Source organism: Aethalodelphis obliquidens, unplaced genomic scaffold (assembly GCF_003676395.1).
Source record: "Aethalodelphis obliquidens isolate GAN/ISIS:26980383/991018 unplaced genomic scaffold, ASM367639v1 scaffold128, whole genome shotgun sequence".
NCBI classification, from domain to species: Eukaryota; Metazoa; Chordata; class Mammalia; order Artiodactyla; family Delphinidae; genus Aethalodelphis; species Aethalodelphis obliquidens.
The window spans coordinates 221,508-285,090 of record NW_020838072.1 but is presented as its reverse complement, the minus strand read 5'-3'; the positions used below and the strand labels follow the sequence as shown (position 1 = coordinate 285,090).

The 63,583-nt window shown below is 42.9% G+C and overlaps 2 protein-coding genes across 6 annotated transcripts in view; both read right to left on the bottom strand.

Moving 5' to 3' along the window:
• Positions 1–13,216: 13,216 nt before the first annotated feature.
• Positions 13,217–49,139, bottom strand: DGUOK (deoxyguanosine kinase). 5 transcript variants are annotated; one of them, XM_027099154.1, is made up of 7 exons: positions 48,921–49,139; positions 36,926–37,038; positions 23,940–24,127; positions 20,292–20,439; positions 14,599–14,714; positions 13,899–13,998; positions 13,217–13,453 (listed from the first exon to the last, which is right to left on the bottom strand). In XM_027099154.1, the coding sequence occupies exons 1-7, from the start codon at positions 49,060–49,062 to the stop codon at positions 13,427–13,429; spliced, it is 834 nt and encodes a 277-aa protein (XP_026954955.1). In that variant the 5' UTR covers positions 49,063–49,139; the 3' UTR covers positions 13,217–13,426. The 5 variants fall into 5 exon arrangements, 4 of the variants coding, with proteins under 4 accessions (XP_026954955.1, XP_026954954.1, XP_026954958.1 ...); XR_003431179.1 differs by lacking the exon at positions 13,217–13,453 and adding an exon at positions 14,096–14,243 and having other exon boundaries at positions 13,920–13,998; XM_027099153.1 differs by having other exon boundaries at positions 13,217–13,998.
• A 7,260-nt stretch (positions 49,140–56,399) lies between these two features.
• Positions 56,400–63,583, bottom strand: part of ACTG2 (actin gamma 2, smooth muscle) — a 23,733-nt gene continuing 16,549 nt past the window's right edge. Inside the window, exons 5-8 of the mRNA XM_027099070.1 lie at positions 62,169–62,330; positions 61,168–61,359; positions 59,265–59,446; positions 56,400–56,613 (exon numbers count right to left, since the gene is read on the bottom strand). Coding sequence (XP_026954871.1) covers positions 56,470–56,613; positions 59,265–59,446; positions 61,168–61,359; positions 62,169–62,330 — 680 coding nt within the window. The 3' untranslated portion in view covers positions 56,400–56,469. The remainder of the gene's footprint in view (positions 56,614–59,264; positions 59,447–61,167; positions 61,360–62,168; positions 62,331–63,583) is intronic.

Here is a 63,583-nt window from a genome sequence, read left to right as displayed (position 1 = left end):
AAGCCGTGTCCCCTGCATCAGCAGGCGGACTCTCAACCACTGCGCCACCAGGGAAGCCTTGAATGTGCTGTTTTTGAGAACCTGGAAACTTAGATGACAGCAACTGTCTTTGATCAATGAAATATCCTTGGCAACTTGGGAACCCATGCAAATAAACAGGTTTGTTTCTAAGCTGTGTCAGTCTTGTAATTTGATTTGATTCGGAGATACTGTAGGCAGGTGCTGTCAAATGTAGATGCCTGGGGCAGTCCTAGCCTGAGGGCTCATGGGCAGTGGACAGCAGCCGATAGATCTGAGTTGGTTCAGACCACTTGGTCATCCTGCTTTGAAAGGTGTCTGGCCTCTGGAAGCCAAAACTTTGTTCTCATGAAAATGTGCCTTTGCATGCTACACAAACACCCCAGAATGTCTACTTCTTCTTTTTTTAAAAAAAACAAAAACAACAACAAAAGTATTTATTTATTTGGCTGCGCTGGGTATTAGTTGTGGCACGCGGGATCTAGTTCCCTGACCAGGGATCGAACTCAGGCCCCCTGCATTGAGAGTGTGGAGTCTTAACCACTGGACCACCAGGGAAGTCCCCAGAGTGTCTACTTCTAAATAAATGTTCTTATGTAAATCATCTCCTTGGGAGATTATGTGGCCATTGCTTAAAATGTCTTAGTAATTGTTCTTTTGAGATTGCCTTTGTCTAAGCTACATTATTTTCTGAGTATTTTCGATCGGTGAATTCATTCTCCATCCTTTGAAGAGAAGCTTAATTTTAGAAAGCAGCCAGAAATATCTTTCAGAAACAAACCTGACAAGTTAGATGGTATTCAAGCCTAGGTTAGACGTTTTATTTTGTAAGCGAAGAGGTCCTTTGTAAGGTACACATGTGTGTCTGTCTTGCTACCCAGTGTATTCCCAGCACCCTGCACAGCACCTGGGGCCTTGAGTGGTGAACAGAACCTGGTTCTCTACTGGGACCCAGATACTGGCTCAAAAGGTAAGTGTGGAAGAGTCTTTGAACAAAGCAGCCTGTTTGGGAGTGATAATTTCTAGCTTGTATGTTGACCAGAAATCTGTCTCTTTCTTTTGATAAGTATGCTGTGGGTACACCTTGTGCATTTGACTACGGAGAAAATGATGCAGTTCCTTCCCCTTATTGGGGCTAATACTGGATTTAGTCTCCTAAGACAACACTAATCAGCAACACTGGACAAATCCAGGCATTTCTGGAATTATTTTTCATGCCAACCCAATCCACAAAACATGCAAACATGGTATTGTCAACAAGGACAATACCCAAAACATAATTCACTTTTTCACACAAGAATTTCAAGACACTGACATTAATCCAAGTTAAGACTTGCAAATGAGCCAAGGTCCACAGCTCTGGGCACTGATGAATTTGAGGGTACACAGTTAAGCAGCTCCTAGCCAGGACTGAGAGCATCGACATGCGAGTCAGACTCCTGGGTTGATTCTGCTCAGCTGTTAACTAGCTGTGTGTCTGAGGCGCCGGGGGCGGGGGGGGGGGGGGGGGGGGGGGGGGGGGGGGCGGGATTTCACACCTCTCCCCTTGTTCTTTATCCATACAGTGATCTCACACTCTTAAAGCCATCAGTCTTAAGAACAATGAAGGTGGACAGGAAGCAAGGAGAGCAGGTTGTTAACAGAAGGCATCCCGCTGGCGACCGTGGAGGGAAAGCAAGGTGCTGCTGAAGGAGCGGAGACTCGGGGGGCAGCAGGAACCAGTCTCAGCTGAGACGAGATCCCTGCTCTGAAGGAAAAAGAAAGCCAAAGACAGAGCTCAACTGCTCCTGGCAATGGAACCGTTTCCAAGAAGGGAACACAGAGGTCATCTGAGGTTAAGTTCAGGGCACGCAGCCAGCAGCCAGGCGGGAAGGAAGTTGCAGCGAATGCCCGCCTGCTCTCCCAGCCCTTCGCCTTCTGAGCACAAGTCCCGCGCCAGCCCCTTTGCCAGGGCGCCCCGGGGAATTCAGAGGCTCCTTCCAGACCCCGGCCTTCTGGCTCTGGCCTCGCGGACGCAACCCGCGTGGAGACGCCGCGGAGAAGCAGGTAGAGTCAGCGAGTCGTTGTGAGCGCTGGGTCGGCGCCGGCCTGGCGTGTCTCGGCCGCTCCGAGCGCTCAACTGCAAACCTTCGAGCCTTCTTCGTCCACTGCCGCCCTTCTCTAACGTCACGGCCTCCCCTGCCTTAGGCACACAGGACTTTTTCTTAGCTCCCTGCCTTTGCTCTTGGTGTTTACCCCAAAGCTCTGGAAATCCTGCTATCATTTAATGCCCAGCTCGAATGCCATGTGACCCATGAAGCTCCCGTAGGCGGAAGTAGCACCTGTTACCATGTGTCCTGCGTCACACTTAGGGTCATTTTGTCTCTCTCCATTTGGGACCACATTGTATCCATTCGTAACCATCGCATCATGTCTCTTCCTTCCTTGGCCCGTGCTGCCCAACTGCCTGCGCGTCCTTGCCGTTCTGCCGCCATCACACCCCTCACCTCGTCCTTCAAGGCTCAGCTCAGAGACAGACTGTGAAGGACTTTCCCACTCTTACCACCGCTCCACCCACACAGACATGCTGGCTTCAGTTTCTGATCAGCTACTTCTGTGCCCAGAAGTTTCTCTCCAGTATTTCTAATCCTTGGAACACCCTTGCAAAGTAGGTGCAGAGTTTATTTCACTTTCAGAGGTAAGAGTAGAAGCTCAGAGAGGTTAAGAGTGCCCGGGTTGCACCGCTGGCTAGTGTGGCGCAGCCAGGATTGGAACCTAGGCTTGTCTTACACCAAACCCAAGCCTTCCATCCCTTCCATGTGACTTCTTCATTCATAGGGCAAATATTTTGAACATAAGACTGTAAGGACCTTGAAGATTATCTTTGTTGTCAATGCAAGAAACCGAAGGTATCAAGACTTGCCCAAGGTGACACAGTTTCTCCCTACATGCTTTTATCATTCCTCATCTGTCAACTTCAGGTGGTCCCTAGTACCAGGTAACATTCCCTGGGGTCCCCATTTGCAAGCCATCTGACACAACTGCCCTGTAGCAGGGCCCCAAACTGGCAAGAGAGAATGTTGCAATACCCTCAGAGCCACAGCTGTACGTAATGATAAAATCCCCAACGACAGTCACTTTGAGTTTCTTTCTTGCGTAAGAGAAGTCTGAGGAGGGCAATCCACAGCTGCTAATGCAGTTTTACCAAGTCAAGCCCCGGGCTGCTGCTTTCTTCTGCAATTCCCTCCTCCAGGGGCACTCATGGTCCCCAGTGGCTCCAGGTTTACCCGGGGCAAGGGCGCTGCCAGCAGAATCCAAGGGCTCACTGCCCATCTTCTATTTCTGCCATTTACTCTACGGGTCACACAATCACATAATCTAGTCCAGAGGTAGATAAGCTGCTCAGAGCCTAGCTGGGAGCTGGCCTGGGACTTGGCAAGTACGTAGCATGTAGCTGCGAGCATAAGGGGTAAGGGTGTAGGGGACGTTTCATTGCTTAGTCCAAGGGGCCCTTCTTTTTCTTTTTTAAAAAAATTTATTTATTTATATTTATTTTTGGCTGCGTTGGGTCTTCGTTTCTGTATGAGGGCTTTCTCTAGTTGTGGCAAGCAGGGGCCACTTTTCATTGCGGTGCGTGGGCCTCTCACTATCGTGGCCTCTCTTGTTGCAGAGCACAGGCTCCAGACGCGCAGGCTCAGTAGTTGTGGCTCACAGGCCTAGTTGTTCCGCGGCATGTGGGATCTTCCCAGACCAGGGCTCGAACGCCTGTCCTCTGCATTGGCAGGCAGATTCTCAACCACTGCGCCACCAGGGAAGCCCCAAGGGGCCCTTCTTAAGCTCAGCCTACTTCTTTCCATTTGTTTAGTATTTATCGAGCTCCTCACTTGTATGTGCCAGACACTGGAGAGACAAAGAGGAATAAGACTCATTCTGAGTCTAATAAAGAGACAAAGAAATAGATCGTTTTCATGCTATGTGGCAAGTGCAACAATAAGATATATGCCAAAGGCACTCAACAGGAACACAATGACGGGCACCTGACCCAGCTGTGGGGGCGAGGCAGTCAGCAAAGGCTTCTTGAATAGGGTGCTTGCTGATGAAACAGATATGAGACATATTAGGAGGGCTGTTACTAGCCTCAGATGATTGCCTGGATATTGGGGATGAGTGAGAGGAGGAATCAGACGCTCCCGGTGGCTGCAGGAATGATAGGAGAACATTGAACGCTGGATCTTCTCGCAGATGCCCAGTGCTTTCTTGCCTCAGAGCAGGTGGTCGCTTCCCCAGTGTTGCCTTTTCCATCGCTGCTCACAAAGATGTGAATTTGGGCCCTTCTCACTTTCAGGGTTTTAACCCAGGTACTCTCAGGAGGTGAAGTCCCCCTGACTCTGACCTAGTGAATCAAATACAGGAGCACGGTCTGCACCATGCAACCTCCAGGCCAGACCCAGCTGGAGTTTCCCAAGTGTCACCTGAGCCCCATGGTGACTCGTGGAAACTTTGGCTCTAGAAAGTCCATCTGTAGTGAACATCTCCCACTGTGTGAAGGACCACTGTGTTGGCAGTAGAGCCCACCTCCCACAGTGAAGATGAACTCAGATACTGTTTTTCCCAGACTCCCTTGCAGCTACTTGGCATGTCAAGGGCACATGGCCTAGATTCTAGGAGTCAGCTATCCCTACCAGAGTCAGGTCCCTGAGAACTTTCTGTGACAGCAACAGTTGCAGGGGGGTCACATTCTCACCACAACTGTGGTGGACCCTTTGGGGCCTTGCAGATGATGGGCCCTGGGGCTTCATCACGTTCACAGGAACTTGCTTCTCATTGCAGTTTCGGACCATGATGGAGTCTTTGGCTGTCATCAGTCCAGCAGGGGGTGAGGCTAGGGTAAATGTGGGGACCAGGAGAGCACTGCTTGGTTCAGAAGACAGCGAGTTCAGAGGACCGTTGAGCTGGAACAGAGGGTTCTTTCACAGGGGCAGGGGAAGATGAGGCTGGAGGACCCCAAAAGCCCAGTTAAGGAACCTAGTCATCATCTTGCAAAAGGCACTGACATTTTTGAAAAATGAACTTTTATTTGGGAATAATTTTGGATTTACGGAAAAGTTTCAAAAATGGCACAGAGAGTTTCCATATATCCCTCACCCAGTTTTCCCTAGTGCTAACATCTTAACATTATATGGTACATTTGTTAAAACTAAGAAGCTGACATTGGTACATTACTGTTACCCAAACTCCAGACTTGAGTTGGATTTCACTAGTTTTTCCACTAATATCTTTTTTCTATTCCAGGATCCAATCCAGGATACCACTCTGCATGTAGACAGCAACCTTTTTAAAGGAGAATATTAACATTATTAAAGGTGTTTTAGGAGAACCACCTGATCCCAATGGACAGGTTGGTCCAGGAACTGGGATAGGAAGGCACTTGTAAAGGCATTCCAGAACCTTCGAACTTCCAAATACACCCCACTGCCCAGCATCTGAAGGGGCTCACCACCTTGAAGATGCAGGGCCTGCTCAGGGCCCCAGGGGGCCAAAGGTATATTTAGGATACACCTGGGAGCCAAAAAAAGAAAAACTCCTTCCTCTGGAATTCTCTGGGGGTCCAGTGGTTAGGACTCTGCACTTTCACTGCCAAGGGCCCAGTTTCAATCCCTGGTTGGGGAACTAAGATCCTGCAAGCTGCGTGGTGTGGCAAAAAAAAAAAAAAAAAAAGATACACCTGAGAGCCTCCACCCAGCAGTGCTGGTAAGCTAGAAGGTCTTCCTACCCAGGCAACAAAAGCAGGCTGGTAAACCCAGACAGGCAGCCAAAGAAGTACGTGCTTGCCCTCTTTTCTGAAAGTCTAGACTCGTCTCCCTTACAAGTCAGTTTGATGTGGAAAGAGAACAGGCTCTACAGGGGGTCAGGATGGACCAGGGTTTAAGTCCTGGCTCCATCGCTTACTGATAGACCATGTGTGAGTTACTGAACTTCTCTGAGCTGCAGTTTCCTCACTGATAAAAACTGGAATATTACACTTCCTTCATAAGATTATTGAGAGGATTGATTAACATTTACACAGTGTTCGGGAGGGGCTGGCACACACACAGTAGACAGTCAATAATCGGCTCCCTTTGATGACACGCGGGGGGGGGGGGTCTGGACCTATAATTTTCTTGCATATCCTCAAAGTGCTTAACATTTGGAAAGTAATTCATACATTGATGATTGTGATATGGAGCTCTCACACCCAGTGACCTGAGAAAGGGCAGATCATGACTCCGGTTACAACATTCATTTATTTAGCAAGTCTCTGTTAGTCACTCACTAAATATCAATAAATAGATACATGTCAGGCACTGTGCTAAGTGACTAAGATGGTCTGCGTTGAGGATGGCAAAGCCCAGGAGGGAGAGGTACCTCCAGACAACTTTATTCAGGTCTGATGCATAGTTTAATAAGCAGAGGGTCCAAGGCACAAAGCCTGGATGCTTGTGTGAGGGGAGAGGGAAGAGCCTCACACAGAGAGGAGGAGCACTCTTGGGACTGGCAGAATAAGTAGGTCTTCCAGTTAAAAAAGAGTGGGGAAAAGGTGAGAGGGAGGGAGAGAAAAGCATTCTCGCATTATGCGGGAAACACAGGTTGTATTCTGGAACCTAGGTTAGTCTTGTGGGTTTATGGAATGAGTGGTGGGAGGTGAGGTTATAAAAACATGGCAGCTGGGATACTTCCACACGGGAAGGGCTGAGGGGCAGCTATCTGGTGGCAGGGGTGGGTCTTGAGACCCGACCTGAAGCTGTTCTTTTGCAAAGCAACCACAGGTCTTTAATTCATGGTTTATTTGAGGCATCTCAGGAAAGAGACGATTAGTGGTAATAGTGATGGGCGGGCTTTGGCCGGGGCTTTGGCCGGGGCTTGGCCGGTGAGTGGGCGTTCCAGCCACTCCTGGCTTTGGCCGCCCATACCGGGAAGGGAGCCCTGTGAGCGCCCTGACACAGCAGGTAGAGTGAATGAATGCTGGCGAGTCAACCACAATATCCACTACACCTGCAACTAGAGAAACAAAGTGAGGTGCAGAGAAGATTTGAGAGATTTCAGAGATGAAAAGGTAGACTTTGGTGAAAAAGGAGGGGACAATGAGAGCTGGAGGGGCAAAGATGACTCCAAAGCTTCTAGTGAGTCAACTGGGTAAATGGAGAAGCAGGAGAAACGGATTTTGCTGGCTGAGGTGGGGGTGGGGTTGAAAACTCTGTCTTGTACACACTGAGCATAAGGGATGCCCAGGTAATGACATCCAGAGGTCAATATAGCTGTAGCTTTAAAAGTCATCTTCCTGTCTGTGATTTGCTTCAAAATCATCTGAGAATGGTGGGTAGGCTATAGATGAAACAAAATTGGCTATGAGTAGATAACTGAAGTGGGTGAAAAAGTAAAAATTAGCTCATGTTCAGGGGAAGAAAAAGCTGCCCTGCCATTCATCAGGCTGGGAGGACAGACATAGGTTAGGCTAGCTACAAAGTTACTATGAAACAATATTCCTCCTAAGGGCACACTGCAGCTAAAGTATCATAACCACCCCCTTTTTTGTGTGACTACTGCTTTCCGACTCACTGGGAGACCTTGTTCTCTAAAATCATAGACCATCAGAAACTTTGCTGTTTGAAATTTTATCAGTAAAAATGAATCATCCTTCTGTTGCCAGGAGGATCTAAGTCACCTTGACACAGGGAAGCAGTCGTTTTTTTGTTTTTTTTTTTTTCTTTTCTTTTTTGGCCTTACCACATGGTTTGCGGGATTTTAGTTCCCCAACCAGGAATCGTACCCATGCCCCCAGCAGTGAAAGCGCGGAGTCCTAACCACTGGACTGCCAGGGAATTCCCAGGGAAGCAGTCTTGATTTGCAAACCAGGTTCAGAGCTTCAGATAAGGGGCTTCTGAGCACAACATTCCATGTTTATCTTAACTTTGCACTTCCTAAGGAAATGAACCTCTCCTTAGTGCAGTTCAGACCAGATGTTGACTCCTGCTTTGGGTTGAGCCTATCAAAACATTGCTTCATTTAAATTTTACCAAAATTCTATCCTTACCCTAAGTCCTATAACTCTCTCTTTGCCTGTTTGGTGAGACACCCATAGCTTCTCTGGTATGTGGTCTCCTTCATTTCAATGAGTTAATAAATCTGATTTTTGTCAAAATACAGGTCTGTTCCCAGTGATCTTAGGCTGATTGATTATGACATGAGCAATAGGGATATGGGAGTTCTCTGTACTATTCTCTACGCTATTGCAAATGATCCACATTTTCCATAACATTTCCAAGTTTTTAAAAGTCCTCACCCCATGTTAATAGTGCACACCTTGACAGTGTTTGAGATTTGTGCAAGGCAAAATGCTTGCCCCATGCCAGAAAAAGTCCACAACCTAATCCCTGGCACCTGTGAATGTTACTTTACTAGCAAAAGGGACTTTGCAGGTGTAGTTAAGGCTAAAGACCTTGAAATGGGAGAGTATTCTGGATTCTCCAGATGAGCCCAATGTAATCAAGTGGGCCCTTAAAAGCAAAGAACCTTTCCTGGCTGTGGTCAGAGAGAGATGTGATGATGAAAGAGTCAGAGATGCAACATTGAAGAGGAAGGGACCACAAGCCAAGGAATGTGGGCAGCATCTAGAAGACAAAAAAGGTAAGGGAACAAATTTTCCTCTAGAACCCCCAGAAAGGAACACAGCCATGTTGATAATTTGATTTTAACCCAGTGAGACCCATGGTAGAGTTCTGACTTACAAAACTGTGAGATAATAAGTCTGTACTGCTTTAAGTCACCTTTATGGTAATTTGATACGGCAACAATAGAAAATAAATACAAGACCACAAACAGGAGGAGTGAGTAAAGACAGAAGTGAGCCAAGGGTGCCTGGGGCAACACCAACACTTTAGAGGAGAGGAAACAAAGGTGAGTCAGCCAAGGAGACAGAAAGGGAGACACCAAGTAGTGGAAAAGCCAGAAGAGACCAACAAAGGAAAGAGTTCCAAGAAGGAGAAAGTAGGGACTTCCCTGGTGGTCCAGTGGCTAAGACTCCATGCTCCCAATGCAGGGGGCCGGGTACAATCCCTGGTCTGGGAACTAGATCTCACATGCTGCAACTAAGAGTTCGCATTCCGCAACTAAAGATCCCGCATGCCACAACGAAGATCCCGTGTGCCGCAACTAATGCCCGGCACAGCTAAATACATAAACACTAAAATAAAAAAATTTATAAAAAAAAAAGGAGAAAGTGGTCCGGAGATTTAAACTGCCTACTCTTTAAAGTGAGGGCTGAAGAAGCTTAGTCTTTCAATTTTAAAATACATGTTATTTTATTGCTTCATTTTCCCAGTGATTCTCGCATTTGCATATAAAACAGCCTCTTTCACCTGAAACTTCACCTTCTCCTTTCATGTTAAAAGCCTGAGAGTTTGAGAACTTTCACAGCCTCAATCCACGTTATAAACCCATTAAGGTAATTATTCTGGTTCTAGAACAGCAGGTTTTACCACATCGTAAGCGGGAAAGAAATGTAGCTGTTTTAATGTGTTAATCCCAGTTATTTGACTCTGGGGGACCGTCTAATCCAAGAGTGAGAACAGCCCACCCAGACTGGCCTGCCAGTGCAGACCTAATCTCCATATTTAAACACTTCACCCAGACCTACCTCCACCTCCATCCTTAAAGTCCCAAACTACATCTCATTAAATATGTACTCTCTCTCGCCAGACCAGCTCAGCTACCAATTTGGAAAATGGCAAATTATTTCACCCAGGTGAGACTGTTGATGGCTTTGACTATCTTAGAGAACAGTTACATTCTAAAGGCAATGTTTACAAATGGAAAGAAACGCTGAATTTGTAGATTTTCAGACTTTAGAAGACTAAGTGAAGAATGTGGAGAGGAGGATATTCTTAAATGATAAGCTCATTAACCTCATCAAGTTTTGACAGTCTGGGCCTAATGCCTCATTCTCACATGAAGGCCTTGGCACACAACATTTTTCTCTGCCTAAATACCCCACTCATTCTTCAGAATTCAGAATAGATGTCACTTTTGCAAGGGGACTATCCCAGATTATGTTGGCTCTTCCTGTTATAGGCCCCCACGGTACACCTGTACATCTTTTGAAACAGTCACTACACCTGCAATACTTGTTCAGTGTCTATCACCCTCTCCATTAGATGACAAGTTCTGTGAGGTGAGGACAAGGTCTGCCTTCTGTTGTGTTCACTGTTATCTCCTTGGTCCCTAGCATATGGCAGAGAGTCAAATATTTGTTGATGATTGAATAAATGAATGAAGGGTGGGGGCCTAGTGCTCTTACTCTGGGTTTACAGGTGATTTCTACATTAGTGGTTCCTGGAAACTTAAATGGGAATGAAACATTCAGGCCCCTCAAAGCTAAAGGACCAAAACCATTGAGTTTCCAAAACACACCGAATACCCTGTGTTCATCCCTGGTCTTGTCCAAAGCCTGAAGCAGCAAATAAACACAAGAACAAGTGGGACAGATTTTCAACATGTCTTTTCTACAAATGGTGTTGGAATAACTGGATATACACATGCAAAAGAATGACGTTGAATCCCTTCCTTACACTCTACACAAAAATTAACTCAAAATGGATCACATAGAGCTTCCCTGGTGGCGCAGTGGTTGAGAGTCCACCTGCCGATGCAGGGGACACGGGTTCGTGCCCCGGTCCGGGAAGATCCCACATGCCGCGGAGTGGCTGGGCCTGTGAGCCATGGCCGCTGAGCCTGCGCGTCTGGAACCTGTGCTCCGCAACGGGAGAGGCCACAACAGTGAGAGGCCCGCGTACCGCAAAAAAAAAAGACAAAAAAAGTATCACAGACCTAATGTAAGAGCTAAAACTATACAAATCTCAGAAGAAAACATAGGAGATGTTTGTGACCCTGGGTTATTCAAAACTTTCTTAGACATGGTGCCAAGATAAGTGACAAGAATAAATTTGATGTCATCAAGATAAAAAACTTTTGTGCTTCAAAGGACACTATCAAAATGAAAATACAACCCACAGAATGGGAGAAAACATGTGTATATCATATACATAATAAGGACTTGTATCCAGAATATATACCCTTACAACTCAACAATAAAAAGCCAAATAACAGAATTGGAAAAAATGGACAAAGGATTTGAGTAGACATTTTTTTCCAAAGAAGATATACAAATGACCAATAAGCACATGAAAAGTTTTGCTCAGCATAGTTAGCCATTAAGGGAATGTAAATCAAAGCCACAATGAGATACGCCTTCACTCCTCCTATTAGGATGGTTATAATCAAAATGATAGGTGGCAAGGATGTGGAGAAAGTGGAACACTCATACATTGCTGGAGGGAATGTAACATGGAATTCTGGAAGTTTAGCAGTTCCTCAAACAGTTAACGTGGAGTTATCATTTGACCCAATAATTCCGTTCCTCGGTATATACCCAAGAGCAATGAAAACATACGTCCGCACAAAAACCTGTATATGAATTTTCATAGCAGTGTTATTCTTAATAGTCAAAAAATGGAATCTACATGTGCCTCAATGGATGAATAGATAAACAAAATGTGGTATAGTCACAAAACGAAATATTTAGTCATAAAAAGGAATGAAGTACTGATACGTGTTACAACTTGGATGAAGCCTGAAAACCTTAAAATGAAAGAAGCCAGTCACAAAAGGCCACATAGTATGTGATTCCATTTATATGAAATGTCCAGAATAGGCCAATCAGTAGAGATAGAAAGTAGACTGGTGATTGCCCAGGGCAGGGCGCATGTGGGTGGGGATTGTGGGGGAGTGACAGCAGCTGGTGTGGCATTTCTTCTGAGGGTGATGAAAACATTCTAGAACTGATTGTGGCGATGGTTGCACGACCCTATGACTATACTAAAAACTACTGAATTGTACACTTTAAATGGGTGAATTGTATGGTATGTGAATTACATCTCAGTAAAGCTGTTAACATTTTCTTAAGCAGGATAGGGGCTTCCCTGGTGGTGCAGTGGCTAAGAATCCACCTGCCAATGCAGGGGACATGGGTTCGAGCCCTGGTCCGGGAAGATCCCACATGCTGCGGAGCAACTAAGCCCGTGCGCCACAACTACTTAGCCTGCTCTCTAGAGCCCGTGCACCGTAACTACTGAGTCCATGCTCTAGAGAGCCCGCGAGCCACAACTACTGAAGCCTGCGCACCTACAGCCTGTGCTCTGCAACAAGAGAAGCCACCACAAGGAGAAGTCCGCGCACCACAACAAAGAGTAGCCCCCGCGCACAGCAATGAAGACCCAAGGCAGCCAAAAATAAATTAAAAAAAAAATTTTTTTTAAAGTAGGATAAAGAAATGCCGTGCGATTTCAAAACATCCCACAGTTGTTAGAAACCAGTCTCACACTCGTTTTCCCAAGCATGAAGGGAAACCCAGGTTTCTGTCTCCTGGGACACTCTGGGTCCCAAGCTCATTCATTTTCCTGCGGGCCTGTGCAACTGTCAAGGGCTCAGAGCAGGAATTCCAATCCCGGTGAATCGTGGATCTGCAGTCTTCTTTCAATGAAGCACTTCCATTCTATAGAGCCATGTATTTTTCTCTCTTAACAATAAACTGTCTTTGAAGCTTGAAGTGCAGCACAAAAAATTATTTTCTTTCTTTCCAGCATAGACAGATTCACTCCATTAAGGTCAACTGAAACTCACTGGGTCAGGTGTTTGGAGCAGGCCAGAGTGCCCGGATGACCGAACCCTAAATATCAGATGCTGAACTTTTAGGCTCATGATTTGTTCTCTCCCTCCTTCCCTCCCTTTCTTTCATCCAGGTTCTTCAGCTCTAAGACAAAGGTCTAAATCCCCACCCCATCCCCCAAACCAAGAGTGCTGGATGGGAAGAGACAGAGGAGCTTCCTGGAGTTTGGGCTCCATTTCCTGGCTCTGGGGACTCACACTTGAGCATCCACCCACTCCTGAGTCACTTTACTTCCCTTCTTCATGACTAAGGCAGAGCTTGGTTAGGGGTCCTAGAAGCAGCTCCTGCCCTGGCATGTCAGAAGGAGCCAGTGAACACACAGGGAAGTCTGGCTGGTGAAGGATTCAAGAAGAAGAAAAGCAAAGACTTTTCTCACGTGAAAATGGCCAGTCTAGAGGGGAGCTCAGAGCAGGCACCAGTAGACACACGCTGAAATAAATGAACAACTGGATAGCAAAATCCACAAAAATGTAGACTTTAAGAAGTCCTTGAGATATAAAGGAAGACAAAGGCAGGGTCCAAGGGTAATAGAAACCTAACCCCTGAGTGTCAGAGCACTCTAGGTGTAAAAGGAGATTGGAGTGGGGATGGGAAGGTGGGTGACTTGGTATTCTTCTGGCTTCAAAAAGTCAGACAGCCCAGATCACAGCTAGAACATCCTGGTACTGGTTATAGATTCTTTACAAAGGTGTTTACCTGTGGGAAAGAGAAAAACCAAAAGTTAATTTCACATTTTCAGGAGACTACACAATAGTCCATCCATAATGCATATGTAGCCAAGCCCATGAGTTTTTGTGAGGAAGGGAAAATAGGTATGGAAAGGAAATGTGACCTGCCCAGGGTCCTACAGTATCAAGTGGCAGAGCTGGATAGAATCCAGAAGTCTCATTTCCCTAGTTCTAGAATACCTTAGAGGAGGGAGTCAGCTGGAAAGCACATATTACAAGTCAAGTATTTAACAGTTATTGGCCCAAAATATTAGAGAACAGGGATTATGTTACTAACTTCTACAAGGCCCCACAGGCTTTGGGGTGTGAAATGCAATGTGAGGCACAATGCACAGGGCCCATACTGAAGTCTGAAGCAATAAAAGCGCAAAAAAGGAAATCTACTAGAAAGCAGGAGTTAAGGTCTTCCCCACCCTCTTCATGAGTGCTTCTTGTTTGGTTACTTCTTCAGAAAAATCATCATTGACATCCAATACCAGCACTGGAATGTTCAGCAGAGCCTCAGAGCAGAGCCTATAAGAAGCATGAACATTTAGGGAACAGAAAAAAGATGGCAGGTTTCACATACTCACCAGTCTTAATAATTCAGAACAGATCTAAGGTCACATACCTTCTTAAGGAAATTTCATGTAAACAGTAGTTTAGAAAAAGAATTCCATAAAGTTGGCTGGGAAGATGAGGCTGAAATTCCTCTTTAGTCTTGAGACTGATACTGAAGGTCGGAGCCTCAAACATTTTAAATGGACACCACACCAAGCCTGAAGGGAGGAAAGGCTGAAACTAGGAATGTCAACTTAGTACATTGACAATTTCTCTACAGTTTTTCAGCCCTTTACCCTGAGCCAACTATGTCATCATAATCAATCACCACGGTCAGTCAGGGAATGTCAAAAAACAAAAGAGCTGGAGAAACAGAATCTAATCAAAAGTTTACTGGAATATATAGATTATATCCAATATTAAATTTCTGATTTGGATAATGCTTGACAATTCCAACCACTTCCAGCACATTCTGAACCTGCTTAAGGGGCTGCATGTTGAACTTTCCTATACTTTAATGACTGGCTGCAGGAAGGCAGGCCTCTGTCCACTGCTGCTCTCTTCTCCACTTACGGGGTTGTTTTGCGGACAAGCCAGGCTTCATGCTGAGCATGCAGCTGCTCAAGATACGCCAACTCAATTCCTTTCTCCTCTTCCCTGGCCCTCAGGTGTAGCCTCTTCAGACAAACCTGAAAGACAATCCCCAGGATCTGCTGAGCTCTTTGGTTATTTCAGCTGTTACAGAAGCTGGGGTGCTCTCAGACCCACTTGCCATGTCTATCCTGGGCACTAGCACTAAGACTTTGCTTCTGCTGCCTTGTTTTTTTATTCAATCACAGGTTAATAACAAACATCATCTACCCTGGGAACCTGGAATTAACCTTTTTTTCCTCCTCCCAGCCACATCCAGGAAGTCACCGAATTCTCTTTAATCTCTCTTCAGCTGGCTCTCACCTTGCCTCTCTCACCTCTGCCCTGGTCAGGCCTCATCATCTCTCACCTGGACTACGAGCAAGCGCCTTCTGGCTCCCTGCCTCCCGGAAGCGGTGAAGCATGTGGAAAGAGCACAGGCCCTAAAGTCTCAAAGTCCAGGGTTAAATTCCCGTCTTCACCAGGCAGCAGCGGGGCAAGCTTTGTGGGCTTCCATTTCCTCCCCCTTCATCAATCCCACGGGTTGCTGTGAAGATTTACAGAGGGAGCCCATCAAGTTCCTGGCAAATGCTGTCTTTCCTCCCAGTTTTCCTGCTCAGTCCACCCTTCCAGAGTATCGCAATATACAGTTGTCCCTCGGTATCTGTGGTAAGGGGGGGTTGGTTCCAGGACCCCCTGAGGATACAAATATCCAAGGCTGCTCAAGTCCCTTATGTGTATGAAATGACAGTGGGCTCTCCACATCAGTGGGGTCTGTGTCTGCAGATATGGAGGGTTGACTGTAACGGTATCACTCTCCTTGCTTAAAATACCTCACAGGGTCCTTATCGTCTTCAGCCCGGATTCAAGGAAGTATGAGGAACATCATATTTACCAAAGGGTAAGTAATTTGAAACATCTCTTTCATATCATATCAAACACTCACTCCGGGGCACAATGCAAATTCTGCATAGGTCAAAAGTAAAGAAGTAAAAAAAGTGAGGCTTGAGACGAACTCTCCATCCTCCACTCCTTCCAGAGTGTGCATAATTTCACTCTGATCAGAAAGTTTGAAGCACAATGGCTCAGGGAATGTCAGCTTCTCCTTTACTGGTCATACAAGGCCATTTCCAGAGTCTGGCCACCCCTCCTAACTCTCCACTTTCAACTTCCTTAGCTCCTTCCTCCCCTGGACCCATGGCTTCAGCCAGATTTGGCCTCCTGACTGCGGTACAGATCAAGCTCTTTCACATCTCAAAACTTTTGCTCTGAATGTTTGCTTTGCCTGAATTGCCTTCCTTCCTCTCTCTCCCTGGCAAATGCTTTATTATTCAATGTCATCTGTCCTGGGAAGAACAAGTAGATTAACTCACTGATTTAGGACTTCTCTCTTTCAAACATTTAAACTTTATTCCCAAATGTAAACTTTATCCCCAAACGTAGGGTACAATAGCCCTAAAGATGCAGAGTCTTTGCTGTTTCCCTCTTGTCCCATCTTTCCTCTAAGGAAAGAAAATCATATAAACACATTTCATTTATGATCTTATGTCCAACTTTTCAAACTGATTAACACAGATCTAACATGTTAATACTTTTAGCACTTACCCCTTTTCATCTCTTTCCCCTGAATTAAGAACTGCTCTAAACTTAGTTGAAGTCCTTGTCCTAGGGATTCTATAATCTAGTTAGATAACAAGTAAAACGACATACACAAAATAGCAAATCAAGTGCTGAACTGGGAGGTTTGGATCTTAAGTGTGGCGGTCAGATAAGGGAGGCAGCAGTTGGGCTTAGGCAGTCAGAGGCGCTTCCCGGAAGAGGCAGGGCTCTGCCTTTATCTCTGGTACCAGCTTACTCAGCACCACTCTGCGAGCCAGGTGCTACGCTAGGCCCTGGACAAACACAGACCCCCAGTGGTATTTCAGCTGTATCAGGTGACAGAGGGAGGTCTGCACAGGGTGCTCTAAGGGCACAGTGACTGGGGGAGACCCAGGAGGCAGGCCAGAGTCCGTCTGGTTCAGGGCTGAGCGCAGGGCCTGGTAGAGCAGGTGGTCAATAAATATTTGTTGCACATACTCACTGAACATTTTCATTTCTGACCTAGACTATCTCTATCGGCCTTTTGCTCCTACTTGACTCTTTTCCATTTCTGCTTTCCTTGGCTCTGAACCTCCTCTTTCTCCTTCGGTCATCCTGCCCCTACTGGCATCCTCATCACTGACTGCTTCCAGACGTCTCCCCTTGTTCCCCTGCCTGCCCATCACACAGCTTTACACCACTGACTTCCTGATACCCAGTCTCCACCCCACTGATGACAGGTGTTAGTGACTTGTTGTATACTTTCAGAGAGATTCACGCATTTCACATTCTTAACCCCACCTTTAAAAAAAAACCCATACATATAAAAGGTCTCCTACCACGCACTTAGTTCTTATTTTTCTTTACTTAACAATATGTCTTGAAGATTGTCACATGTCAGCATAGTACTTTCTAGTTCTTTTTCATGACTTCAGAATTGATCAGTGCATGGATGGAGCATAATCTATTCAACTGGTCCCTACTGATGACTACTGGGCTGTTTACAATAACTTGCTATTGTAAACAATGTTGCCTTGCACATGAACCATTTTGCCCATGTGGGAGCATATTTATGGAGTAAATTCCAAGGAGCATGATTAATAGGTCAAAAGTATGTGCACTGCTGGTACAGGCTGCCAAGCTGCCTCCTTAGAGGCTGACCAATTCACATTCCTGCCAGCAAGGTAGCTTCAGGATTTCTAAATATAGCAAAGCTACCTAGTTTTCCTGAGAGAAAAATATTATCAGAATTAATGAAAATGCGTAGTTTTTAGAATGTGGCTTTATGGTTTCAATTATACACAGGGCAGAGCAATTCTTTTTATAAAAGCTATAATTATTCATTCATTGCTGGCAGGCAAACATTGATGCTAAAGTCTCGCCTGCTAAACTGGGCTATCATTTCCCTTTGCACTGTTAATTTGCTTAATAGAGCAAACTTTTCTTCCCTCCAGAAGCCTAGGTAAACTTCTATTTTGAGCATTTGGCATAAGTGTTGCTTTACTGATATGGTTACAACAAGTTCTTTAAAAAAAAAAAAACCTGTGCAGACAGTGCTTTAGTCTGGTCCCTCTTTACCTCAGTCCTCATGGGGAGGACATACTGAATGTGAATAGGAAAGACAGTGCAGCTGGAAATGGCAGCTGCCCCTTCATTCCCCTGCCCGCTGCATCCTCACCGCCGGAAGAGCTGCTGTTCAGACTGCTTGAAGTCAGAGACAGCAACTGGACAGTGACTGCTAGTGGGTCTGGCCGCTGTGCTTCTCAAGCCCAGCATCCAGGTGCCACTTGTTCCCAGGCCTTTGCAGCACGCTGTGTCCAGACTGCAAACACGGCCTGGCTCTTGGAGGCACACTGGCCAGCTGCACTCTCTCTTCCCGATTCCATGGGGCACTGAGGCCCAGCCATTTCTCTTCTGATTTTTTACTGTTGGCTCGCTTGCTTTTTACAATTTAGGGGAGAGTAGGTGGGAAGGAGCAAAAGGCCCTACTTGAGCCCATCCCTCGAGCTCTAAACGTAGCATCTGCCAGGGGATTGAGCACTTGCACAGCTTTCTACACAGAGATGTTTTCACTTCTGTTCTGCTCTCTCTTAGATATAGTTCCCTTTGGGTCTCACAGAAGAGGTCAGTGGTGACTTCAGGGGAAGGATATCGACATTCCTGGTTCCTGGCTCTAATGCCATCAAAATAGCACCAAAATCCCCATTCAATATCAAAATGAATAAGCTATTTTTTTCTACCATCAAGTTGCAGTAATCCTTCAACCCTTATTCTACCCCAGCTGAAATACCCCAATTTGTCTCTCCAAAAAGATGCATCAGCCACACCATAAAAATAACAGTCACCACCACCACTGTCATCATCATTGTCTCTTCTCACAAAGTCATTCCAAGTACACAAAGAAGTGAGGAAGACGTTCTTCCTTCCCTTGCTGGGTCCCAGTGTCCCAGCAGGTTAGGTTAGGTTAGGTTAGGAACCAGGAAAAGGCTAGGTCAGTACTTTCAATTCTTCTCTTAATGCTTAGCCCCTCAATCTACTTCTGCTTTCAACTATCCATCCCATGAACTCCTACTGGAAACCTGTCACCTCTTCAAAATCCAACCACAATCTTCACTCAGTTCAAGTCCACAATGCTCTTACTCATCCATGAGCCCTCCTGGGAGCCAGGATTTTCCTCTCACCCTGAACCCTACACTCAGCTACTTCAAACCATCCTTTTGGCAGGGGTCTCCTTTTCCCCTAATCACTGACACCAATCCCTGCCCCTACAGTACAGTCACCCTCATGATTGGCCTCTTCTATTCCTGCTCCCAGGCAATGAAGACTACTGTGCAAGAAGTCATAAATACGCAAGGCAGCTACTTTCAGCTTCATTATTTTCACAGAAGGTTCTCAGCCCTCTGGCTTCACTGCATCTCTAGCTAAGTTTCACTTTAAACCTGAGACTCTATTTACTTCCGTGTAATCTCTTTATTTCCTCCTATGATCTAGCTTCTGCCTCACAATCTTCAGAAGCTCCTGACACAAAGAGCCCCAATACCTGGTCCCTGTCACACCCAAGGCATTCAAACTGGTCAGGCCCTTCCATCCGGTCCTCTCGTCTCTGGCTCCTGTGAGCCTGTGCAACTGGGGCTCTCCCACCCATTTTCTGATCAGTCAATCTGCTCTCAGCCTTCCCCCTTCCACAAGACTCAGTCCTGTCTCTAAAAGCACGGCCTCTAGCCTGAAGGGAGCTTTCCCTCCTAAGATAATGTGGTATATCTGGCATTTGACTGTATGTCAGATATTTGTCTAAAAAGGTGAGAACAACACATCCCTCAAAAAATAACCCCTGCCTTGACTCCCACTCCAGAAGAGCCCTTAGAAATCACTAGCCTGAGACACTGGATTTGACAGACAAGGACTCCTCTGGGGAAAGGTTTCCAGGGCCTGCGCACGGTCACTGCCTGTTGGCAGAGCTAAGGACCACTGCTGTCTCCAGAGACTCCAGTGCTGCTGCCATAACATCACCCTACTGTGTGCTGGGCTGGCTCCACGGTCCAAGTCAGAGGGTCATGGGATGCAACTTCCACAGTCCATCTTGCCTTACCAGTGGCACCCTTAAGGTTCAAAAGGAGACTATAAATTAGGATGGTATCAGGATGAGGTGAGGAAACACTTTTCCTCCTCCTGACATGCTATTCAGGAAACCACCAAGACCATCACAGACTCTGATGACCCAGTTAGAGGGAAGGAAAAGCTGAGGCAACTGGCTACAAGGTTAGCTGATCAGAGGGTCGAACCTGCAGACCCTGGTGATAAACATAAAGCCCAATTTTCTCTGTGTGGTTGCTACAGCAAGAAGGACACTTTCTACACACAGGCATTGGCTTTAGCACTCTGCTTCAGAAAGCCTGTGGGTGCTCACGCTAGGATGGGAGGGTACTCATCCATTGCTCTCCGTGCTCCAGGTAATACCCACAATCGACCTTCTCCAACTGGAAAATCAGGGGCTCAGAGAACATCACCTCTTAAGTTTCATATGGCCCTAAAGTCTAAGGCTTTAAATTCTGTGTTACCTGGGGAGCAGCCTGGAGGTAGATGAAGCCATGTAATCTGAGCCGGCTGGCAAACTCCTGCAGGAGAAAATAATGCCAGTCCTGATAGATATGCCATTCGATGTCACTGAGGGAACCATTTTCAAAAAGAGTCTTTGCAAAGATATACCTGATTGGAAATGTAAGTAGGATGGGGAGAGGGGAGGAGAATGGGAAAGGGAATGAAAGGCCAAAGAAAGAGAGAAGCAAAAAAAAAAAAAATCAATAACCAACTTGTTCCATGTCTGTCCAAACCACTTAATCTTTCTAGCTCCTCGTCAATCCTTTTTTTTCTTTTTCTTTTTTAACTGAAGTATAGTTGACACTTAACCTTTCTAGTTCCTCTCCCATCTTTAAGAAATCTGAATTCTTCACCTATGTCTCTCCCTCCTTGCTCAACACTAAGATGAGAATAGAATTTAGACTTCAGAGGCCAAAATCACAGCTCTCTGGATGGATTAATCCACTGGAAGAAAAGGAACACTGAAAGAGAATATCATTGGTCACTAACAATTTTCCCTGCTGGAAACCAGTCAAAACATATAGCAAATGGTGCATGTAAACTCAAACTTGCATGTAAGCTCAAACTTTTAAGATTTCCTTATTATTACTGCAAGTAAACCCCCAAACAAAAAGCCAATCTAGTATAAAGCACCCACCACTTTTAATTTAAGGACTCAAGCCTTCTGAGTCTCCAGGCTACTGAGCCAACTTTTTGCCTACTTGAGAAGTAGAGCAGGAACTGTATTTAAACGGTGTCACCTATGGAGCAGTAAATGCACTTCCTACTAACTGCAGTATTACCAAGAAAGCAGACTCTCCTCCAAAGCAAGCACATATAAGCTCTTGCTTCCTCCGCTTCTGAGCTTCTAATCCAGATACAAGAAAGCTAAATCTAAAAACCAAACTAGTTTTGCCCCTTGCTTACTTCCATAACTAAAGGAGGATCTGGTGAATAGGAAATAAGAGTTAACTAGAAACCATCATGTCAGGAGGGTCAGTTCTGCTTTCAAACCTCAGGCATCTTGATACAAAACACAATTTACATCCTGAACAATGAACTCCAGTTTCTAAGGCAACGCTCAGCAACTGGCTACTTCTGGGAAAATGAAATTCAGAATCCTTATCTATGAATGGCTCAGGGAAGTATACACCGCAAGGCTGCGAGTGTTGCAATAAGAGAATGGCTTGCAGAGTCACACTCCTGAGTCTGGCCTGGCTTCAAAATTCACTAGCTGTGTCACCAGGGGCAAGACATCAAACTCTCAGCCTGCTTCTTCCTCTGTACAAAGATAACAGTTGAACGTAACTCACAGAGTTGTGAGGACTGTATGTAATACTTACAAGGTGCTTACAAGAGTGACTGGCACATAGTACTCAAGACACCTTAGCTGTCACTGTAACTACTTCATCATTAGGCTATGAAGGCACTAATTTGGGAGCTCCAGAAGTCAACTCTTCCAGTCTGGAATGGCTTAGCTAAAGCCTAGCTGAAGGCAACAAAGAAAAGAGGCGAATTTCTAATTCAGTATCTGAAAAATGTTTTCAGCTTCTTCACAGGTAACATGGAAATTAAGATCTTATAAAGAGAAAGTAAATATCTGTTAATAAGTCCTATAAAAGGGCCCTCGCCTTTTTTGAAGATGAGCACTTCTTTATTTCTCCAGAGCTGGTGGTGAAGGGGCAAGAGGGCATAGAAGGCCGTGGTGCTGACTGCTGAGGGGAGGGAACCCTGCAGCCCGAATGCAGGGGCTGCAGGGAAGAACCAGCTTAAGGACCTAGGCATAAAGGTCCCTGCTCTAAAACCACATGCTATTATTTTCTTTCAACTCAAACAGAAAAGATTTAGATTTCTCCCTCCCTGTCATCCACTCTCCCAAACAAGCCATGTTCCTCCTTTGGAACACATATAACACACATAAGCACACGTGCAGTCTCAAAGTTCCCTGTTAGACTAAGGTCACCGTGAAGGCAAGGACTGGGTCTGCTCTGCTTACTGCTGCTGTCCAGTGCCTAAACATAGGCGGCATTGAACAAATCTGTGCTGAGCAAATGAATAAATGGATAAATGTTTAAAGGAGTGGAAGTCCCAAGGTTTTGTACCTTCTAAACAAAGTATTCTATTTCTAAGGGGTCTCTCACATGTCTATCTCACTAAAGGGCTGGAAATCAAAAGACTGATGGTAGGGACTTCCCTGGCAGTCCAGTGGTTAAGACTCAGAGCTTCCACTGCAGGGGACATGATCCCTGGTCAGGGAATTAAGATCCCACATGCTGCACAGCGAGGCCAAAAAAAAAAAAAGATGGTGAATGTTTCCAAGCAGGTAGTAATATGTAATGCATCTTCCTAATTCAAGAGGCATGGCTTGGGAGAGGGGAAAGGAAAATAGGTAGTAGGATATCCAACAGTTGAAAAAGAACTAAAATCTATAGCCCAACCATTTATAATTCACATATTTCACTTTTATAAAGAGTAGGCTCTCTCTTGGGGTCCACAGAGAAGGAATGCCTAGTCTATAGGGTTTGTTTTACGTATCTTGAATGATTTTTATGTCTAAAAAAAAAAAATCACAATACATTTACAAATGTATTCTTATTTTTTTCCCTCCAGGAGGCTTTATGGGAGCACTAAGGAGCAGAGCTAGTTTTTCTAATTTGGAATTAAATGGGTAACCAATCTAGTGTTTTCAGAAGTGAGTGGACAATAAAAATGCAACATTTTCCATTTTGATAACTCAAGGGGCTTAAGATAGACCATCATGCCACCATTTCACACTGACAGAGGTCATTCATAACCTTCAGATAAAAAACCCTCAGTGATGTCCAGATTAAGGCACCCTCACTTCATCTTCAAATGGCTTATACACAAGTCACAGACTGGTTTTGTGGCAGAACCAGGAATTCCAGAGCATAGATGGACTAGCTCCTCTAGAACAGACGGGCTGAATTCCCAAGCTATCTGCGAGCTTTCATTAAAAGTGACTCCTCATCTCACTCCCTCAGGTGGTCAGGATGATGCTCTTCGTCTGACCTGTAAGAGATTGGATGTCTCTTACAGATTCTGGCCAACAATAAGCCCTGCCACACAACAAAGGGTCAAAAAAGGTTAAATCCAAGATAGAAGCCAATTTTACAAGTCTGCTATTTCTACTCAGAAATCCTTTCTTGAAGAATTTAAAAAAAGGATAAATTTATTTCTCCTATCATTTTAGGAACACATTTTAATTCCGACTGCTTTTTTCTCCCAGGTGATAACCAACCACTGATTCATTTGGTTTCCTAGAACATATGCTGCTACTTAAGTGTCTATTCTGTGCCTTTTAGCATGTAATGGTTATACTAGGTAGCTACCCGCCTGCTTCTATGCTAGAAAAGAATAAAGAAACATAATCAGTGCCAATGTGAGAAATTAAATGCATTCAGATTATGAAAAACACAGTCTCCTTTCTTGACATATATGGTAACTGTGAAATTATAAGTCTGAACAAATCTGTATAGTGTTGTCTTTAAAAAGACAATTTTTTCAAGTATCATTTTCAATGACAAGAGCAGTGCAGAGTCTGAGCAAGAGGAGAAGACATGCAGCGCTAAGCACAGAGCTTGTGACTGCTGGAGGGCTCAGGGTCTTACCTGTCGCTGTATACAGACCTCTCAAAGATCTGTACTGCCTGCTTGGCCTCTAAGAGTTTCTCAGGGAAGGGCTCCAACTGTACTTTCAGGCGGCTCATAAAAGAAAATGTCTGGAATGTGTAGCACCATCGTGCTGGCTCCTGGTACATCATATCCAGCAAGTTTCCAAGACTGGGGGCAGTGCAGGCCTAGAGGTAAATTATGAAAGAGGAGAATTTCCTAGAAGGCATATTTACTTCACAGTGTTTACCGCCCTTCTACCCATCCGCCCACAAGTGTAATAATCAATGAGAGATGCAATTATAAAAGTTTCCTTCCACTAAAAAGATATAATCACATCCCTCAGCTTAGTCAAAGCTACATAATCAAGGAAGAGATTTTCCTACCTTACTAGACAAGAATCTGACAGAGGGAGATGACATGCCACCTTCAGCATACCAAAGAACAGCAGAGGAAGAACCACCCATAGAATTAGCACATTCGCTGATTGGTGGGTTTGTGGAGCATGTTGGAGGAGGACTTAACAATCAACAACCATCTGAAACTCTACTTGGAATCAGATGTTTCCACCGTAACACTATGTTGCTTCTCTTTTGAGCTTCCATTTGTGGCTATTTCTTTCTAAAACTTCAACCCAGACAAGAAAGTAACTGATTATTTGAAAATCCAACCAACCAAACCGAGTTCTCTCTCTCTTATAGCAAGGCTACAGTTTGTTAAACAAACAAATGAACAAACAAAAACAAACAAATCCCTCCTCCTCGATTCTAGACACTTTATGAAAGGCATGTGAAGACCCACTTACTCAGCAGGTGCAGGTGGGAACGTGTCTAAGATACTCAGGAACCCCGGATTCTTTCCTGGGCTCTGCCACTGACTCAACCCAAAAGTGAGTTTTGCGAAAAGCACTCTGATCTGCGTTCATTCAGTCACCATGAACTGAAGGCCTGTGTGGATAAGATGCTACGTGAGCTAGGTGCTGTAAGGGGTACAGAAACAAAACTAAGATTTATCTCAATGTTCACTGTGCTATGTTATCTCATTTAATCTTCAAAACAGCATCATGAGGTAGGTACTACTGTTATGCCCATTTTCTTGAGGAGAACATCCACTCAGAAAGGTTAAGGAACTTACTTGTCCAAAGTTTCATGGTAAGTGTTGAATGGGGACTCAAACCTGGCTTCCTCTAACTTCTTCATTCTAATATTTCTCCATATAAAGGCAAGCAAGACATGGTTCCCAAACTCAAGTAGCTCATAATGCATATGGAAAGGGGGTGACAAAGATATGGAGAGCTAGACTATAAAGCAGAACATACAACAAAGGGGTGATCACGGTATGGTGGAGGGAATCTGAGAAAGTTTCTGGAAAAACGTGGCATTAAGCTGGGAAGTAAATGATACATAGAATCTCCACAGATGGAAATGGGGATTAAGAAGAAAGTATTTCAGGTAGAGACAAAAATACACGGGGTGGGGGGAAAGGTTAGACAACCACAAGTGGTCCAGTTTGGCTAAATATCACCCCTGGATTCCAAAGAGGGGTCCTATGCTTTGGAAGCCTTCAGCAGAGTATGTGTGTAGAGCAGAGTGGATCACAAAACAACTTCCCTGCTTTCAATTCTGCAACCCACAAACACAAACCAGCCTCACAAATGGCCCCTGGCCGAGAGCTGGAGGTTGAAGCAGGAGGACAAATTTGAATCTACTCGAGTCTCCGGTGGTGTCACTAGAGACTGGAGGCAGCCCATGGTTACAGCACAGCTCTGAGACTGCAGGGAAGCCTGCTGAGTGGAGTAGGGCACTGCGATGGCAGATGCACTAGGTTGACTGGGCGGGGATTCTACCAGCAGGCTTTGGGTTACCAAAGGGAGCCTGTTCCAGAATAAAAAACTGTACAGAGGCCTACACAATTTCTAAAGAACCTATTTCAGCTACAGAACGTATGCAAATATCCCTTCAAACATATACACAATAGAGGACAATCACTGGATATAAAAATATCCAGCAATTCAAAAGGAGTGGACCCATCCGTGTGTTCAGGACAAGCAGCCTCTCAGGAGACAGAGCTATTGCCACAAACAGGAGAAAACAAAAAAATCTCAATGGGACTTGAGACTGCCACGTTGATGAGAACAGGCTATCATAAAAGAGGAACAACTGACTTTCCTGGCAGTCCAGTGGTTAAGACTCTGCACTTCCACTGCAGGGGGCATGGGTTTGATCCCTGGTCGGGGAACTAAGATCCCACATGCAGCGTGGTGTGGTCAGAAAACAAACAAAACGGAGCAATATGAAAAGAACATTCTTAGAGGAGAAAAGCGCAATTGCCAAAACAAAACTCCCAATGAAGATAGTAACCAGCAGACGGTAAACTGCAGTAAACCTAACTAGTGAATATCATACAGAATATCAACTCAAGAAATTTCCCCTAAACTAAGAGAAAAAAAGCAGAAAATTATGAAAGAAATAAAAAGAAATACAGTTTAGGAGATCCAATATACATTGTTATACAGTGGTAGGGTATTTTTTGTTTTTTCTTTCTTTTCTCTGGAAAGATACATCAAGATGTAATGTCACTTGTGTCCTACCTGACAGCAGTGAATACAATTTTGTATCAAACAACTTTTCAAACAAAGGCTAAAATGATGTGCAACTTCACAGTACCCATATCTCAGACAAAGCTACCTAACCAAAGCAAACGATTTTCCTTCTCATGAGATAAAATTCCAATATAGAATGGTGAAATGCCACGCCCAATAAAAAAAGAGATCAGCAGAGGAAGACCACTACTCATAAGGTCTCCTTCTCATCAAATTTCACCATCACTGAGAATCACTGTCTAGTAGAAACATGACATATCTCTAGGTATTTTAGAACAGAAAGGAAGTTTAAAACCATGCTACAACTAGGAGCTATAGTCAGGGGGAACTGATCAGATGAAAAAGAAGCCAAAAATCAAAGAAAAAAATTGAAGAAAATCTCTGAAGATGTGAGACTTTCCACCAGAGAAACTCACTAAGTACCAGAAAGGATTTAATATAGATTTACATACACAGCTTTCACACACACACACACCCAGACCTAACCTAGCAAGATGTCAACAATTCATGAAAGCAAAACAAAACAAAAACTTAAGGAGGGGGAAAACATTAATTACTTATTAAAAAAAAAAGATCAGAGCCATATAACACTTCCCTACAACAGAAACTAAAGACATTTTAAGACAAGAAATCACTCAGAAATTATACCAACCACATTCTGAAAAAAAAATGCTCTAAAATATATTTCAACCAATTGGAAAATGAATCAAAATAAAGAATTAAGAAATGGGAAGAAGTAATAAGAAGACAGTGGTCAGTGAATGACCAGTAGAACAGTTAAGTATAAAGTAATTATTATGAATGTGGTGAAGAAGTTTACTGCCAATTTCTATAGTTAAAAGAGAAATTTCAGGGAATTTCCTGGTGGTCCAGTGGACTTGGTAGGACTTGGTACTTTCACTGCTGGTATCCAGGTTCAATCCCTGGTCAGGAAACTAAGATCCCACAAGCCTTGTGGCATGGCCAGAAAAAAAAAAAAAAGAGAGAGAGAGAGAGAGAGAAATGTCACTACGTAAAAACATTCTGGATCTATAAAGCTATAGATTTCTATACCTGGGGGATGGAGTCTGGAGAAGAAAGTAATAAAAAAAAGTAGTAAAATTTATTTTTTTCTTTCATAGAGACCCCATTAACATTGATAAATAGGTTTAAACATTTATATATATATATATTTTATTGAAGTATAGTTGTTTTACAATGTTATATTAGTTTCAGGTGTACAGCATAATGATTCTGTATTTTTGCAATTTATACTCCATTATAGTTTATTACAAGATAATGGCTATAATTCTCTGTGCTGTACAGTATACCCTTGTTGCCTCATCTATTTTATACATGGTAGTTTATACCTGTTAATCCTACATCCCTAATTTGTTCCTCCCCCTTCCCTCTCTCCTTTGGTAACCACAAGTTTGTTTTCTATATCTGTGAGTCTTAAACATGTATATTTTTAATTTAAACGTTTCCACTAGTAGAGTAAAAATAGTAAAATTTCCATACGAATGAAGGGGAGATAAATGAAAGAAATATTCAAATACAGCAAAAAGGAAAAAAAGGAGATGAAAGCACAAAATAAGGTGGCAGGAATAAATTAAACATAATCATGATAAAAGAGAAAAATTCCCAGGAAAGGCAAACCCTAAGATTGGGTAAAAGCTAAAAATCCTGTTCATAAGTGAAACGCCTAAAACAAGATGACATACATTAGCTGAAAGTAGAGGGGCAGCAAAATCCACCAGGTAGATGCAAATAAAACGAATGCAGATGTGGCAAAGCTGTATTAAGAAAAAAAAAGCACTGGGACTTCCCTGGTGGTCCAGTGGTTAAGACGCCACGTTCCCAATGCAGGGGGCCCGGGTTCGATCCCTGGTCATGGAACTAGATACCGCATGCCACCAATAAGAGCCCACATGCCAAATAAATTAATTTAATTAATTTTTTTAAAAAGCATTAAATTCTACAAGACTAGTAAAGCAATAAAGACGCCACAAAAAAGTCATGAACCTTTTTACATGGAATAATAAAGCACTGAAATACAAAAATATAAAGTCAATTAAAACTACAAGGAGAAATAGACAAAACACAATAAAAGAACAAAACTTTAGTACACTTCTCTCAGAATTTAATAAAAACAGTAGACTCTCAGAATAAGAATTTGGAGGATAAGACTCTTAATCATTATTTTTTCCCACATATCTGAAACTGGGATACATCTTATAATGCTTACTAAACGTAATAGACATTTTAATTATTCCTTAGAAGTGTCACTAAATTGATAATGTCTTATAATCAATGACATCTTGGAATTTATAAAATATGTCACATCAAACTACATATACCTTACAGATAATACATATTCTTCTTAAAAGTCCATGGCACACTTATCAAAATTGATCATAGATAGTCAATGAAGAAAATCTCAGTAAGTTTCCTCAGTGAGAAACTGGATAAGCCACATTGATCATAACAAAATAAACTCAGAATTAACAAAATAATAAACATACAAAATCTACTCAGAATATGCAAAACACTAAAAATAAATCTTAGGCAAAAAATAAATTAAAACTACAATTACAAACTCTTCAGAAATTTCAGTTAAATTCTCATATGTCAAAATCTAGAAGACAGGGCCAAAGCTTATCCCATGAAAAAAATTTCCTGTTGCAAATGCTTTTATTATTAAGGCAGAAAAAAGGGAAAAATACACAAATTAATCATTCACACTAAAGAGCTTTAAAAATGCAAAGAAATTCTGAGAAATAAATAAATTTAAAAGCAAAAATTAATGAATTAGAATGCAAGCCCCAATAGAATTAAAAATTAAAATCCATTAATTGGGTCTTTTAAAAAAGGACAAATAAATAGACAATCATCTATCAAACCTATTCCTCCCAAAATATTCACACAGATAAGCAACATCAAACAAAAGATACAAAAACTCTTGATACAGAAGAATTTAAAGTATAAAAGAATACATGTAATAATTTTACATTATTAAATTTGAAAATCTCAATAAAAGGGCAATTTTCTAGAAAACAAAATTATCAAAACTGATTAAAAACCCTGAATAATAACTGAGGAAGAAACAGTTGTCTAATAACTATTCCCCCCAAACAGCACTGAATCCATGTAATTTTAAAACTGATTTCTGTCATACCTTCAAGGAATAGATAATTTCTATGCTAAAAATAATACAAAGCTTCCAATTCACTTTCATAACCCTGATGGTAAAACCTGTCAAAAACTGTACACATAAATATAATACCAATTAAATTTATTAATACACACAAAATTCCAAACATATTAGCAAATTAATGCAACAGTACACCATGACCAAAAGGGTTTATTCTAGGAATGTGAGGATGACATCATTACCCAATCTATGACTAAAACTAAAAGGAAGAAAGAAAAATCCCACGGTTAACTCACTAGATGCTAAAAAAGGCTTTTGATGAAAACTCAACATCTGTTACTGATAAAAACAGTTAATATCCTAGTAATAGAAGTACCTCCTCCACATGGTCTATTGAAATGAATGACAAGCACAGATCTTAACAATGATACATTAGAGGTACTTTCGCTAAACACAGAAAACATAAAAGTGACTACCATCACTGCTATTATTCAATATTGTTCTGGAACTTCTATCCAACAAAAGAAAACAGAAATGAGGTTTGGATATTGGAAAACTCTTACAACTGATTAGAATTTAGAGAAAACTATTATTTTCTAAAATCTCAAGCAAATAAAGCAAAAAAAAAATTAATGTGAGAATTAAGTCACACAAGACATACAACAATCAACTGCTTTTCTTTCAAATAGCAATAACCAGTTTGAAACAGATGAAGGGAAAACAGATCCCAGTCACAATAACAACAAAATATATAATCACTCAGGAATAAACTAAACAAGACTATTACTGGGGATTCAGATAAAAACTTGGGGAAAATCAGACTCCTGTAGATTTTAAAGTCACACAAAGAATAAAACCTTAAAAGCAAGAGAAAAAAAACCAAGTGCCTGTTTCTATAATCTTGGCTTGTAAGAGGTCTTTTTAAACTTTCACGTCAAAGGCAGTAACTAAGAAGAAAACAATAGACTTGACCACATAAAAACTTAAAAGCATTATATTGCAGAATACATCATACAGAAAAGGAAAGAAAAGATGACAAACTGGTGAGAGTATCGACAATATATGACAGAGTTAAGATATATTTTTTAACATCTTTATTGGAGGATAATTGCTTTACAATGGTGTGTTAGTTTCTGCTTTATAACAAAGTTATACATATACGTATATCCCCATAACTCTTCCCTCTTGAGTCTCCCTCCCTCCCTCCCACTCTCCCTATCCCACCCCTCTAGGTGGTCACAAAGCACAGAGCTGATCTCCCTGTGTTATGCGGCTGCTTCCCACTAGCTAGCTATTTTACATTTGGTAATGTATATATGTCCATGACACTCTCTCACTTTGTCACAGCTTACTCTTCCCCCTCCCCATATCCTCAAGTCCATTCTCTAGTAGGTCTGCGTCTTTATTCCCGTCTTGCTCCTAGGTTCTTCACGACCTTTTTTTTTTTTTAGATTCCATATATATGTGTTAGCATACGGTATTTGTTTTTCTGTTTCTGACCTACTTCACTCTGTATGACAGACTCTAGGTCCATCCACCTCACTACAAATAACTCAATTTCATTTCTTTTTATGGCTGAGTAAAAACTGTATATGTATATATGTGCCACATCTTCTTTATCCATTCATCTGTTGATGGACACTTAGGTTGCTTCCATGTCCTGGCTATTGTAAATAAAGCTGCAATGAACATTGTGGTACATGACTCTTTTTGAATTATGGTTTTCTCAGGGTATATGCCCAGTAGCGGGATTGCTGGGTCGTATGGTAGTTCTATTTTTAGTTTTTTAAGGAACCTCCATACTGTTCTCCATAGTGGCTGTATCAATTTACATTCCCACCAACAGTGCAAGAGGGTTCCCCTTTCTCTACACCCTCTCCAGCATTTATTGTTTGTAGATTTTTTGATGATACCCATTCTGACCAGGTGAGATGATATCTCATTGTAGTCTTGATTTGCATTTCTCTAATGATTAATGATGTTGAGCATTCTTTCATGTGTTTGTTGGCAATCTGTATATCTTCTTTGGAGAAATGTCTATTTAGGTCTTCTGCCCATTTTTGGATTGGGTTGTTTTTTATTTTGATATTGAGCTGCACGAGCTGCTTGTAAATTTTGGAGATTAATCCTTTGTCAGTTGCTTTATTTGCAAATATTTTCTCCCATTCTGAGGGTTGTCTTTTGGTCTTGTTTATGGTTTCCTTTGCTGTGCAAAAGCTTTGAAGTTTCATTAGGTCCCATTTGTTTATTTTTGTTTTTATTTCTATTTCTCTAGGAGGTGGGTCAAAAAGGATCTTGCTGTGATTTATGTCATAGTGTTCTGCCTATGTTTTCCTCTAAGAGTTTGATAGTTTCTGGCCTTACATTTAGGTCTTTAATACATTTGGAGTTTATTTTTATGTATAGTGTTAGGGAGTGTTCTAATTTCATACATTTACATGTACCTGTCCAATTTTCCCAGCACCACTTACTGAAGAGGCTGTCTTTTCTCCATTGTATATTCTTGCCTCCTTTATCAAAAATAAGGTGACCATATGTGCATGGGTTAATCTCTGGGCTTTCTATCCTGTTCCATTGATCTATATTTGTTTTTGTGCCAGTACCATACTGTCTTGATTACTGTAGCTCTGTAGTATAGTCTGAAGTCAGGGAGCCTGATTCCTCCAGGCCCGCTTTTATTTCTCAAGATTGCTTTGGCTATTCGGGGTCTTTTGTGTTTCCATACAAATTGTGAAATTTTTTGTTCTAGTTCTGTGAAAAATGCCATTGGTAGTTTGATAGGGATTCCATTGAATCTGTAGATTGCTTTGGGTAGTAGAGTCATTTTCACAATGTTGATTCTTCCAATCCAAGAACACGGTATATCTCTCCATCTATTTGTATCATCTTTAATTTCTTTCATCAGTGTCTTATAATTTTCTGCATATAGGTCTTTTGTCTCCTTAGGTAAGTTTATTCCTAGATATTTTATTCTTTTTGTTGCAATGGTAAGTGGAAGTGCTTTCTTTCACTTTCAGATTTTTCATCATTGGTGTATAGGAACGCAAGAGATTTCTGTGCATTAATTTTGTATCCTGCTACTTTACCAAATTCATTGATTAGCTCTAGTAGTTTTCTGGTAGCATCTTTAGGATTCTCTATGTATAGTATCATGTCTCCTGCAAACAATGACAGCTTTACTTCTTCTTTTCCCATTTGGATTCCTTTTATTTCTTTTTCTTCCCTGATTGCTGTGGCTAATACTTCCAAAACTATGTTGAATAAGAGTGGTGAGAGTCGGCAACCTTGTCTTGTTCCTGATCTTAGTGGAAATGCTTTCAGTTTTTCACCACTGAGGATGAGGTTGGCTGTGGGTTTGTCATATATGGCCTTTATTATGTTGAGGAAAGTTCCCTCTATGCCTACTTTCTGCAGGGTTTTTATCATGAATGGGTGTTGAATTTTGTCAAAAGCTTTCTCTGCATCTATTGAGATGATCATATGGTTTTTCTCCTTCAATTTGTTAATATGGTGTATCACGTAGATTGATTTGCATATATTGAAGAATCCTTGCATTCCCGGGATAAACCCCACTTGATCACGGTGTATGATCTTTTTAATGTGCTGTTGGATTCTGTTTGCTAGTATTTTGTTGAGGATTTTTGCATCTATGTTCATCAGTGATATTGGCCTGTAGTTTTCTTTCTTTGTGACATCCTTGTCTGGTTTTGGTATCAGGGTGATGGTGGCCTTGTAGAATGAGTTTGGGAGTGTTCCTCCCTCTGCTATATTTTGGAAGAGTTTGAGAAGGATAGGTGTTAGCTCTTCTCTAAATGTTTGATAGAATTCGCCTGTGAAGCCATCTGGTCCTGGGTTTTTGTTTGTTGGAAGATTTTTAATCAGTTTTAATTTCAGTGCTTGTGATTGGTCTGTTCATATTTTCTATTTCTTCCTGGTTCAGTCTCAGCAGGTTGTGCATTTCTAAGAATTTGTCCATTTCTTCCAGGTTGTCCATTTTATTGGCATAGAGTTGCTTGTAGTAATCTCTCATGATCCTTTTGTATTTCTGCAGTGTCAGTTGTTACTTTTCCTTTTTCATTTCTAATTCTATTGATTTGAGTCTTCTCCCTTTTTTTCTTGATGAGTCTGGCTAATGGTTTATCAATTTTGTTTATCTTCTCAAAGAACCAGCTTTTAGTTTGATTGATCTTTGCTATCGTTTCCTTCATTTCTTTTTCATTTATTTCTCATCTGATCTTTATGATTCCTTTCCTTCTGCTAACTTTGGGGTTTTTTTGTTCTTCTTTCTCTAATTGCTTCAGGTGTAAGGTTAGGTTGTTTATTTGAGATGTTTCTTGTTTCTTAGGGTAGGATTGTATTGCTATAAACTTCCCTCTTAGAACTGCTTTTGCTGCATCCCATAGGTTTTGGGTCGTTGTGTTTTTGTTGTTTTCTGTTTCTACGTATTTTTTAATTTCCTCTTTGATTTCTTCAGTGATCTCTTGGTTATTAAGTAGTGTATTGTTTAGCCCCCATGTGTTTTTTTTTTTTCGGTACGCGGGCCTCTCACTGTTGTGGCCTCTCCCGTTGCAGAGCACAGGCTCCAGATGCGCAGGCTCAGCAGCCATGGCTCACGGGCCCAACTGCTCCACGGCACGTGGGATCCTCCCGGACTGGGGCAAGAACCCATGTCCCCTGCATCGCCAGGCAGACTCTCAACCACTGCGCCACCAGGGAAGCCCGTGTTTGTATTTTTTATAGATTTTTTCCTGTAATTGATGTCTATGATATTTAACATACGAGTTTTTATGAAGCCATTACAAAAACCTGCAGATCTCAATAGAGAAAAAAAAAAAAAAAGCAAGAGGTTTGAATAGGCATTTCACTAAAGAATACTAATAAATGGCCAATAAACATTAAAAAGTTCAATTCACTGGTAATCAAAGAAATGTAAAATAAAATAACACACCATTCATTTTCTTGCCTCTCAAATCAGAAAGGATGAAAAGAAAATAACACCCAGTGTTGCTGAAAATATGAGAAAAATAGTACAACTTTTCTGAAGGAAAATTTTATAAAATATAACAAAAGTCTCAACAAAACATGTTGTTTTTCGACATCAAATTCCAGTTCTAGATTACCCTCAAAATTAGCTATTAAAAAGAAAAAAGATATAGCGACAAAAATATTCATCATTGTGACATTGTTTATAATAGGGAGAAATTAGAAAACTAAGTATTCAAAATAAAAGACTGAATAACTAAATGATAGTACACCATATTATGCAGTATACAGCAACCATTAAAGTGACATTACCTTGTAAAGGTAAAAGGAAGAAGACCTTGGATATCAAGTGACACGCAAGTGACAATCACAATTTTTGTTTTAAAAGAGGAAATGTATATATGTTCTATACATTTATATAAGTGTATATAAATATATACATTTTCTCCTTTGTAGATAGAAATCTAAAAGGACAAAAATGTTAACTGTTTTACCACTGGATAATGGGATTATGGGAGTAACAGTTATCTAAGTTTTGACAAAATTTAGTGGTTTAAACAAAAAACATTCATTAAATCCATTTCTGTTGGAAAGGAATTTGGGACACAGCTTAGCTGGGTGGTTCTGCCTCAAGGTTTTCCATGAGATTTCAGTCACGACATTGGCTGAGGCTACAGTCATCTGATGACCTGACTGGGGACTGAAGGATCTGCTTGCAAGACTCACTCACAAGGCTGCTGGCAGGAGGACTCAGCTCCTTGCTGCATGGGCCTCTTCACAGACAGGTATGCTGCATTATATGGCAGCTGGCAACACCAGAGCCAAATGATCAAAACAGAACAAAATGGAAGATACGATGTCTTTTATGACCTACCATAAAAAGTCACACACTGTTAAATTGCTACACTGTATTCATTAGAAGCAAGTCACTAAGTCCAGGTCACACTCAAGGGGAGAATTAAGGTCCACTTCTTGAAGGAAAGAGTATCAAACCATTTGTGGATATATTTTTTAAATCCCCAAAACAGGTGACCTGTGGCATACTCAGAAAAAGATAATTTATTTTCTAAATGGAAAAGTTAATTAACAAATACACACACGCATGCACACATATACATATAGACATATGGAGACAGTTTAAAAAACAAATATCCTCAATAAGTATTTTATTTGTCTGCCAAAAAAGGTAACACAATCCTAAGTTGGAATAACACATAAATGGCACCCAGAACAAGTTCTATGATATTCTATACCATTTAGACTACATCCAGAATGTCCTGTTCAGCTCTGAGTACCACTCTTACTAAAATCTAGGTGGAAAACTAACAAACTGGAGCACATCTCCTAGACAAAGTTACTTCAGCATGAGAAATAGTCTGAAGGAAAACGGTATTTGGTTTCAAAGAGAGAAGACTTCAGGGGGAGAAAAAGCAGGCAAATCATTGCCTTAGAAATGTACGAAGGGTTGCCATATGGAAAAGTTACAAGACTTCACAGGCAGAATTTGAACCAATGAGTCAGAGTCACAGGTATGCAAAGTGGCTCATACAAGAACTTTCTAACAATAGGTTGTAAAAACAAGAATGATGCACTCAGTGAATGTTCCCAGGACTGCAGGAGTCTGTGGAGACTGAGGCATGGTGCTGCTACTCCCTCAGCTACCTCTAGTGTTCACGTTCAAATTGGTTCTTCCCTACTCACACTGATGTGGCTGGTGGTTTGGTGCTCTCCCAAAGCAACATACCTGACACTAGGGCTTAAGCCACGAGGCATACATGGAATGTACAGTGCTTGGGATAGCATTGTACATAGTATGCACTTTATATAAACGTTAGCTATTATTTCTGCATTGACTCAAAATGTGACAAGATGCTCTCTAAGGTCCCTTTCAATTTCTAAGACTTCATCAATTAAGTTAAAATCATTATAATTAACTACTAATCCTTATGGTCAGTTTCAGTAATATACTTAAAGGTAGGAATGACAAAATTAATCTTCAAAGCCAGGATGGCTGGACATGCTTTGGGAAACCACAAAGAACAGACAGTCACTTACATAGACATGTAAAAACCAAGAAAATCAAAACTAAACATATTCAAACAAGTCATATCCTCTCTGGTGTACATGGTCGCTTTAGGCAATGAAGGTGCTGATATTTTAAAAAGGAGATTCCAACTGGACTACTTCACCTACTCAGAGCAAATTAGATTATTACAATTAGTTTATTCACCTATGCCTGCCAACTACCCACCACAACTGAAAACTTACGTTTTGGGTGCCAGCAGCCTGGACATTCTGCCATGTTGCTACAGGTTCTGTAGCTACGTGCCACTCTGGGTGAGTTTTCGTGAGTAACTTCACAAAGGTGGATTTTCCCACAGCTGCAATGCAAACAGCATGTATTGGGATGCATCTCAAATCAGGGTTGCAGGAGAAGGCTGCTATTAAACTCTGTCACAAATGCCCAACTCAAGGGAACAAGTACCAGTTTTTCCAATTTCAAAACTCAGCAGCCACATCACTGTCAGACTAACCAGTCACCATAATGAATGCAGGCAACAGGGAGGAAAAATACCCTTAAGATTTGATTTGTAATTTTAATGTCCCAACCTCTCAGAGGTAAAGAGTATTTAATAACAGTTAAAAATGGAATAGACTCTCAAAAGTAGATGAAATCAGCTACATGTGTTGTAAAGCTTGAATCGCACAGTCCTATTTATTCGGTGACAGTATAAAAATTACAAGTTTTTCAGGATAGAAAATGAAGACAATGACCCTCATTCATTCAACAAATCTAACCAATATTCAGGGAGTGCTATTATGTGCTCAGACTGTCCGGCACTGGAGGTACAATGGTAAACAAAACACAGGATGGATTTTGCCCTCACAGAGCTTGTACGAGAGACGGATACCAAATAAGCACATGAGTAACTAATAACAGATTGTATTAAGTGCTAGGAAAGAAAAATGCAGGATGGCTCTAATGTAGCTCAGGAGATCAAGGAAGGTTCCTCTGAAAAATGTTACCTGAGGTGAGACCTGAAAGACAAGGACTGGTCAGGCCAAGAGTGGGGGAAAGGTTGGGAAAAGAGAAAAACGGCGTACAAGAAGACAGAAGAGGTATCTGTGGCCCTGAAGTGACAGTGTGGTCAAACGAGGGAGAAGAATGGCTCAAAATGAGTGTGGAGAGGCTGGTAGGCAGGCCAGGGCCAGGTCACATGGGGGGCCCTGTACCATGGTAAAAAGTTTGAATTCTATTCTAAGGGCAATGGGATATCAGTGATGATGGGTTTTAAGCAGGGAAATGACCATGTCATTTTTAAAAGACCAGCTCATTTTTAAAAGACCACTCCACCTGCTGTTGCACTGATGTAGAATTAGGCAGACCAGTTAGAAGATAACAGTAGCTTCAACCAAGGAGAGAGCAGAAGAGGTAGAAAGCAGTGATTGCTTTGAGAAATATTTTGGAGATGAAATTAACCTAGTACCACAACATTCAAGTTCTCTTTTCCCATTTACACCAACATCTAGCCCATACCTTCCTGAATTCCAGACTATCTAAGAGCCCTCCAGACATTTCCACTTGGATGTCCTAGAAACAACTCAAAGTCAATATATTCCATAAATGAACTCATCATCTTCCCCACCAAACTGAGCTTTCTCCCATATCCCAACCGCAGGGTAAGACAGCACTATCCACTCAGTCAGGACTTCTTCCTTCTCTGCCAAACCTCAAGTGGCCACCAACTGCTTTTGAACCTGCCTTCTAAAATTTCCACATCTGTCCTTTTCTCTCTATTCCCACCTCCTGCTCAAGACCAGGCTTTCATTTCTTGCCTCTCCAACTCTGGCCTTGCCCTCTTCAATCCATCATTCATACTGCAGCCACACTGAACACAAAGTAACACTGCTTAAAATCCTCTGGCAGCTCCCTATTGCCTTCACAACAAAATTCAAACCCTTTAGCATGGCCTATAAAACACATCAAAATCTGGCCCCTGCATAGACCTCTCTGCCTCACTTCCCTTCAGGCATCCTGAGCTCCCAACGGACCAAACTCTTTGCAACTCTAATCATGCCATGCTGTCTGCTGCAAATGTGACTTTGCATATGCTTTCTCCTCACCTGGCCAACTCCTACTCAATCTTCAGATTCTGCTCAGATACACCTCCTGTGTGAAGGCTTTCAGGACCCTGATGCCTCTAAGTTGGATTAGCTCCTTTGTGCTTGGCCTGGCAATCTGGGTAAGACTCCATGACTGCCATTGTAATTCTGTTTCTCTAAGTAGAAGATGGGGTTCCTTCAGGGCAGGAACCAAAGCCCAGACTAATGACCTAGCTGAATGAATAAAACAAGTAATACATTATTAATTCCACTTCCCTACGAAACCCACATTTGTTGAAAATCAAAACATGAACCATAACAATGTGCTTGGAGCTCAATCTCCCCTATGAGAGGTGATCTTTCTCAAGTGAGTTCTACCCTTAGGAGGAACCCAAATGGAAGGAAGAGAACGAAAGGGGAGGCACCCTTCCAGTCAATTCTATCAGCCACTCATAGTTACTGATCAGGAGCAAAGAGACATCTCAGCAGAAGAGCCCACACATCCAATATCTGACATTTATTACACACCACTCCAACTCCTCTCTGAACACACAGGGTAAAGAACAAACACATAAATCTGTACATCTTGTACAGTCACACTCATCTCTCAGTCCCACCTCCACCCAACTCCTGTGTGCCTTTGCACATGTGCTCAGCCTCTGCTCCTCCCACACTTCAGTGAACAAATGCCTTCCCCTGCTCTGCTCAGCCTGTGTCTAAATCCCTTCCCCCACTAAGCATAAGGCCCACCTCTTCCGCAAAGTTCAGGACATCTCCAGCTCACACCAAATTCCTACCACATTGGGCAGCTGAATCAAACAAGCAATATTTATTAACTGCCTCTGATACATTTAGCATTTAATTGTTTTGATTGTTTCATGAGCCTCAATTTTGGTTTCCTAACAGGATCTGAATCTCTGAGGTTGGATCACAGGAATCCACATTTTTAAAGCATGACCCAAGTGATCGTGAGGCAGACTTATACTGGAGATTGCTATCTAGAACAATCTGATCACAATCAACAGAGGTGGTTTTTTAAAAATATGGGTTCCAAAACCACATCCCAGACTACTAAATAAAACCCTTTGGGCTTGTCATGGAGTGCCCAACAGAGTTGCAGGAAATACAAATTGGTTGAATTTGTTTATTATCAGATACCTACCTGTCCTGAATAGTCCCTACTTTAAAATATTTGGCACAGATAGTCAATATTTAGATTGCAGGTTGGTGATTAAGCCTAAAACATGGTCTCTGGCTATGGGCTGAAAAATTATTTTAATTAATATGAAAAGATGAAGGTAGCTGATTTGTGAGATGGGTGGGGTTGAATGGTTGTTAGAATTACTTAAATTTTTTAAAAGTTAAAAACAACTACCCAAGGAACGATTGCAGATGGAAAGGAAGGGCGCTGAGGGTTAGGGCGTACCAACTTCACCTCTGAGATCAGAAGGGCAGTCAGTACTCTGAGAAACCGACTTATGCCATTTAAACACACAAAACCCGGAATGCCAATAAATGAGATGTAATGAGAAATATACAGTTCCAATTAGAAACAGTCACACCAGGGCAACACCCCCACCTTGCACACCATCCCCCATTTCAAAGCTTTTGGAAATCCAGTTTAGCAATGAGAAGCCAGAGTTTCAGCAAAGAACGACAGTAAATCGTGGTGGAAGGTCCTAGGAGCTTTGCCATCCATGATGCTGTAGGGCTTGGAGAGCCTGGGTAATTTTCCATAGGGCGGCATTTCTTAAAACTGCATTCCAAGGGAACTCAGCTGCGCCAGGCACCACCCACAGATATGGAATAATTATTTTAAAAAATAATTCAAAAGTATGTATTTATATTAAAACTAGACATAACTTTTTTAAAGCTATGATACCTGACTGTAATACTTTTTTTCTTCCTTTTAAGAAGTTTTGTAAAACAGAAATATAGATCAATGGAACAGGATAGAAAGCCCAGAGATAAACCCATGCACATATGGTCACCTTATCTTTGATAAAGGAGGCAAGAATATACAGTGGAGAAAAGACAGCCTCTTCAATAAGTGGTGCTGGGAAAACTGGACAGATACATGTAAAAGTATGAGACTAGATCACTCCCTAACACCATACACAAAAATAAGCTCACAATGGATTAAAGACCTAAATGTAAGGCCAGAAACTATCAAACTCTTAGAGGAAAACATAGGCAGAACACTCTGTGACATAAATCACAGCAAGATTCTTTTTGGCCCACCTCCTAGAGAAATGGAAATAAAAACAAAAATAAACAAATGGGACCTAATGAAACTTCAAAGCTTTTGCACAGCAAAGGAAACCATAAACAAGACCAAAAGACAACCCTCAGAATGGGAGAAAATATTTGCAAATGAAGCAACTGACAAAGAATTAACCTCCAAAATTTATAAGCAGCTCATGCAGCTCAATAACAAAAAACCAAACAACCCAATCCAAAAATGGGCAGAAGACCTAAATAGACATTTCTCCAAAGAAGATATACAGACTGCCAACAAACACATGAAAGAATGCTCAACATCATTAATCATTAGAGAAATGCAAATCAAAACTACAATGAGATATCATCTCACACCAGTCAGAATGGCCATCATCAAAAAATCTAGAAACAATAAATGCTGGAGAGGGTGTGGAGAAAAGGGAACCCTCTTGCACTGCTGGTGGGAATGTGAATTGGTTCAGCCACTATGGAGAACAGTATGGAGGTTCCTTAAAAAACTACAAATAGAACTACCATATGACCCAGCAATCCCACTACTGGGCATATACCCTGAGAAAACCATAATTCAAAAAGAGTCATGTACCAAAATGTTCATTGCAGCTCTATTTACAGTAGCCCGGAGATGGAAACAACCTAAGTGTCCATCATTGGATGAATGCATAAAGAAGATATGGCACATATATACAATGGAATATTACTCAGCCATAAAAAGAAACGAAATTGAGTTATTTGTAGTGAGGTGGATGGACCAAGAGTCTGTCATACAGAGTGAAGTAAGTCAGAAAGAGAAAGACAAATACCATATGCTAACACATATATATGGAATCTAAGAAAAAAAAAAAAAGGTCATGAAGAACCTAGGGGTAAGATGGGAATAAAGACACAGACCTACTAGAGCATGGACTTGAGGATATGGAGAGGGGGAAGGGTAAGCTGTGACAAACTGAGAGAGTGGCATGGACATATATACACTACCAAACGTAAAACAGATAGCTAGGGGGAAGCAGCCGCATAGCACAGGGAAATCAGCTCAGTGCTTTGTGACCACCTAGAGGGGTGGGATCGGGAGGGTGGGAGGGAGGGAGACGCAAGAGGGAAGAGATATGGGAACATATGTATATGTATAACTGATTCACTTCGTTATAAAGCAGAAACTAACACACCATTGTAAAGCAATTATACTCCAATAAAGATGTTAAAATAATTAAAAAGTAAAAAAATAAAATGTATATAAAAAAGAAGTTTTGTATTTTTTTTAAGACAAATGTTTTAAAGTATTCCCAGGGGTCTCATAAGAAAGGCGTTCTCTGCTTTTCCACTGCTACGCTGGCCTCCTCCTAATGAGCAGAACATCTGTATGCACCAAAGTCTCTCTTCTTCAGGCAGGGCCAAATGACAAATGCCTCCCTCTGTCTCTATGCTGAGCACTAGCCTCTTTTGATATCATTATCTCAGACTTATCACAATTAAGTTAGATCCCAGCTTAACTGTTCTCTTTCAATATACTTTTTAATATCATGAAATTTGGGAGGTATCAGATGTCATAAGCAGCATTAAATCTTCCTTTAGGGCCTTGGCTATCACTGTACTTTATTATGTGTGCCATGACTTGAGAAAGGGTGGGAGGTACTTTGTTAGAGTACATTATATCAACATGTTGATTTTTATTAGCACCAGGATCGTCATTCCACAGGCTGGATCAAAGAGTTCTGTTGTTAACATTCATCTCTTCCTAAATAATAGTTCTTTTCTCCTACAAATTTTTCTATAAACTACAATGTCTGTTATAGCTACATTATACTAAAAGCTAGTAGTAAGATAATAGTATCTGATGTAACACTCAAAATGATGTATTATTTTAAATTTAATATAGTTGTAGTTCATGGCAGCCTCTTTAAATATACCATCATCTTCAGGCATTTTCTTCTGAACAAGATGTAAAACCCTGTACCAAAAAGCAAACAAAAGCAGTAAATATAAAGCTGCCTATCTTTAAACAAAAAAATTCTTCCAAAGAAAATTTAAAGCCTTTATTTCAGGAACTACATTTGATGCTGCATTCATTCATTCAACCAACAGATGTTTACAGAGTAGCCACTAATGGTGGGTACTATAACTAAAATGATGAAGTGAGCTGAGGTGCTGCCCTCAAGGAACTTATATCAAGGCTAAGCACCCAGGATCAAACAGGCTCTGAGCCTAAAAGCATTCTGGGAAAAAAAAATCACTCAGCTGACTTAAAAGAAACTTGATATATTTCAGCCCTGATTACTTTTATCTTCTTTTCATGAGAAAAAAAAATTTGTTGTTAAAAAAAAAAGTTCCTCACAGCTTCCAGAGTACAACTCAAACTTCTGCGTTTAGCATGAGACCCTTGCTGATCTGGAATGCCCTTACCACCTCTGCCCACCAGCTGATTCATCCTTTCACTGTCACCTTCTCAGTGAGGTCTCCTTGAACTCTCTCCAGCTCCACTTTATCCTTGGGCAGAGTTAATTACTGCCTGCTCTGGTCTACCGAGGCATCACACTGTAATTATTTGTTGACTCACCACTCTCTCCCTCTAGACTGGGAGCTCACTTTCTGAAGACAGGGACTAACCTTATTTCCTTTGCATCCTGAGTATCCGGCCAGGTGCTAAGAATGGAGATGGATGGATGGAATGAGGTGAATCACAGAAACAGAGAATCCAACTTATTCCAAACACTGTATATTGGATACAATGTTTGGATTAAATAGGTCTTTTTTTTCCCTAGAATTCTTGCCCAAATGTTTATACTTAATGAGAGTAAAAGATGACATTAGTGATGTTAAATCACTAATTTTGAATGCTGGAGGATATGTTATTTAGGGAAGCTCTCCACTGCTTTACATACAAGTCTCTGGATGGCAAAAGTGAGGTTTCTTCTCTGTTGGGTCTTTGAAAATCAAAATGAAAAAAACAAAAAGAAAAACAAAATAAAACAAAGTGAGACTAGTCTGAGTTGACTCACTGACAGTATTTCCTGCGGCGATCCTTTCTTCAATTTAGGTCTGTAATCATAAAATAACTGGCTTTGGAAGGCGATAATACACTTTAGTGATGAACACACTTAATAGATAGGCTAGGTATTTTATTTTTCAGATTTTAAGGGATTCTAGGTTCCAAGCTTTTGACTCTTAATCACACATGGCATATGGCTCATAACACAGGCTAGATGCCCTTACTTGCTACTTCACTGATCCATTTTCCTTACATGCTGCCATCTGCATCCACAGGATCAGATTAAGATGTAGAGCAGCAGGACTACAAGAAAAGCATATCTAACTCTATGATAAACATATCTAACTTCAGCTGGGACAGGGGTTCACCTTCCCCTGTTCAGGTTTCCTGAATGGATACTCTCATTTGGGGGGATGCCACCTGTGGTTAGAGAACAAGATAACTATTTGATCTGATAGTAAAAGCAGTTTACCGTATTTCCTCTGTGGACACCAATGACTAACTTCCACATGGATATCACAGCACAGGATTCAAGTATCTGGTAAACACTGAATGAGTACAATGGGCCAGGTGTGGGTTAGGTGCTGGTGACACAAAGATGAACAAGACACTACGTGGCTAACCCAGGGAAGGTACTGAAGGTGCAGACAATCTCAACAGAACTCAAGTGCTTGCAGCAGTTGAGGGTACAAAATGTTATGTGAGCACACAGAGGAGGAGGTGCCCCATTCTGTCCAGGGAGAGTCATCACAGTGTGTGGGGTGATGGAGAATAATAGGAGACAAAACTAGAAAGAGCCAGATTAAGGTCCCCCAGTCCACTTCTCATCAGTCACACTTTCTTTAGGCAACTGCATTCACTTCCAAGGCTGCAACAACTACCCCCACAAGTCAACAACTTCCATAGCTGAGATCTCAGCTCCAATCTGTCTCTTCACTGCAGGCACGTACCCTAATCTACCTCAGAACATCTATCTCTGTTTGTCTCAGAGGCACCTCCTCCAAGCATCACTCTTACCTCCCCAGACTTCCTCTTCCTTTATTCCCATCCTCAGTTTTCAGAGTCACTGTCCAAATTAAACCTCCTTATCCCTCACCTCCAAGTGGCCACCAAGTCCTGTCAATCCCACTTCCAAACTCTTTCTCAAACCATCATGTCTTCTCTGTTCCGCCATTCTCTCTGTTCAGGCCTACATCTTCCCTCCCTCCAACGACTACAATAGCCACAAAACCTAGTCTGTCTACTCCAAACTCTATTCCTATTCATACATTCAACAAATTGGATGCAAGGTACGATGGGTACTATAGCAAACGAGACATACAAAGTGCCTGCTTTATGAAGCTTTCTTTTTATTTATTCATTCTAGCCAATTCCCTTTTAAAAATCAATGTGGCCATGGCACATACTGGCCTTAAGTCTTCAGTATCCTCCCACAGCCTACACGAGAAACTCCTAGCTGTTCAACGTCTGGCATATCCTACCCTTTCAAACTCTTGTTCTGCTATCCTCTCACAGGCCCTTTAAACTTCAGGCACAAGCCTGATATTAAAACTGCATGTTTCTTCAGGCTCTGCGTTGGCAAGTGTTACTTCCTGTGCCTGGAACACTCTTTCCTCTAGGGTAGGAATTCCTACCCCAGAGATTCTGAGTTTCCATGTCCAAACATAGCACTCATCACACAGCACAGAAATTATGTTTAGAAGTCTGCTCCTCCCACTTAGTTGTGAGTTCCTTAAAGGACTGCATGAGAACGCAAGAAGGATGCATAGAAATCTGGAAAGGTGAAGAAGAAAAGGTCAGGAAAATTGGGAGAGGCAGCTCAAACCTCACCTGATGGTCTGTCCAAACCACTTACTTTGTGAAATACTCTGTACCTCTCTGGGCTCTGAGGACAGAGCTTCCTTTAGGGGCATGTTTCCCAAAGTACGGGACAGAACATCTTTAAATAACACCATGAGGCAGGCAGTCCTTCTCATTCCTTTCAATGTTTCTGATTTGGCTGGAGAAAAACACACAGCTGTGGTGACTGGTCTCACTTTAAATTCAAGACCACTAAGTCCAAATGGGTCCTTAATGCCGCCCAGCAATTCTATATTTCTTCTGCTCACTCACCAGACTAGTTGTTGTTTTTTTTTTGCGGTACACGGGCCTCTCACTGTTGTGGCCTCTCCCGTTGCGGAGCACAGGCTCTGGACGTGCAGGCTCAGTGGCCATGGCTCACAGGCCCAGCCGCTCCGCGGCATGTGGGATCCCCCCGGACCGGGGCATGAACCCATGTCCCCTGCATCAGCAGGCGGACTCTCAACCACTGCGCCACCAGGGAAGCCCTCACCAGACTATTTCATGTCTTTCCTCTCTCCTCACACTCACTCTTGGCTGATCTTTCTTCTTATTTCACCGAGAAAACAGACACAACCAGAACACCTTCACCAAGTTCCTGCCACTCCTGCTAGAGTCAGTAATCATTTATGTTGCCATTCATCCCGTTATTAGGGATAAACTGTGCTCCTAGGTAAAGCCAACCTCTCTCCACTTGGGCAAGAAATTCCATTCCTTCTTGCTTACTAAAATCACTCTGGAAAGTCTATCCTCTCTCCTGTTTCACCAATCTTTTCCCTCTCTACCAGCTTATAAATATCATCTAATTCCTCTTACAAAAAGAAAAAAAAAAAACGAAAAAAACCACCTTTTCAACCCTCTTCCCATTTCAGCTACCACCCCACGTCTCCCCTTTCTAGGAAAACTTGCAAATAGTTGTCTTAACCCACTGTCTCCAATGCCTCACCTCCCATTCTTCTGGAACTTATGCAATCAGACTTTCACCCCCCCCCCAACTCCTATAAATTGCTCAAGTTCACCAAAGAGCTCCATTACTTAAACAGCATTACACAGTCAATCATTCCTTCCCTGAACACCTTCGCTTGGTTTCCAGCATATCATTCTTTTGGCTTTCCTATTTCAGTGGTCATTCCTTCTCAGTCTCTTTTGCTGGTTCCTTCCTATTGCTTCAATCTCTCTAATATTTGCGTGCCCAGGACGTGGTCCTTTTCATCAACACACACAGGCTCCTGGCTTTAAATACCACCTACATGTATAACTCCAGTCCAGGGAGACTCTCAACTCTGGACTCATATATCCAACTGACTATTCAACAATCCTACTTACATATCTAGTAAGCATATAAAAACCTAACATGCCTAAAACCAAAAACTTGACCCTCTTCCCCCAGGCTGTTCTTCCCACACTTCTCCATCTAAGAAAACTGGAACTCTTGTCTTTCAAGTTGCTCAGGCCAAAATGATTAGAGTTATCACTGACCCCTCTTTATCTTATACTCCACATCCTCCTGTTACCAAATCCAGTGTACCCTACCTTAAATGAAAGTAGAATCTAATCACTCCTCACCACCTCCACTGTTACCATCCTGGTCCAACACATCATAACTCATCATTGCAACAACTTCCTGACACCTTCTATTTTCAACATATCAGCCAGAGTGATCTTTTTATAATCTAAGTCATATCATGTCACTTGACTGCTCAAACCTTCCAACAGTTTCCCATCTCAACCAGAGTAAAAATCCATAATGGACTATACAGTCTATACAATCTAGCCACCTCTTACCAACTGACCTCATCTCCCCCCACCTTCCCCCTTGCACACTCCACTCCAGCCACAACGACTTTCCGCCTGTTCCCTGAACATGCTTCCCACCTCAGGGCCTTTACACTTGGTCTTCCCTTTGCCTGGAAGATTCTTCTCCCCATTATCCACATGGTTCACTCCTTCACCTTCTTCAGGTTTTTGCTCAAATGTCACTTTCTCAGTGAGGCCTGTCTTGATCTTTCAATTTAAAACTGCAACTTCCCTCAATCCCTCATCCCTGAATTTTCTCCATCACACTCATTATCTAACATACTGTTTACTTTGCTTACTTTATACTGTTTATAGTCTGTCTCTCTCTACTAGGGTTCCCTGAGAGCAGAGACTTTTATTTGTTCTGTTCACTGCTGCATCCTCAGTGCCAGGAACAGTGCTGGAATATGGAAGTTGTTCAAAGGGCTATATGTTTAATTTGTAAACTGAGAAATTCTCAGTTTGCTGCTAGAATGTCTTCAATACTTAACACTTGCTAATCCCTTTTTAGGGCTCAGCACTTTAGCAGGTAAAAGCCTCAAGTAAGAATTTAGTAACATTAGAAACATTTAGTAACACTGAAATGTTTTTATTTTATTTTAAAATTATTTTTATTTAAGGTACTGGACTTCTATTCTCTCTTATAACAGTTATTTTTAATTTAACACACGTTTTTAAGTTTAAAAAGTGAGCTGCTTCTAAGAAAAATGCTAAGAAATTATAGTGGGAACAGCAAAGAGACATGGCAAAAATAGTGAAAGTGGTATCTGAATGACTGGAGTTTAGGAACTCTCTTAGGGTAGGGTTGCCAGATAAAATAAGGACACCCACTTAAATTTGAATTTTAGGTTTTTTTGTTTTAGTGTATGTTCCAAATATTGCATAGGACACACACTAAAATATTATTCGTTATCGGAACTGCTATTTTAAATGGGCATCCTCTTTCTCTCCCCTAAATCTGGCAACTTTACCTTAGGAGAACAAAGAAATTGCACCGTGCTCCTTGTCGCTTCCATTTTTCTCTACCAAAACAAGCTAGCTCTTGTCCTATCTACGGACTGCGTGGCTTTTATGCCTCAATAAACCTGTCCCTGTGGGAGAGTACTGAGGCCTGACGTCTGAAAAATCCAACTGGCAAAGGCCCACAGCGCACCTTGAGAGGGGAAAGGTTTGGCAGCTCAGAACAAGCAGTCCGGCCGCATCTGCTCGAGAGGGAGGGGGTTCCAGGCCCCCTTTCCCAACCTCTCAGGCACCTGCTCTGCGGAGGCCGAGGCTTGGCAGCTACTTTCCGGCCCTTACCAATGTTGCCTTCGATGGAGAGCCTTCTGGGCCCGCGCCCCGCGTGTAGACCCCTGGAGGGGGGCACACCCTCGAGTGGGCGCTTAGCCATGGACTTGGAGGATGCTCGCAGCAGCCTTAGATAGAGCCGGCCGGCGATCATCCCACCGATGATTCACGAAGCGATCACTTCCGCCGAGAGCACTTCCTCCCACGGTGTTCACGCGCTCCGGCGCGCCGCTGACGTCAGGGGAGAAGTGGGTGGGTTGAGTTGGCTTGAGGGGAGGGGCCAAAGGGACTACTCTGTTCTCGCGATGTTTGTAATAAAGAGTTGCAAAAAGGAAGACTCCTAATGTGGGGTTACGGGAGAGTTTAATGACAATTGGAGTTGGTACTGTGAGGTTCGCCCCCTCCGTTTCTGCCCACTGGACAAACTACGTTTAAAACGACACATAAGTCAAGAATTCCATCACCTTTGCATTTTTGTATCGCTTTAGAATAAATTTCATAACTAAAGACAAATAAAAATAATGGTAATTTTAAACGAGTTTTTTTCCCCAAGTGTTTGTTGTCTGGCTCTTATTCTAACATGGGGAAAAAAATTGGACAGTTTTAAGTAGGAAAATGATGCAATCTGATGATTTACACAAATTAACTTTTTCCCATTCCCTGTAACTTGCACCACAATGCTGGCACCTTATTGAATAAATTAACAAATTAGTTTGTCAATTACACCCCCACCTCTTATTTTGCCTCTTGAATAAAGTTCACTCAATCTATTTGCATAGTAGCCAAAAATTCCGTAAGAATAAAGAGGGTGGAGGCTTAGGGACTATGTGTGGAACTCATTTAAACCAGATAGATTGGGTTCTGTGGGGTTGAACCATGGCGGGGTGAGGAGGGGGGCGGGGCGGCTGGTGGGGATTCAGAATAGGGTTTGTAAAAGCTTGAGAAGAGCAAGGGTAGAGAGAGATTTGCTGGTGTATAGAACTGGAGTCTAGCTGTTGGTGGAGAATTGTGTTCTGCAGAGGGACAGGGACAATTCTGAGCTGCTGCCAGACTGGCTTTTTCCTGCCACACTCCATGGTCATAATGACTTCAGAACTAAGGATTTATGAAATATAGTCAGAGGGTGCGTCCACCTTCCCCGCTTGACTTCCACAAGAGTCAAACCAGGAGTTAACAGGCAATCTGGCATTCGGGCAGCACTCTTAGACATGGGAGTTTTTAGGAAACCAATCTGATTGTCAGAAGGTTTGGGGAGGGGCTGGTGGCTGGGACTGTTGTAGGAAAAAATGGGGCACAAGAGGATGGTCATATCCCAGGTCTCGGGTGAGTCCCTGGGACAGGCTGCCAAGTGAGGGTCCTTGATTTCTCGCTGGAAAGAATTCAAGAGCGAGATATAGTAAAGTGAAAGGTTTATTTAGGGAGATACCCACTCCGTAGAGCGTGGGCCATCTCAGAAGGCAAGAGCACCAGAGGTGCGGGGGTGGTTAGTTTTTAAGGGCTGGGTAATTTCATAGGCTAACAAGTGAGAGGAATATTCTAACATCTTGGAGAAGGGGTGGGGATTTCCAGGAATTGGGGCACCACCCACTTTTGTGCCTTTTTTGGTTGGCCTTGGAACTGTCATGGCACCTGTGGGTGTCATTTAACCTGCTAATGTATTACAGTCAGTGTGTAATGAGTCTCTAGGTCTACTGGAAGTCAACTCTTCTGCCATCTTGGGCCTAGTAGGGTCTAATCGGCTTTTGTGGTATCCTATTCTTCTTAATGGTTGTGCCATTCTTTTAATGACTGTGCCCTGCCCCCTTCCTTCCTGTCTCAGGGTAACTGTTTGCAGAGCAGGCACAGGACCTTTTTCCTATATTGTTGTTTATATGGGATGGCTGAAGTGACATTTGTATATCGTATTAAGCACAATCTATTAAAAAATAGATTGCAAATTTAGGATAAGCTGGGTGGAGCGCTAAAGGATATTGGAGCAGCTAAAGTCTGTCCCATCCCCCACTCCCTCCCCTGCAGCCACCTCTCTGTAGAAATACTACTTACATTTCTTTATCTATGTAAACTCTGACTTGGGAGAATATCCATCGAAAAAAGTTTGAGAGGCTGTCTGCACCCTTATGGTTTCCCTTGCCTTCATTGCCCTCAGGGTCACTGTGAAGGGTAAATATGGAAGTTGTTGGCAGGTTTAGGTGCAGACAGGAAACTAATCTGTTCCTAAAAGTTAGAGCACCTAAAAGTCATTTAAAAAATTTTTTACAGTGAAGTACAATATATAGTGAAGAAAAGAGCATGTATTGTAAGTGTACAGTTTAGTGCAATTTTCACAAACTGAGCACACTCTACTACCCAGATTCGGATCAAGAAACAGCATTACCAGCATCCCCAGAATCCATTTCCCCTACCAGTTACTACCCCCAAAGGTAACCAATAACCTGACTTCTAACAGTAGACATTAGTTTTGCCTGTTCTTTACATAACTGAAATCATGTAGTAAGTACTTCTTTCATTCAACATAACATCTGTGAGATTTATGTATGTTATATATGTAGTTGTAGTTCATTCATTCTCACTGCTGTATGGTATTCCACTATGTTGTTATACCACAATGTGTTTTATCCATTCTACTCTTTTCTTTTTTTAAAAAAAATTTATTTATTTATTTGGCTGTGCTGGGTCTTAGTTGCGGCATGCGGGCTCTTCGTCGTGATGCGCGGGATCTTCTAGTTGCAGCATGTGCGATATAGTTCCCTGACCAGGGATCAAACCCGGGCCCCCTGCGTTGGGAGCATGGAGTCTTAACCACTCGACCATGAGGGAAGTCCCCTTATCCATTCTACTCTTGACGGACATTTGAGAGTTTCTAGATTAAAGCTATTATAGATACCATTGCTATGAATATTCTTTTTTCTTTTATATAAATTTATTTATTTGTTTGGTTGGTTTTGGCTGTGTTGGGTCTTTGTTTTTGTGTGCGGGCTTTCTCTATTTGCGGCAAGTGGGGGCTACTCTTTGTTGCGGGGTGCAGGCTTCTCATTGTGGTGGCTTCTCTTTGTTGTGGAGCACGGGCTCCAGGTGCGTGGGCTTCAGTAGTTGTGGTGCGTGGGCTCAGTAGCTGTGGCTCGCTGGCTCTAGAGAGCAGGCTCAGTAGTTGCAGTGCACGGGCTTAATTTCTCCGCGGCATGTGGGATCTTCCCGGACCAAGGCTCAAACCCGCGTCCCCTGCATTGGCAGGCGGATTCTTAACCACTGTGCCACCAGGGAAGTCCCGCTACGAATATTCTTGAATATGTCTTTGGTAAAGTTAAGTACACATTTCTCTTGGGCATATGCCTACAAGTGGAACTGACGTATGCTGGGCTTCAGTAGACATTCCCAAAGAGTATGCAGTTCCACAGTGTTTGACTGTACCAATAGGCAGTGCCACCGTCAGTGCGTGAGAGCTCTGGTTGTTCCACATTCTTGCCAACAATTGGTACCGTCAGCTTTCTTCATTTTATTCATTCTGCTGTATAATGGTGACTTGCAGTTTTAATCTGCATTTTCCTGATGATCAATGAAATGGAACATTTTTTCGTATGTTTATCAACCATTTCAGTAACCTCTCTTGGGAAGGACCTGTTTAAGTCCTGTGCCCATTCTTCTATTGGCTATCTGTCTTTTACTTACTGTTATTGTTCTTTGTATATTCTGGATATGAGTCCTTTGTGAATATTTTCTCTCACTCTGTTCCTTGCTTCTAAAAGCTTTTACATTTGGGGGATGTATAGTGTAAAGTAAGAAACTAAAATGTCTTTTGCCTTTTAGTTATCCCACTATTATTGATGATCCTTCTACTCCTCTGTATTTCTTTATGCTTGTTTTATTATGTTTACCATGCATCAAAGTTCAATATCTTTCTTGATCTTAATTCCAAGTTTCCAGGAGAGAGACTCTGATTGGCCCAGCTGTGGCCAAAAGGTAAGTTTTCAAGAAACAAATGTGAGTGTTGGAGCCCCACCCCAATGTGCACGAGGGAGGAGGGCGATTAAAGGAATTGTCCGGAGCAAGGGAGAAAATAAGGTGGTGATCAGTTCTTCCTGGAAAACAGCGGTATGTTGGTGAGCAGAATTACGTCCCACTTGCCTGGAGGAATAATGTCACTTCCTGCTCCTGCAGGATTGTCGGATATCTGCTGGAGTTTATGAGTAAAGAGTTGATGTTGCCCCACGGGGACTTTAGTCCTTCAGCATCCATTCCTTCATCCAATATTTGCTGAGCATCTGCTATGTACTAGACACTCTGCTTAGTCCTTAGAGAGAGCTCTGAAGTGCTGCTGACAAGTAAACTGATCGGTGTTACCAAAACGCTATGCAACCATTAAAAATGAGGAGATAAACATACACAAATGTGACCCTGACTTTCTTCTGCAGCTTGGTGTCTGGTCAGTTATATTCTCATCTACATCAAAGATATTCTAATGTACTGGATTGTGCTAACTCAGTTTGGTTAAGCTGGGAAGTACGCTTCCAGAATCTCCTTCCTGACAGGGCTCTGAGTTTGAGTTGGTCAAAAGAGGACCTGGTGGAGATTTGGAAAGTAGAATGGGAGCCTCAGCTGCTCTGAGGAGATCTCTGTTGTCAGACACTGTGACAGACAGATGTGCCCACAGATAGATCCCAGCAAGTTCTCAAGGCCTAGTGACTCCTCTCTGATCATCCCACAGCTCCCTTCAGACCTTCACTTCCCCAGCTTGTCCCACTTTTAGGCAGCCTCATTCCTGTAATAACCCCCTTATCCCCGTAATATGCATGGTGGCTCTGCTCACCTGAATGAACTCTGACTGATAGACCTAATCATAAAAGGAGGCATATAGGGAATGGTTAAGAGTGTGGGCTCTGGATTCAGACAGCCAGAGGTGAGGATTAAGAAAGGTAATCCACGTGCAGCATTTAACACACCTGCCACACCGTTACCAACCAATAGGTATTACGTAATAAGTAAGGTAATGCTAACATTACTCAGTGCCTGGGATGTTATTTCTATTTGGTTGACTTCCTATTGAATTTACACTCTCCTCAAGCCACTGTAACCCATCCATGCTCTCCTCTCTACTAGCATATAACTTGACTTCCCCTGCAGAATTCTAGGACAGCACTTATTGAAGTGAGGTAAGATCAGGTGGGGTAGGGAGGGGAAAGACGGGTCATCCTCCCCTTCTTGCCCCACATGGAGATTCTGCCGTGCCCCTCCACAGCAGGGAGGGTCAGCTCTCCACACTGCCCTAGCGGCATCTCTGTGCCTGGGCATCCTACCGCCTCTTCCCTGTGCTTTCTTTCCCAATAGCCTGTGCCTGTGGCTCTTCTTTGCAGGACTGCCCTCAACCTACTGGAACATTTTTCCTGCACAGGAGGAAATCCTGGGACTTTCTGTCCCGCAGGAAGTACCTTCACTTATCACTGATATGTGACCATGAAAGCCTGGCTCATTGCCTGCAGTAAGGTTTATACTCCAGGGCTCTCAGGGGACCAGGCAGAAGCCACCATTTTCTGTCCTGCCTCTCCCACTCTACTCACTGATTTCTACCGAGAGCACTTCCTTAATAAATCTCTTGCATGTGAGTCCTCATTTCAGGGTCTGCTTCTGGGAAACCTGTCCCAAGACATAAATCCTCTAGGGGTTTTTGAAAGTATGCTTCTTGGGGCTTCCCTTGTGGTGCAGTGGTTAAGAATCCGCCTGCCAGTGCAGGGGACACAGGTTCGAGCCCTGGTCTGGGAAGATCCCACATGCCGCGGAGCAACTAAGCCTGTGCACCACAACTACTGAACCTGCGTGCCACAACTACTGAAGCCTGTGCGCCTAGAACCTGTGCTCCGCAGCAAGAGAAGCCACCACGATGAGAAGCCCGCGCACTGCAATGAAGAGTAGCTCCCACCCGCCGCAGCTAGAGAAAGCCTGCATGCAGCAACGAAGATCCAATGCATCCAGAAGTAAATAAGTACATTTATTAAAAAAAAGAAAAAGAAAATACGCTTCTCTACTGCACCCCCAGAGGGCAAGTGCAGGGATGGTGGAGGAAGAATGTCTGACATTGAGGTCTGTGTGCTTCCACTGGGCTCCACTGTCTCCAAATGGGTGTGTCTGGGAAGACCAGGTGGGTTCTGTTCAGGAGCATCAAGGATGGGACCTGGCCAGGTGGCAGGAGCAAAGGGCACACCAGGCAGAAGTAAGGACTTAGTTCTGCCAATAACTAGCTGGGAAATCTAGTTAACTAGTGAACTAGCTATAAAATGAGAATGACACTAGTACCTGCCTCATAGGGCTGTGGTGAGGATTAAATGAGAAAATCCATGGAAGCTCTTAACCTAGTGACTGGCATATTATAAGCATTCAGTCAATGTTAGCTGTTATTATTATCCCGTATTTTCTCATAGTATTTTGTGAGGGCTTCTATTTCACCTCAAATCATTGTCTTATATGTATGTGTCTGCCTCCCCCTTTATGCAGTGTGACCTTGATGGGCAGGAATCATCTTTGTGGGGTACATAAATCCCATTTGGCCTCATCCAGTAATTGCAGATGCCAAAAATTCAGTAAATACTTGTGAAATTAAACAGACTTGACCAAGGGCAGGGAGTGGGTAGCAAGTAATGAGAGAGAGACAGAGACAGAGAGAAAAGGAGAAGAGAGAGGGGGAACAGGAGTGCAGGAAGAGAAAATATTCTTCCTTGGGATGCTGCTCCTTTCTTGATTAGCTTTTGGGACAAAATACAACTTAGTCCTCAATGACAAAGGACCTCATAGAGATCTTAAGCCCACTACGACCATCCTTCACCTAAGTTTAAATAACATTGTGTTTGAACCACTCACATGTTACAGCTTATAAGCCCTGCGTTTCCCTTTCTGTTCACAGTCTCTAGTGTATCACCCTTGAGTACAAGGACTTACATCTATGAAAGCCCTTGTTTCTTTCTTTCTTTTCTATTTTTTTTTTTTTTTTTTTTGCGGTACGCGGGCCTCTCACTGCCGCGGCCTCTCCCGTCGCGGAGCACAGGCTCCGGACGCGCAGGCTCAGCGGCCATGGCTCACGGGCCCAGCATCTCCGCGGTATGCGGGATCTTGCCGGACCGGGGCACGAACCCGTGTCCCCTGCATCGGCAGGCGGACTCTCAACCACTGCGCCACCAGGGAAGCCCAAAGCCCTTGTTTCTTAACCCTCCTCCCTCCAAGAGTCATCTAGTCCTCATTCTTACTAATGTTCAAGATAAAGGAAATAAGGTGGTATAGCAGAAGAAGCACTAGGTTTTAGCATCACATACACTTGGATTTCAACCCTGGCTCTGTGTGATCTTCAGCAAGGTGTTAACTTCTATAAGCCTCAATTTCCTCATCTGTAATAATAGAACCTACCTCTCAGGGTCATTGTGTGGACTAGAAATAGGTGTGAAAAGCCTTTAGCATTGTGTGTGAGAGTCAGCCCAGGAAAATAGAGTCCCACACAGAGAAGTAAGGCTTGTAGGTTTTACTGTTTCATGATTGTTAACAGAGCAGTCTCAAGGAGACCCCCAGAGAATCTGTTCTGACTTTAGAAGCACTTCCTGTGGACGATGGAGGGCCCTGCCTCATCATACTCTGGCTTGCTGATCCACATCTGCTGGAAGGTGGAGAGAGAGGCCAGGATGGAGCCTCCGATCCAGACTGAGTACTTCCGCTCTGGGGGAGCAATAATCTGCAAAGAGCAAATGTGGTGAATCATGATCGGTCGCCAAGGAATAGGGAAGGTGGTCCAGGAATCACCTCACCACACTGCCAGACTGTCCTGGAAAAGAACAGCCTCTGTGGTCAGAGAGGAACAGGAGAAACCTTGTGGTAGATTAGACTATTGCTCAGATTGTCACTCTTCCTCCCACCCCATCCCCCTGCCCCTCCATGAGAAGAGTTCAGTGTTCCACCCTGTGACTTCGGGCTGGGCCCTGTATTTGCTTTGGCCAGTGGGATGTCAGCAGACTTGACACAGGGGCTAGAAATGTGTTTCAGGCATGCAGGTAGGCACACTCTCTTGTGTCTCTGCCATCTTCATGAGAAGAATTTCCCTTGAAGAGCTACTGGACCTTCAGCCTGGGCCCCACAGTGAGAGATGTGCCCCTGACCTGAGTTGGCTGGGCCTGCAGAGCTATCTAGCCAAGCTTGACCTAGATCAGCTGACTCCCAGCTGACCTGCAGATACATGAGCAATAAATGCTTATTATTACGTGCCCTGAAATTTCATAGTTGCTGTTACTCAGCAATAGCTAACCAATACAAACATCTGTAAGGGGAGTGCTGTTCTGTTCTTGCCTAGAGTTTGGATGCGTGGGCAGCTTGGGCTGGGATTCCTCCATCCCTGAGTCTAAGCCAGTCTACTCAATAGTCTCTTGTATCTGAGAAGTCCTCAAATTCATACATGCCACTGGGATTCCTGAGCTTGGCCTTTAGAAATTGGTTGTCATGTCAGACAACTTTGAACTCCACCTAAAAGTATATCTCAAAGGACCATGACTCTTCAACTAATTCCTGTTTCTGAAGGGACTAAGAATTTAGTGCTAGAACAAACCAGACATGAAATAGATTTTTTTGTCTCCTAAGAATCTCCCTACATATTTCCTAAATTGCAGAGATCATGGAATAGCTAAATAAGTAGGGTCTTTAGAAGTTATCTTATTCAGGCAGACAAAAGTCACCCCATTGCTCCTTTGACAGATACCTCAGGGACTGGCACAGCCATTAAGCAGGTAACAGATTTTACTGCTGGGCAGTTCTAGTTGTGAGAAAACTCTGGGTTGTCTTGGGCTGGAGGCCCTAAATCTCAGCCCCATTCCCACCGTACTCCATATCCTTCCACACTTGCATATCCTGGAACTTGCCTCATCTCCCCCAGTCCAATGTGGCTGGGGTGTTTGTACCTGCACACATCCCCGGCCATCTTTGCTTACTCACTCTGTTTCCCCTGCCTGCAGTGTGCTTTCCCCTCCTCTGGTCTTATTTAAGCTGTTCTTCCATTGATCATGTCTACAGATCAGATCTTAAACTCCTGGGAGGCCGGCAATGTTATTGAACTCAGGGCAGTGGCTCATAAATTGGAATATGCATCAAATCATTGGTGTCCATTTGTAAGTGTAAGTGGTGGGGGCACCCCAGACCTGCTGAACCAGAATCAGGTGTGGTATCCTGACACGTCGTCCTAGTAAAAAGCCGCTGCCCCAGGCCTGGCACGTTGCCCCCCATGCGGCAGACCTCGGTAAGCGTGGCTGCTCCAATGGGCTCTGGGTGAGAAGAGCCCGCTGCTCACCTGTTTTCTGGTGGCCTGCTCTGCTTCCCTGTGCCAAGCACCATCTGCTAGGCAGGGGGAAAGCCTTTGTGAAGAAGGTTCTTAGAATACTGACATAGAGAACACACTTCCTCAGATCAGGCCTACTCCCCAGAGACCAACTTTATTGTGACCTTCAACCTATCTGTTATCTCTATTTTACTCCTAACTCTTTCTAATCCTGTAGTAGCAAAGTTCCTAGAAGCCCTAAAAGTGTCTGTCTGATTGCTTGGGGACCAGAGGCTGGGGAGAAGTGGTAAGACAGGTGGGCTCCCGTTCTGTTGAGGCCTATGCAGTGAGAAGCATTGTGTGGGAGGACTGTGACCAAGATGAGACAGCACATCAGAGGCTGTCCAGGAATCAAGGAATGTTCCTGTGAGTTTGAACCAGCAGCCTGTCCTATAGCCAACATTCTCTCTTTGGAACTTTCACCCTCCTCTGGGGTGACACCCAAGTCCTTTTTTTTTTTTTTTTTTTTGGCGGTACACGGGCCTCTCACTATTGTGGCCTCTCCCGCTGCGGAGCACAGGCTCCGGACGCGCAGGCTCAACGGCCATGGCTCACGGGCCCAGCCGCTCCGCGGCATGTGGGATCTTCCCAGACCGGGGCACAAACCCGCGTCCCCTGCATCGGCAGGCGGACTCTCAACCACTGCGCCACCAGGGAAGCCCCACCCAAGTCCTTTTTAAAGTTTAAAGTTTAAAGATGGTGTGGCGTTGTCTCCTTCTTTTCTTTCCCTCTTTCCCTCCTCATTTCCTCCTCAAGCCCCTCAACTTCTCTCCATTCCAAATTCTTTCACCTCCTTCTCACATGGGGTCCATGAAATTGTGTTTGAGAGCCCAGGCTAAATGTGTCTCCCGCTTATGAGGGCCCAAACAACATAATCCCCCAAGGTGAAATCTGTCTCGGGCCAGAATGATGGAGCACCCAGGAGGCCACCAAGCTGTAAGCCTGGCAGCCCGACTCGGAGCATCTCCCAAGTACACAGGTCTTTGTACAAAGAACAGGATGGAGGGAGCCAGGGCAGGACCCACCTTGATCTTCATGGTACTGGGGGCCAGGGCTGTGATCTCCTTCTGCATTCTGTCAGCAATGCCGGGGTACATGGTTGTACCCCCAGAGAGGACATTGTTGGCGTATAAATCCTTGCGGATGTCAATGTCACACTTCATGATGGAATTGTAGGTTGTTTCATGAATTCCAGCTGACTCCATGCCTAGTAGAGATCGCAGTAGCTAGTCAACATCCACCATGTCACACCTACAGCTCCTCAGGTGACCTTTCTGTTGATGCAGCTACCCTGGTTCGCCTCAGTCACCTCCCTAATGGATTATAAGATCAGACTCTCTAACTGGTCATCGCCCTGCCTTGAGTTTCCCCCAGTTCTGACTGATCTTTCACACTGTTCCCTGATGAATATTTCTAAAGGAATACTTTCATTGTATCACTTTTTTCACAGATTTATTGAGATATAATTCATGTACCATAATATTCACCCCTTTAAAGTGTATAGTTCACTAGTTTTTAGTGTATTCACAGAGTTGTGCAACCATCACCACAATCTAATTTTAGAACATGTTTAATCCTCCCCAAATAAACTCCATGCCCATCAGCAGACACTCTCCATTTTCCCCTGCACTCCTTCCCCAGCCTTAGGCAACCACTAATCTATTTTCTGTCTCTATAGATTTGCCTATTCTGGACATCTCATATAAATGGAACCATACAATATTTGTTCTTTTGTGTCTGGCTCCTTTCACGTAGCATAAGGTTTGCAAGGCCCATTCATGTTACAGTCTGTTATAGCCAAGTAATATTCCATTGTATGGATATACCCATCATATCATCTTTGCCTATTGGTTGACATCTAGCTACCTTAGTCTGGAACCAAGATCTTCCAGAGTAAAAGGCCCTGCCTGCCATACCAGCTCATGCCCACTTACCTGGGGTCCCCCATCTCCAGTCTTTTTTCCATGTGATATAATTCCACACTGTAGATAGAGGAATCTTCCTAAAGTGAAATACTGACTTTGCTACTCTGCTGTCTAAAAACTTCCAGGGGCTCTACATTGCTGATATGATTAACCCCCATGCTCTTTGTGTGGTCCAGTGGCTCTCTCGTTTCCTCTGTGTGCAAACACACAGACACACAGACACACACACCTCACCCATCATGTCCCAAATAGAATATGACTTGTCACTCCTCCACACTTTGCACATACCTTTCCATTTGCCTTGCACGCCATTCCCTACTCTGCACTCCTTCCATTCCCAGATACCATAAAATGACACTCATTCTTCAAGGTTCTATTCAAATATTCACCTTCTCTGAGAAGCCTTCCCTGATTTCTTAGGCCTATAGCGCTTTGTCCAGTTTGCTATTTACCACTACACTATATGTCAACATTTGCTTACAGGCCTTTCTCTTCTCTTTCTCTCTTCTCAAGAAAGTAGTTATCCTTGTATTAAATATTATCTTATTTCATCCTTGTGGCAACCCTATCTAGTAGGTACTATCATAATTTCCACTTTATAGATAAGAAAACTGAGTTTTGAAGAAGGTAACATGTCCAAGGTACAGCACTTGAACGAGCAGAATCAGGATTTAAAACCAGGTCTGATCCCCAAACTCACCCTGTTTACTGCTATAGGTTTCAGACCCCATGATTTAAATGTTGAGGGATCCAAGAAATATTTTATGTTTTAATCTTATTCTTAGTTTCATGTTTATATTCCCATCCCACTTTTCCTTTATTTTGATTTCCTTACCCTTATATTTAAAATTAGATTTTAATCTAGTTGTATTGTTTATGTATTTTTGGTCCTTCCTGGAAAAATATAGGCTAAGTATAAACAATAAACAGTGTGAGTGACTCCTGGTGTTTCTCTTTCCATCCCTGCCCTCCTAATTGGCCAGGACGACAGGCCGAGCCTCACCAATGAAGGAGGGTTGGAAGAGGGTCTCAGGGCAGCGGAAGCGCTCATTGCCAATAGTGATGACCTGCCCATCTGGCAGCTCGTAGCTCTTCTCCAGGGAGGAAGAGGAGGCTGCCGTGGCCATCTCATTCTCAAAGTCCAGGGCCACATAGCACAGCTTCTCCTTGATGTCTCGCACGATTTCTCGCTCGGCTAGAAAGAGTAGAAATGACGGAGAGTAGATACTCAGTTCTGTTAGTTTGGTTGTCCTATTTTGATCTCCATGAAAACTTCTTCCTTCTCTTTTGGGTTCAGTCTCAAGATGAATGTTAATGTTTTCATTCCTCTTTCTAAAGTGAAAGTTCAAAATCTCGATTCCCAAGCAAAACTTTTTATGTGCTTTTGTCTTGCTCTCATCACTCAGCCCTGACAAAGCTGCAGGCCTTCCTGAGGGCCTTTCAGGACACATTTCCCATCTAGATGGAGGCTTATATGCTGGGAGTGTACAGAATCTAGGAAGACTCCTACCCAAAACTTCTTCCTGCCCAGGGGGCCACTTTCCCTTAGAAATTCAGACCTTACTTATTCCATTTGTCCTCAGACAAACCATAAACCCCCTAGGTAATGAAATGTGCCACCAGATTCTTACCAACATTCTGCCGAATAAAAACTAGCTCTGATCCTGGTGTGGACATGGACAGAGGTAGCAGGTCCCTGGGGAGCGAAGGAGTGCTGTGAAAGCACACTTAAAAGAGGGAAAAGCCAAGCGCTTCTTAGGATGAGTAGGTCTAAGCCTTGTCTCCCTCCCCAAGGTGTCTTGGTTGGGAACATTCCTCCTTAAATAAGGCTGCCCTGACTATCTGGTCTGGTCTAGGGGCCCAGCCCCAGCCTAGGGCCTCCCCGTTTACCCTAAAAGAGTTTGAGGACACAGGGCCACTGACTTCTCATTAGTCATGAGAATTTCTGGTCCTAGATCAGATTTGGTTCTGAGCTCAAGTCAAGTCCAGAAAGAGGCTGGGTACCTGTGGTCACAAAAGAATAGCCTCTCTCTGTGAGGATCTTCATGAGGTAGTCTGTGAGGTCGCGGCCAGCCAGATCAAGGCGCATGATGGCATGGGGCAGTGCATAGCCCTCGTAGATCGGGACATTGTGGGTGACACCGTCCCCTGAATCCAGGACAATGCCTAAGGACAGAGAGGATAAGACCTATGAAAACCTTTAGTATTTTCTTTCATCTGTCTCTTTCTGGGACCTGTTACCAAAAGATCTTCAACTACCATATTTTTCTTTAGCAGCTAGAAAATTCACCCATGGTGAGAATTATCAATCATATGTTTTGTGTACATCAATTTTTGTGTATGTCGGTTTGTTTTCCCAAATGAGACTAGAAGGCAAGTAAAATGTCTCCTCTTCTTATATTCTTTGAAACACTTTCACAAAAATGCACACGTCAATTGGCATCTAGGCTGCACGTTCTTTAGTGAGACTGGATAATGTGCATATCCTTCAGGCATCAAACTAACACGTGTAGTGCTAAAAGGACTATAGAAACCAGCTTGAAAAAAAATAACGTCCTCTACTGATGAAACTTTTAGTAAACCATGAAAGGAAATAAGTTTTCTCAACGTGATAAGAAATCTCTCCTGATCCAACAGCCACATAATTGATGGGGAAACACTACAATATTGTTACTATATTATTATTATTTAATATTGTCCTGGATGCTCTAGCCAATGCAGTATGACAGAAAATACACATAAGAGGTACTATTATCAAAAGGGAACAGAATCATCATTATTTGCAGATAACGTGGTTGTATACTTAGAAGACCTAAGAGAACCAACTGAGAAATGACTAGAGTTAATCAGATGATTCAGTAAGAGCCAGATCCAAAATAAATATCCAGGGATCAGCAGCTTACTCTTATACAAGGAGGTTGGTCACAACATATTTTATAATAAAAAATAAAAATTGGAGACAACCTAAAGGTCCTGCAATAGAGAAATGGTAAAATCAAGCAATCAATCATGGAACCATCACACAATGACTACCGTGTGGCCACTGAACATGACGTTCACAGCATAAAACCAAGCACAAAGCACGGGATACAGAACTGCATATACCTATATTTCCCCATCACCATCCTTATCACCTGCAGTGAAATTATCCTTTACTTTTATCTCTCCTCCACTAGGCTGTTAGCTCCATAATGGCTGGTCTGTCTTGTTTGACAGTGTGTGCCCATGGCCTGTAGTGTTTGGCACATGGTAGGGAGTAATGGAAAATATTTGAATGAATGAATAAATGGACAAATCAATGAATACATGAATGAATGTTTGAAAGATGTTCAGAAGCAACTGACAAAGGATTAATCTCCAAAATTTACAAGCAGCTCATGCAGCTCAATAACAAAAAAACAAACAACCCAATCCAAAAA

Bases quoted from the DNA above. Each gene is read 5' to 3' on its own strand.
- DGUOK (XM_027099153.1), bottom strand. From the start codon at position 49,062: ATGATCGCCGGCCGGCTCTATCTAAGGCTGCTGCGAGCATCCTCCAAG. The intron at 24,128-36,925 runs GTAAGTTTTCAG...ATTTACCTCTAG, and splicing joins AGGCTGCTGGCACCCAAAAC to GCCTGCACTGCCCCCAGTCT. The intron at 14,715-20,291 runs GTAACACAGAAT...ATTGTCTTTCAG, and splicing joins ACCTCCAGGCTGCTCCCCAG to GTTTGTCTGAAGAGGCTACA.